Source organism: Trifolium pratense, linkage group LG3, assembly GCF_020283565.1.
Source record: "Trifolium pratense cultivar HEN17-A07 linkage group LG3, ARS_RC_1.1, whole genome shotgun sequence".
NCBI classification, from domain to species: domain Eukaryota; kingdom Viridiplantae; phylum Streptophyta; class Magnoliopsida; order Fabales; family Fabaceae; genus Trifolium; species Trifolium pratense.
The window spans coordinates 50787148-50854102 of NC_060061.1; the positions used below are offsets into that span (position 1 = coordinate 50787148).

The following is a 66955-nucleotide window of genomic DNA, read 5'->3' on the forward strand; positions in this document are numbered from 1 at the left end:
GAGATCTTCTCATTTTCATATTGGAAGCTTCAATCATTCCAAAAAACTTGTTATGTAATGCAGCAAACATATCCCAAATTCAGGAAGGAACCTGCCCTTGCGTATACCAGTCATTTGTAGGCCTGTAAGTATCCATTTTAAGCTAATTTCTGACACCTTATTCATAGAAGATACCAACCAGCTCAAAATACTCCCTCCGTCTCAAAATATAAGCAAAAGTTGGTCAACAAAAGTGAATGTATTTGGTCCAAATCTTTAACCAAATACATCAAGTTTCTTTGACTCATTTTTGCTTATATTTTGGGACGGAGTAGTATATGATTTTTTCAATAAATTATTTGTCTCGTTTAATTACTCCTTCCGTCTCATTTTAAATGACATAGTTATAAAATATTGCAGTAATATTTTATGAGGTCAAATGTTTTAGGACAAATTTTGATTTCAATTGTACGTATATATTGTTCTTGAAAACCCCAAGAAGGTAAAATGTCTCTTCTATGCGGCTTCAAGTGACCTCTGAGCTTAATGACGACAAGAGACTGCCAATAATTGTTGGACGAAAATATAAAATCAGATGAAGAAAAGATATGAGACTCTGGAAATGGATCATTGTTATGAAGAAAGATAAAATGTTAGCTAGAGATAATGTATTTCTAAATATAATGAAAACCAAACTTTTGATGCTTCCATTGTTACCAAAAAGTATATACAATCTAACTAAATTACTCATCTAACAACCACTACCCTCATCAATCCTTACATCTTTCACCCTAAAACCATAACTCCCACAAAAGCCGTAGTGACTTTTCTAGGTTCTTCTATTTGATCATCATCAAAAGCAGCAACATTTTGATCAAGACACAGTTTTGTGATCAAACAGAGATGTGTCAGACTATATGAACCGGGATCTTTATGGATAAGTGAAGCCAAATTATCACTCAAAATTGTGCCCAAATCTATGTCTTCACCTAGCAAGATAGCTTGAAGTGCTAGCCCTACATCCATAGGAATCTCAGAATTGTTCCCACTTGGCTCCACGTTATTTAGCCAAAATTCAGCCCAAATCCGTGGAATATCCAACAAATGAGCGGTTTTAAACCGTTGGGGTGGGAGCTGTAATCTTCTTGTAGACAAGTAAAATTAACATGAATTTTAAAAAATACCTAAAAACATATTTGTGTATCACACGTGCGCATGGAGTCTAATTCACTGCATTATACAATTACTACAATTGCATTATTTATACACTTCTCTAAGAAAATTATTGCATCATGCATGTGATATCGGTATTTTAAATACGAAAGTACCCTATGATCCTGATGATATAATTTTCATATTTATTTATGTGGGTTTTGGATTGGATGTATATTGGGACCACACACATGATGCTTTGTAAGTATCTAACTTCAGGAGTCTGGATGTGGATATAAAACCAAATTAGTTGCCATATGATGCACATGAATTGTTGTGTATGCCACTGCCACCATCACCATGTTTTCTTTTACATAGTTTGTTCAAGTTTAACCAACCAATATAAAAAAAACTATTATGAAATATCTTTTTAAAGACTATTTTTATTTTGGGTTTAATTGCACTTTTAAATCAAAGTATTTTTTTGGTACAACTTTTAAATCAAAGTATTGCTATAGTGTAACTTTGGCCCTTCGTGTTTTTTAGGTGCTTTTGAGTTTTGACACATTAAATTATCATTTATTGATGTGATAAATAAATCTCACAACAAACAAGCAGATCAATTAAGGCTTTACTCAAACATATGGGATAAGATTATGAGAAAGGTCTTGTTCAAAAGATTATGAGAAAGGTTCAACCAAAAAAAGAAATTATGAGAAAGTCTTTTCCTCGGTAGCCAAGATAAACAGGTGAGAGCGAATGAAATTTTTAATTTTGATTTTAAATTTTCAGCATTTTAAATTTTAAATAAAAGTCATACCGACTATAAGCGACTTGGATCCTCAGCTGCAGCATGTCTGTTTTATTTAATCATTCACAATGATCCCATATTAATACATATCAGAGAATCATGCACACTTATTACAAGAGAATCAAGCACATCAATTCCATTTCATAATATCATTCCATATTAATCATTCCACACTACTTTTTGACTAATTCTAGGAGAATCACGCTGCTTTCTTTGTTTGTTCTTTTCCTGCAAAATCTTTCCTGCAATAATAAAGCTTTTCTGCCTCAAATTGAAACTAATCTTTCATGCAATAATAAAGCAACCGCAATGACCATAATCGCGACAACCATAACCTTTACCGTATCCGTGACCGTAACCGCAATTTAAAACTTACTGGACAAAGTGACCATGACAGAAGGATAATTAAAGAAAAATATTGAATAGTATAGACCGACTTGGATTAGATAAATCAAGAGTAATTTTTTTTGCAGATAAGCCAAGAGTATAGAAGTGAATTATTAATTCGTATAGAAGTGAATTGATTCCATGTTAATTCGTATAGAATTGAAGCATGTTTTATAGAAGCGAAAACTGCATATATGGAATGAAACGATAGGTATTAATATGAAATTAGTGTGCATGATGCTCTGATATGTATTAATATGGGATCAGTGTAAAAGATTAAATAGAGGGCTAGGATTATAAGAGTTGGATGTAATGTTAATAAAGGATGAAATCGCATTGATGATTTGAATGAAAATTGGAAGGAAGATTCCCAAATCACAAATGAGAAAAACATAACCCACCAAAATTGCTAAAAATAAAATTAAGGCTAAAATTGCACAATGACAATATTTAAAGGATTAAAATTTAAAAGTAGAATCAAAGTTTTTCTTTTAAGAATATTTTTCTAATAAATTTCCCTATATAAAATGGGTCATCTCGCTGTTTATTTGAAGAAAATTACTTTTGTCATCCTACCGATTACTTGCATGTCCAAGGGCGGCCCAGACCCATGTCCGACATGGGCCGTAGCACAAGGTCTCTTAAAAATGAGGGCCTCAAAAAAAAATTATAGGGTAGTGGTATTAGTAAGTTAGAGGGTGTAAAAATTAATTATTTATGTTGTAAGGCCCAACCCGTTTTTTTAAGAAAAAAAAAAACAGTAGTAGAGAAGAGAAGCGTATCCGTGATGTACGATCAAAATTCAAAACATCAAAACAAGAAAATAACTCCTCCATCTATTTTCAAAAACTCCATTAATTCACCACCACCAGCATCGACCTGCCACCATCACCGACGGCGTTAACTTACTCCTCCTTGGCTCCTTTTATTCTCAAAAACTCCATTAAAGTTGAAACAAAGGTAAAAATTAAATTTTACAAGTTAGAGGGTTTCTAAAATTTGAAATTAAAAATCACAATTTTACTATTTTAATTGTGTTTCCCAATTCAACTCACAGAGTTTCCCAATTCCCATCATTCTTTTTCTCCCAAAGTTAATTAGTGATAGGGGTGTTCTTTTGTTTCTATGAAGTGGAGATTCCTGGTTTCAACATGATAATGTTTTAATGTTTATTTTAATGTTTATTGTCCTGTTTGGTTTGATAATGTGTTGTCCTATTTGGATTGTGTTAGGCACTATTTGGTAAGTCCAATAAGCTAGCTTATAGCTTATTGAACTAGCTTATAAGATTGTTTGAAAAAAATGTGAAGTGTTTGGTAACGAGCTTCTCTAACTAGCTTATAGCGTTTTTTGAGATGCTATTTCAAGTAGCGTATGAGCTTATAGCTTTTTCATTTTATTCCATATTTACCCTCATTAATTTTATTTATTTATTTTTTAAAAATTATAATAACTATCCACTAACACTTACAAAAAAAAAAACTATCCACTAACCATGTATTTTTATGTCATTTTGTACTTACAACAGCTAAATTTGCCAAACACTTTAATTTTATTCTACTAGCTTTTCAGTTATAAGCTACCAACCATCAGCTATAAGCTAGCTTTTCAGTTATAAGCTAGCTTATCAGCTATCAGCTAGCTTATAGCTTATTTTTACCAAACAGAGCCTTAATTGCTAATTACGTTTTTTCTTTTTTACCGGTTCAACTTCAATGTTGTCTATTTGGTTCTACTTCAATATTGCGGTCCTGCGAAATCGATCAAGAACACTGAGAATTTTTGTTGTTATTGTTAGACTATGAATCTTTTTTATGTTAATTACAATAATGATTATATTTTTATGTTATTTACAATTTAAATCGATGATGGTTTTTTATAAATAAAAAAATAACGTTTTTTTTTATTAAAGTGCCACTTATATTTCGAACAGAGCCTCCAAAAACTCGGAGACGCCACTGCGCGCACCCTACACGTTTCCCATTTTACCTGGACGTTATAAAAATGAGTAATTTTACTCGAGTTTCATTTGTTACATGACACTTTGATCCGGACCCCAAAAAATCCCAAAATACCCTCAAGTGTTTTCATTGAGTTTGTCACTTCCGGCGACCTCCCATGGTTGCTCCTCTGCTATGGTGTTAAAGAATAAAGTCATGCAAGTTTAAGAGAAAATGAAAGCTTGTTTCATTTATGCTTCTTGAAAGCTACCGATTATAGTTTGCTTCCTGAAATTCATTATGGCTCTCACCCTCACCCTACTACAATTGGTTATTGTTGTTGTTATAAAAATATATAAATAAATAAATTTCGTAACTTAAGATTCGAAATTATGGGGGGTCAAAATCTACATTCCAAAATAACTTAGAGGGCCTGGAAGCAATATAGGGGGACCACAAGAGCAATTTTCAAAGATGTTTTCTTTTTAGGCCCCCAACGTTTCTTTTTCTCTTTCTGGATTTTACTTTTTTGCCATTCAATAAAAATTTCGGTTTCTACGAACCGAATTTTTTTTGCCTAAAAAAAACAAATCGGTTTCTGTTAACCGAATTTTTCCTGAATTTGAACTAGAAAAAACTACGGTTTCTGCGAACCGAAGTTTTAATTAAGGGCAAAATTGAATTTTTTGGGGGTATGAAATATATATTAGAGGCCTAAAGAGAAAACGTCATTTTCAAAATGAAACACGACCCAACCCAATAACTTGTTTCTGTCCAAATAAAAACTTAACTAATATGGGCTTAAAATCCATAAACCTTAATAGAGCCCAATCTTAGTCTTAAATTCACTTAAAAAGGGTTTAAGGTTAAAGAAAAAATTTATTTTATAGTGATGCTAATATGTGTCCTAAGCACATATTAAAGACCTAAACTAGAAATTTTGTATTCCCCGTCCCTTTGAGCATAAGTGCATAACTCAGCTGAAGCCTGAAATATTGGATGTAATATGTAGGGATTGAGGTACAAATTTTAGTACTACACTTATTCATCTTAAAAATGTGAACTTCTACCCACAAGGATATTTGCCAAAAAAATTGTATTCCCACTATTTTAAAATATTTGTTTGACAATTTAAGAAACAGAATAATGTTGTCAAAAAATAATCTTATTAACTATTCTAAGGAAAAAAATCGATAGTCAAACAACATATTTTAAAATAGTGGGAATACAATTTTTTTGGCAAATATCCTTGTGGGTAGAAGTTCACATTTTTAAGATGATGCTAATATGTGTCCTAAGCACATATTAAAGACCTACATATTAGCATTACTATAAAATCCCTACATATTAGCATCTCTAATAACATGACAAATCGATAGTTTTTATTTAACGATCGTGAAAAACTATTTTATACAATCGGTACATATCTATTAATATTTTTTTTACAATTCTATTAAACTTTATTTTATATGCTTTGTCGGTATAAATTATTTGTACACTAACGTCCAATGAAAGTCTATTATTCCTCCGCATCATATCTTTAAAGTGGGGCGTAGTGAGGTGATTTGGCAAAATACATAATCACTATTAGATGATGACAATGTAAAATTATTTTATATGGTGCATATCCAATTTTTTATTTTTTTTAACATATTAAACTCTTTTTGAAAACACATAATAGGACAATCATACTCGTGAGAACATAAATATGCGTGTAAAATAATTTTCTAATTTTCTATATTAACGGTTGATAGTAATTAAACTCATAATTTAGTAACTAACTTTTGCCTTATTTTTATTTAATTTAATTTAATTTTCAAAAGAAAGAAAACAACAACTCACAAAGCAAAGCATCATAGTCAACATCACATGTTGTAACACCTCACACACACAACACAAACTCAGTCTTAAAATGCGCACCAAAATAACTCACCCAAGTGGTGGTGCCACCACAAATCCACCACCACCGTATCAAAAACTAACTTACCCCAAAAACGACGTCGTTTTCTCACCAATCCTCCAACCCTATAACCCCTTACACAATCACAACCACTACCGAATCACCGCCGCAAACTCTACTCCACCTTTCACATTAACCTCCGTCGTCTCCTCCGCGATCTCATGGTTTCGACACCGTCGGATCCGTTATCTCTTCCTCCTCCTCTGTTCACCACTCCTCCTCGTCTTCCTTTTCATCTCCTTCCCTTTCCTCTGCATCACTGAATTCTGTCTCCGACGCCGTCTCTGGAGAAAATTCATCAATAAATTCTCCGGCGATGATTCCGGCGATCGACTCCGACGATGTGAAGAAGGATGTTGCTATGATGAACATGAAGAAGAGAAAGGATTGTTGCATAGATATTTGGAGGATCAGCTTTTTCTCGTTGGATCGATGTATGATTGTGGCAATGAAGATGAAGATGAAGAAGAAGAAGATTCTAGAAGAGTTGAATTTGAAGGTAGTAGTAAAACTCCTCTATTGTTAAGATGATTAGTGTTTAATTTAATTTAATTATAAGTTTTAGTTTTTATGTATAGAGATTAATTTTTTTTTGGGAATTTTGATTATTAATTGTATTGAGGTTTTCTGGGTAGTGTGGTTGCAGTTGTAAATGTTCATAACCATTTTTTGTTTTTCTTTTGGGTAATATTTTAATTATTTTATTGATATAGGAAAAAAACAATTAGAAGTTCGTTAGAGAAATTTAACAAAAAGGACCTGAGGAAATTCTGTGAAAATAACTGTTTTGGTTGGATGTGTTTTGTTAAATTAATTTTTGTTGGTAAATCAGAGGCTTTCTCTATGATAAATTCATTTTTAAGCAAGTGAGATTGATTTAAGGGGGTATATATGAAAAAGTGAAATTATGAGTTATTTAACCAAAAAGGAAAATGTTTACTGCACATGAATGAATAAAAATAAAAATAATATTTTGAAATTTGTGTATTTAACTTTTTAAATACTAACTTTTTTTCAAATATTAAATGCTAATTTTCTACATTTAAAATGTTAACATGACTCGTAACAAAATTATATTAATGGTATGAGAAAAAAAAATTAAAGAAGTGAAAGAAAATAGATTAATAAATAGTTAAAGACATAAGAGGAAAATTAATTTTAAATATTTCATTGGTATTGGAAAGCTATGTAGTAGAATTTGGCACAATTTTTTTTCTTCTCAAAACAACTTATAATTTGAGACAATAGATAATGGGGAAAGACCAAATGTGTATTATTTATCTACTATTTTAAAAAATAATTTTAAAAAGCAAACCTACGTCGGAGTTATCAATCTCAGATCAAACCAACCCAGACCCGAATCAAAGAGAAACCAATGCGACAAATGCATGAAAGAAATAGACCAATCCGCAAAATGCGTGAAAGGTTTAAGGCCGTAACGAAGCGCAAATCAAGGGAGAAACCACGTAGATTGCGGTGGTGGAGACACCAACAACTACGTTAACAACCCTAAAAGGGGTTTTTAGTGGTAAAGACATGACGCTTGCACCACCAAACATGTGGCTACATCGTTAAATTAGGGGGTTTGGATGTCGAAGGAGAAGGGTGGTAGTTGATGAGGTTCATGCAACCATTTGTTGAATGAGTAATGCTAGCATCAAACTTTTTATCACATTCCTCTAACACACTCCAACCATAATTTGTCAATACATCCACTTTTTTAATTCTTGTACCGGTTATCGGTTTGCTTTTTTGAACCATTTATTTTTTTTAATTTATTATTTGATATTAACTTTTCGTCTTCTTTATCAACTGCCTTTGAACCAGTTGTCTCTTTCATTGTTCTATGCCCAAAAAAATTGTTGCTCTCAAAACTTATTGTCGCTCTCTAACCGGCAGTCACACAAGTTTGAAATGGTGCTAACCGAACTTTGCCGGAGTGGCGAAGAAAGTTGCGATTTATTCCGATGATGACAATCTTAAATTTTCCGGTCCATATTGTTGTTGTTAACATATGATAGTAGAATTGGAGTTTGATTTTGTTTATGATTAAATTTTCTCAATTAAATAGTAATAGATTTCGTTGCCTTGAAAAAAATTAAAAAAATATGATTGTCTTAATTGAATACCACAAAACTTATTTAAATTTTATAAATTTTTTAATTGAATACCACAATATTCTTTTATCATAAAAATATATTTTAAAATCATTTGAAACTCAATCCAACACACCCCCTAAATTTATTTCAATAATAACTTTTGTCGAAATCTTTTCCTAAGTAGTTAAAAAAATAAATATGTTTTATTACTATTTAAATATTTCCGATAAACTTTATAATAGGGAGTTTGGTTTTTTTTAAGGAATAATAGGGAGGTTAGTTAAAAATTATAATTAATTTATTTTCATATTTGGCGAACATTTTTTCCACCCGTTTTTTTGGGAAATTTTTCTTGGAGTCTTTTATGTTTAGTAATAATTTTTGTTATAATGGTAATAAAATTTAATAAACTTTTAGCAAACACATGAATACATTTTTCTATCATTTTATTTCTAGAAATATAAAAATATAACTTGAAACAAACATGTCCCCTATTTGTTAAAAAAAAAATATTACATTTGTGTAACAAAATTATAGTGAAAAACTTCAAGACCAAGGTAAGATATAATTTTTGAAGTAAAATAAAATAAAATAAAATAAAATAAAATAAAAAAGATTTCGTTTTGGTATACTAAGCGAAGAAAGTGGCATATGTATGTGTATTGGGCTTGAGGCAAGTGCTACAATTTAAATGTGTGTGTGTGAGGTATATAAAAAGGGAATAAATCCCTTGCAAGGTGCAACAAAACAAACTACCGTGTGCGTGTTAGAAGTCCACATTGGGCCACCCGTTGTTGTTGATCCCATATTCCAGCTTGTTTTGTTCTGGATGTGAGGGGGTGTGTTAGAAGTCCCACATTAGCAGCTGCAACAGTGAAGGGAAAAGAGAAACAGGAGCACGCAAAGAGAAAAATTTGGAACTCCGGTGACAAAAGTGTATTCGACTGGTTTTCTTTTCGGCTGAAATTTGAGTATGTTGTTTATGTTATCTTGTTAATTACTTATCTAATTTTTTGAGTAATTTTTCTTCCCTTTATGTCTGTTTGGAATACTCACTAATTTGTGAGGTTGTTATCTCTTTTGTTGTTAGTTTCATCATATATAAGTGGTGATTTGTTTATGCTTTATCAGTTCTTATAGAAATTAGGAATTTGATAGCAGTGAAGTTATTTCTTTGGTTTATAGGACTAGTGGTTTTTTTTTTTCTGCATTAAAGTTGAGGTGTCTTATTTGTTGTTTTTACTCTGTATATTTATATGCATTCTGAGTTTTTGTTTTTGTGTTGCTTTCATTATCGCTTTAATATTAGAGAATTAATGGCTACTCCAAGTGATGCTTTCGTTCTTTTGACGAATAAGTGATGCATGCTTTGCACCGTAAATTCAAATATTAACCCGCCTCCTTTCTTTATATTTTCTACAACATTGGTCATTACTGTTCTCTCTTTCTTTATCATTCAGAGTTGTATTCAATATCACATTGTGTTGTGATATCAAGAAATGACCACACCGAAGGAAGAGTCTCATTCAAAACCGGTCATAATTCGTCAAGTCTGGGCACATAACGTAGAAGATGAATTTAATCTCATGCGTAAGTTGTTGACAGATATTGTTTCGTTTCAATGGACACTGAATTTCCCGGTGTCATTATTCACCCAAAATTGATCGTCGTCACCTCCAACCTTCAGAACTATACGGTTACTTCAAGGCCAACGTTGATGCTCTCAAACTCATTCAGTTGGGTCTGACTTTATCTGATGCAAGTGGCAACCTACATGATTTTGGAACCGATAATTGCTTCATTTGGGAGTTCAATTTTTGCGATTTTGATATCAACCACGATCTTCACAATAAAGATTCCATTGATTTGCTTCGACGTCAAGGCATTGATTTCAACGGCAACGTCATTCACGGTGTAAATTCATTCCACTTTTCTGAATTGATGGTGAGGTCCGGGCTCGTCTTCAATAAAGGAGTGACTTGGGTGACATTTCACGGCACATACGATTTTGGATATCTGGTGAAGATACTAACGCGGAATAATCTACATCTACCCAATAGCTTGAAAGAATTTTCGGATGCATTGAGATTTATATTTGGAAGGAGTGTCTATGATATGAAATATATGATCCAGCATTGCAATGGACTATACGGTGGTCTTGAACGTGTTGCTAGTATTCTTAATGTGAGTCGGGCTGCTGGAAAGTCCCGTCAAGCTGCATCAAAAAGTTTGTTAACGTGGCAGACATTTCAAAGGATGTTATCCGTATATTTCAACAACAACGAAGCTAAAAAGCATGCGGGAATTATCTTCAGATTAGAAGTGGTCGGGAATGGATCATTGCAACTTTAGTGCATTATGCTCGAAGATTCACATGTTGTTTTTGAAGCTTTGGTTTGTATTTGACAAATCAATATTCTGCATTGTAAAGCCAATAGGTTGTTATGTGATTATAGTTAGGAAGTAAATTATGTGGTAAATAAACCAGGTCAAAAATGATCATTAATTATGATATATGTAAGTTGGTATTTGAGATTGGATCTTTGCATAATTAGTACTGCAGGAGGCTCCAATTTCCAATCACTGATACCCAGAAAAGTTCATGAAATAAGGAGGAGCATCAAATTAACAGTACTGTTATCTTTTGAGGAATTTAATTGTGATATTTTGTTGTACAGAATAAAATATCTGTACCGCTAAATGTCGCCCAAGAAAAAACGGAATCTATGTGCGCACCATTTTGTTCTAGTTCCGTCCCTGTATGCGCGCACCATTTTGTTCTTGTTTTGTATTAGTTGGCGTGCTTCGCACAAACGGTTTATGAGGCTTTCGTGCCAACACTAGTCTAAGATTTGTTCCAATGCAATGCACATTTCAATTCTTTATTTTCAACTCATAACACAAATATGTTATTAAGCTTCTAACAAACATTCAATATTTCTTTGAATAGGCACTGTGCTTTAATTTTCCTAGTGCCACAAAACCAAACCAACCTGCACAAATCAACATTTCCTGCAGCTGAACATAAAAGCTAAATCACCTCGATTCCCCAATAAAATCCTCATCACTGCTAACAGTTTCACACATCACCTGGATTCCCTAATAAGAAATATTGGAAATTAAGAAACCAAATTATCAAAATAACTTCGAGAACACATCACTGCTAACAGTTTCACACATCACCACTCATCAAGAACAATTTCATCGATCGTTTGGATCGCTCGTACACATCATGATGTAAAGAAATAAATTGTTCTCTATTTCTTAACTTTGGTTGTTTTTATGTCTTTTCTTCATTTTCATTATCTTAGTTAATTATAAGAAGAAAGGTTCTTTGATTAATGATATTTGTAAACGCTTTTAAATGGCCATAACATTTCAAATCCTCAATTTCATGTATTTTTTCCAGACCGTTCATTTGATATCAGAGCTCGACTCTTTTGTTCGAATAACCATGTGAGAGTAAAAGTTCTAAGTTCTATTCTAACCACCAGAAAATTTTGAATTATAGTAGTTGATTTGTTTTGCATTTTGTTTAACTCATTCCTTTTTTCCAAAAAATTATTTGTTCTTTTTCAAAACTAAGGAATGACAAATTAGTTTTAAAAAGATTTTGAAAAGTTACTATAACATTTGTTTTCTTTATCTTCATTATTTTAATTAAAATTAAGAAAAAATAATTGATAAAGAAAGTTTGGAAAAAACTTTAAATAACAAACACAATTCAAATCGCTATTCTATTCGGTACTTCTCACGCCTCTCGTTACACTTATACGCCCCCTGACATTCTTAATTTATCCTTGTTTAGGATGCGAGAGTGAAAATAACAAAAATTAGAAAAAAAATAGTTTACATTTTAGAACGCCCCCTGCCACATCAGCGTTCTGTTTGGTGACTAAGCAGAATATACAGACGGAAGGGAACAAAACGGCCATAACAGCAATCGAGACTGAACCTTTTTCTCTCAATCTGTAGACTTTGCTACTACACCGTGCATTGAACTTCATTCATCATGCCGCGAAGAGAGAAAAGCCCTGGTGTGAAGATCCTATGGATTTGGACCTTCGGAACCGCCGCTAGTACCTTTCTTTTTCTTTTCCTTCCATTCCATCTTCTATCAAATCAAAACCTCTTTCTTCTCCTAACTAACTATTTCCATGCTTTTTTGTTTCAGTACTTATTGCGAATGTGATGAGAACCAGAATAACTGATTTTCAATCTGTCATGGACGCTCAAGAACAACAACAACAGCAACAACAGCAGCAGCAGCAAAATGATAATGGTATTTCAGAGGAGAGGATAATTTGATACTCATTACTTAGTAATGATATTTGTATTCAGCAATGAAATTGATATTTTGTGATTGTGTTTAAACTTGTTGAGGATAAATGGGGACGCAAGGTGTTTGATAAATGTCCTAGCTGAAAACTTAACTTGGATTGGTGAAATTCGTGTTTTGTTGCTGTTAATTTCTTGTGTTGTTATGGGTTTTTGTGATTTTAATGTAATCAATGGCTCAAAAGTGGGTCTTAATGACTGGTAGTAAGAGAGGTGATCATGTACTAAATATGTAAAAGAGTTAGAAATGTGCAAACTCATAGTCTCAACTCTCAACTCGACTTGATGATGAGAAATGGTTCAACTTTAAACTTTGCTCAAACCGATAAGGTTATATACACTTCTCTAAAAATGATTATGGATAATATAATCGAACCAGCTAATGAATCAAATTATTTGAATCGTATGTATATCTCAATTTAAACTTATTTAGTCAATGAACTTAATTTTTAACTTAAGTTTTTTTTTTATCGGTAAACAAAATGATTAACGGTCAAACACCACTTAAACTCACACGACGGTGATGTCCGCACAACCAAAGTAAGACTGGCTTCACTCACCAAATTCGTCAAGGCATCTGCACAAGTGCACAACCATTAGCTTCTCTGTAGGAATGACTAATCCGAACCTCCCAATCAAGACTCAACAACCGAAATATGCTATCCAAGAGACTCAATCCTGCTGCAATACCCTCCTTATTTGAAATGGAATCCACAACGACCATTGAGTCTATATGAAGCTCCAATTTACGAACACCACGCAATCTAGCAAGCTTTTAAGCCTTCCAGGACACCTCATATAACTCTCCCACATAAGCACTACAAGTGCCTAGACCTCTAGAAAAACCACATATCCATGACTGCCTCTAATAACTCCTCCACAGCCTGCATGAAGTCCACCTTTTGAAGCACCATCTGTATTAAGTCGAATGCATCCATCCTCTGGAGGCCACCACTTGATATATTCCAACACTTCATTCTCTCGCTTATCACAGATTGTAACTCTGAGTGAGTATAAAAAAGCTGCACTCTTCTCTTAATTTCATTCCAAGGAAAAATAGGCATAATAAATTCATCAAAATGTAATAACTTATTTCTCCATTTCCATAGTGCATGTACTGCCATCTCCCAGTACTCCTTTCCACACAGGCCTGCTTAAATTTTAATCAATCCAAGCACTGAAATCTAAAGCAAAAAAATTGTCTCTATGTTATTGCTCCACCGAATTCATCCATACTGCCAATGTCAATGGACAGTCTCTAAGTACATGGAAAGTTGAAGTAGCACTTAAATAGACTTTTCAACTCTTATATCACAGGTGGAGTGAATCATAACTCTTATCTCACAGATGGAGTGAATCATAAAATGAAGTCATACAAGTTTTTAACATAAATTACAACTTAAAACTAAAGGGTGTTAGGCTATCGTTGGCCAATGTAAAGTTTAATTGAATCTTTATGACATTAAATAGACCAAGTATGAAATACTACGTAGATCAGTCAATGGCACGCACACACACCAACCTAAATAATACTTTAAGAAAATTGCTCATCTTCCGCCTTTATATGTTTAGGAAATTCTCAAAATACCCCGTACCGGAAGCGATACCCACCGGAAGCATGCTTCCGGACAACATATTACCGGAAACATGTTTTCGGTAGTTAACAATATAATTGTCATACATATATAACTATGTGCACACATGTTGCAAGTTTAATCATGATTTAACTATGATAGATTAAACTTAATGACTGGTCCAATAGAATAAAAATTGAACATGATTATACTTTTCAATAATTTGGCCAGCATTAATGGTTTAAAAAGGAAGCAAGTTTTACAATATCCACTGATGCAGGAAGCACACTGCTTCATTGAACAATAAACAAAGTGAAGTTTTGGTAAACTAAACAATCAAGCAACTCAAAACAGCAAGACATGGTGGAAAGGCCAAAGCCAAGTATGATTCTATCTCTTATAATCACAGTAACTCATGACAACAACAAATTTATTTGTTCCACCAATTTAGTTGCTGTCTGTAACAGGCTTCCGCGCCAAAAAGAAGTACATTGGTGTGAAAATCTCTCTCCTGAAATGATAACATAAGCAGGTCGTGTTAGAGAACACTCAGCTTGGAGAAAAAATTTCATTGAGTGTTAAATCGATTTTAGTATTTAGAGTGTGTTTAGAGAATGGTATTAGGTAGTTATAAGAGTTTAAAGAGGATGCATTGTTGGTGTAAACCACAACTTCACTCATGCATCCAATGATAATATATTATTCTAACATGTTTGTCAGCTAACTCTTATAATAGAATCTTAAAATTAATAATAGCATGTGACAAAATAATAGTTTATCGTTTGAGTTCTGGTGTAAAACTGATTTACACTGACAGGAGATGCCCCTTAATCGCAATTTATAATTTATTTGATTAGCTTATATATATATATATATATATTACGTTTGTTTGACCAACATATTGTAAATAAATATATTTCCCTAGCTTTCTTCTATGATCTAATAATTTTCAGTTAAAATTTAACTTTTCAATATGAATACAGTTTTTGCCAAACATAGCCTAATTTCTTAGCAATTCACTCAAGGCTCGGATGCACTAAGAGTAAAGACCTTGCAGTTAAGAAATTGCCTTATTCATGAGAACTGTAAATTTAGCCAAGAGTATAAACATTTGAGTTGAAAAACCATATCAATGGGATAAATGGGAAACTTACTTTCCACCTTCAACTAGACCCTCTGCAGCCTTCTCTAGGAAATCTTGAACCCTTAGACTCCCCTTTGGAGCCAGTCCAACAAACTCAAGAGCTTTAACCTACAAATGTCAATTCATAGGCCAAACCTTCATTGAACTTGATGCACAACAAGAAATGAATCCAAAAATTCACAACAATGAGCAGCCACAATACAAAAAGGGAAATAAATTCTATTATCGGTTGAATTTCACGTAGATCTCACTACTTTGGGAATCAGAACCACATGATTTGGCTTGATCCACATTCATTTCACCCAATAACGTGTTATAGAAGGGCGATTGCAAAAAAAGGTGTCTATAGCATTTCTTAAAAGAGAAATAACTCTAAAGATGCGTACCAAAAATATGTAAAGTGAAATATATTATAGCAATGATGTTCAGAAGCAATACCATATTTTTGGTGAAAAGTCGGCCAACAGTTGTGAGACGGAAGCTACTAAGTGAGAAGTGACTCGTATCTAAAGGCAAGTACCAAGGAAGAGGAGAGTCCAATGCTAGATCTTTCTCCCATATGACCTTCACATAAAAAAAAAAAAAAAAAAAAAGAATCTCCCATTTAGCCAACTAGGCATATCTCTTAATATTCAAAGATAAATACATATCATACTCCGTATATGTAAAAAACTTTTGTTCCTATTAACCTCAATAAGAAATGGATGTTCACCTCAAAACCGGCTTGCTTTAGAGCTTCAAGACACTTTGTGGTCAATCTAATGTCAGGAAGTCCATCACCGATCTCAATTTCTGCCTGTACCAAGGAATTTTGTCTTTTAAGTATAAACAGAATCAACAGATAACCTAATTTTTTTTCTGTACTATCTTCATACCTTGATTTTTTGGTGTTCTGGGTTATTGGGATCAAAAGAATCAGTCATGCACCATTCATAAGCAGCAAAACACTGGCCAGGCTTTAACACTCTATAAATCTCTTTGTAGCACCCATACTACGCATGATAAAATGGCAGGAAAAATTCAGTGCCAGACAATACAAATTACAGACACCATATTTGTATATTCCCTGTTAAATGTGCTATTCATCATGCAAAGGATTTAAATCATGGATGTGGTTGCAATACAATATTTAATATTAGGGTAGAGTGACTAGATAATTGCAGCCACGGTGACAAAAAAAGTTGACTGGCCACAATCATGGCCATGGGCCATTTTTTAAAACCTTGCTACTTGCTATTTATCATTGGACACGTAAAAATTAGTCCAAAATAATTGACCATTGTTTTTTGGTTACCATAGGTTTCCTCCAATGGAGGCAATCCTATTTGAGGCAATGTTAGGCACTAAATTTAAACATCGCTTCCAACCAGGATTTGAATCTTGGTTCTCTATGTTGTGGGAGACTAGCCCCTTCTGCTAGGCTCAACCCCCTCGTTGGTAAATAATTGACAATTTATAGGTGCATGTGTAGATAGAAATCTATGATAGTGAAAAAGAAACAAAGATAGGAAAGTAAATAGGGAGAGAATTGCTGCCACATACAGCATCTGGTGCATGGCAGGTGGCTTCAATAGCATACACTGCATCAAAACTGTTGTCTTCGAATGGCATCTTCATGAAATCAGCCTGTGTTATCAAATAAGATAACCATGTCAATTATGATTCTAAACCACTGTCATTTTGTTATGAGGCTATAAGAACATGTTCGTTTATGTTTAAATTGATATAGCATTTTAGCCAAAAACTTTCTCTTGAGCATTTCAATTATAAGCTTTTCTCAAGAAAAAAATAACTCATTGAATCGCACTAAATAAAATATCCAGCGTAACATTTATAACTGGTGTAGAATTCTTTTAAAAAAAATGTCGGACCAATATGTGCTGAAATAGAAAATCTTCCACTCCCAAAAAACAGAAATCATTGATTTACAAAAGATTGACCTTGATGAAGTTGCAAGTCTTGTCCACTCCACTTATGCGATTGAGTTCCTGTTAATCAGCAACAACAGGCCAGTGAGACCAGAGTATTGTAGAAATTTCATAGTTAAGAACTGTAATCTTTTAATAAAACATGGAAAATAATGAATGATTTCTTCATCAATAAGGCTTTTAAGAACTTTCAACTAATTACTAATTGGAAATTTTGCATGAGGGACTTTGTGTCATTACACATACCTTTCCTCTTGTGATCTGGTACTCATTGTTATTCAACCCTGTAACAGATGTCGAGCTGCAAAAATACCCGGTGATGGCTTTTGTTAGCAAGTAAAGGTAAAACAAATAAAGTACAAGGAAGTATAGAGGATGGATCTAAATTCCTGGTAGTCAAAGAATCCCATTTCATGCAGTTACTTGATTTTCTGACTTGGTAAATCAAGACCAAAATACAAAGTAGAACGTGAGTCATCCGATCTTGATAGGACAGTCAATATTGGCAACTGCATCAGTACTTGAATACAGTACTATTGTGAATCACCGGTTGCAGAAAATAGCGGCTTGTTCAATTTCCACTACACTACTACAGTGTTATATAGTGCCGCTAGCTGCTATTTGACAACACTTATTGTACTAAATAAATAGCGTATCGCGGAATAGTAATGATTTGTATAATCTCTGCTATGCTATAACATTGTAGTGCTGTAATTTGACAACAGTGGAACACAGAGAATACGAATCTATAAACGATGGATTCCAATTTACCTGAATCGAGAAATTTCTCTTAATGGTCCCCCAATACCACACCCAACATCCAAAACCTAAAAACAAATAAAGGAAAAAGCTAATGAAATATTAAGAAAGAAAAAAATAGGAAACAAGATATATCAATCAGTTTGCTATTTTGCTTTATTGAACATGAAAAATGAAAACCTTCTGTCCCGCCTTAAGGCCGAGTTGTAATGCAAGGAAGTGCTCATGTCGCTTGATGCTCTCTTTAAGAGATTCCCCTATCCATCTGCATGGGAGGAAAATTATCAGCATGATCAAATTAACAGAAAACTCTTCAAATTTGTATGTGCAACATTGAAGCAAGTGGGCACCTTGGTGCAAAATGGAACGATTCTCCCCAGCCAAACTCATAAAAGCTTGTCACAAGATCATAGTATTTATTAACCTGAAAATAATGCAGATCTTATTATATAATTAAGACTTTTTATGGCATAGCATATAACTAAGATCTACAACATGGTATTGCCATCGACACAAACCATGTTTATAATTAAGACTTTTTATGACATAGCTTCCCATAGTTGTGAGAAACCACACAGCTGCCGCAATTAATAGAGCTCAGCGGTTAGATGAAGATCAGATTATTCATATCACGAAAGTATACTTTAAATTTGATTTGGTGAAATCAAAATATAAATCGTGCAATCTTTATCTAACAGCTGAGATCTGTTTACTGCTGCAAATACATGGTTTTTCGACCGCACCAGATCCAAATCTGACAAGGTTAGTGCTGCACAGTGCACACATTATCTTTTATTTATTTATATAATAATAGTGACATTATCAATAATATAAAAAGAAGAATTTAATTTATATGCACCGTCGGTGTAAAGTTATTTTGCACATGCGTCCAATAATAAACCGACAGATCATGTATGGTCATTAAAAACACATGATGTGTCACATTCATTAAATGATGTGGCAACACGTCATTGGATGTATGTGTAAAAATAATTTACACCGACGGTGCACAACAATTAAACTCTAAAAAGAAAAGCAATGAATAAAACTAAGATTTTGGTTGCTAAGTATTGGTATCTCTTACCATATCACTATAGTTAGCTTTCCTATCTTCTTCTTGACCTCCATAGCATACATGATACTTCTCATACCTGAACCAAATAATCAGTATATGTTATCAGGCTCTTAAAACAATAAAGTAAAATTATCATTGGACTAACTATTTTTTATGATATTTACTCTCATGCAACAGCTTAAAAAAGTTGAAATTTCAAAAAACCATTCGGGTTAACTTTAGGTAAAACTACCAATTTGGATTTCCTAATGTAAAAGCAGGACAGAGTAACAAATCCTGACCAACCAATCTCAAATCAATGGCCGAGATTGTTTACTTATAGCTGTTTTTTGAGTGTGTAATTGGAAACGTCCAATCTCAAATCAACAGTCGAAATATTCTACTGCGTCAAATATCTACTGCAACCAATCCAGGTCTATAAATCTCCAAGTTAATTGAAATTTTGACATCACCCATTTATGCAGTCATACTATCTCATTAGTTCGATTTTAATTGAACAACTCACATTACAACTATACAAAATAAGCCCAAAATATGAAATCAAAATGGCGGAGCCAGTCAGATCAAGATCGAACAGTCCATATACACAACAACATGAATGCATAACATCATCATAAATATTTCATCACCAACAAAGACTAGGTTGTCAATTACAACTGTCAGTCAGCAGCAATATGCTGTCAGGTAAAGTATCAGAAGCAAAATCCAAAATTGGGCTAGTGCCTAGTTGGATAGTATTCAATAATGCATTAAATGACCAATATGACACATTCTTCTCAAACTAGAATCTTTCCACGCCGGATGATAAAGACTGCAGCATAGTTTCTACCAAAAAAAAAGACTGCAACATAGTAATAACCAACTTTGTTTGATTTACAAGTAACCTAGATCCAACACATGAGGATCATTTTTTTTGTTATTTGTATTTAAATAAAATCATCATTTTTATATAGTAAAATTATACTAGCTTGTGTAACCAAAAAAAACAAAAAAAAAACTATACTAGCTTGATCTTCACAGTTATATTTTTAAATTAAATTAATCACCAAAGTTCATCCCTTAGATCAGATCAAAAACCAGATGATTCTATACATTTTTCAATCAAAATTTACAGAAAGTTTATCAGCATTTTTTTTATATACTTACAAATTCAGTGAAAATTAAAACCAATTGTTTAACTTTTTTTTTAAAATATAAATACAATTCCCAAATCCCAATAAATTTACACCAGATCCCAGTACCATAGCGATTCTTCAATATTTTTCTGGAATTTTATTTAGCATTTTCATGACAAAAAACAAGTAAAAACAGAAAATCATTGAAAAAAAATCCAAAAAATAATGAAAATTGAAAATTAAAGTCTAACAACTAATAATTTAAGCTGAAACAGTAGCAGAAAAACTAATTAGAACTGAGAAAATTTAAAAAATAAAAAATGCGAAAGAGTGAAGTAGTGAAGGGTGTATAAGTAATTTTACGTAACTAAAACATAAACAGACTCAAAAATCAAAATCAAAATGCGGCGATAATTAGAAAATAAAATAAAGAGAGAAACTGACTTATCGACGGCGGAGAGAACTTCAGCCTTTTGAATCTTTCCACCGAGATTCGATGCCAAATCCATTCTTCTTTTGATCAGAACTGAAAAAACGACGTCGTTTGGATCTGAATAACGATACAGAGAATATTACGTTAAAAAGATGAAAAAGAAGAAAGTGAAAAGGTTAGTGCGATGAAGATGAACTCACGTGGATGGTGAGAGAGAAGAGAAGGAAAAAGTGAAGAAGATTTTGAGTTTTAAAAAAGGAAGAGGCAAAGAGGACAAAGATCGATTGTCATGTGTGGGTATATGTATGTATCATGAATGGAAAGTAGTAGTACACTATACTGTACTCTACACCTCAAAACATCCACGTTGGATTGGCATTGGAAATTAAGTTTTTTTTGGACTTATAGGAATTAAGGTCAGTTTGGATTAGCTTATGCAAAGAAGTTCGTGCGATATAAATTAGGTTTTTATTGAAACCACTTGATGTCAGAACTAACTCCTCATTTTATGTGTGTGAGTATTTGATGTAGCTAGAATCCATTTACCATTTTTGTAAACTTAATTTAATTTTTGGTTCCCCTAATTTATCAAACTTACGAAAATAGGTTCTCTATTTTAAAATTGAATATTTTGGTCTCTATTTTTATATGTTGCAATTTTAGTCCCAACACATGATCTTCCTCTGAAAATTGTGTTTTTTGGCATCAAAAGTCATCACTTTTTAAACTGGTGGTAAAAGTCGTCATTTTTAGGGACAAAAAACATGAGTTAGGACCAAAATTGCAACAAAATGTAAAAATAGAGGACAAAAAAATTCAATTTTAAAATTAGGGGACCTATTTTAAAATTGTGTTTTAAAAATAGGTTCTCTATTTTAAAATTGAATATTTTGGTCTCTATTTTTATATGTTGCAATTTTAGTCCCAACACATGATCTTCCTCTGGAAATTGTGTTTTTTAGCATCAAAAGTCATCACTTTTTAAACTGGTGGTAAAAGTCGTCATTTTTAGGGACAAAAAACATGAGTTAGGACCAAAGTTGCATCAAGAGTCATCACTTTTTAAACTGGTGGTAAAAGTCGTCATTTTTAGGACAAAAAACATGAGTTAGGACCAAAGTTGCAACAAAATGTAAAAATAGAGGACAAAAAAATTCAATTTTAAAATAAAAGGAATATTTTTGCGAGTTTGATAAAATAAGAAAACAAAAGTGCAGTTAAACATTTATTTAATATCCTTCACTATAAGTGAAAAAATTAAATATATGAGATGACGTAAATTTCTTCTAACTTAACCAAAATCTTGGATTTAATCATTGATTTGAGTATATGACAGTGCTAAAACAGACTTAATCTTCAATTTTTTAACAGCCAAATTTAAACTTCACAAAACTTAATCTAACCTATTCCTAATCCTAACTCCAATGGTCCAACCTATCATGGACATGATGAGCTCCTAAAAGCATGGACAAATCTTCCTTCCCAGCATGATTCGTGTTCTGGCTAATGAAAACCTCATATTTGGTAATTAAGATTAATTATTTCCTGCCCATATTGAAGTAGCAATAAATGTCACAAGAAAGGGGGGGTTTGAATTGTGACCCTTTTTAAAAATCTTTTATGTGAGTTTAAAATAACTCAAGACAATATTTCTTTTAATTGGTTAGATAACAATGAACAAAGAAATATAGTTAGCAACAATAAACTAAACAATATATAAATGAACAAAATAAATACTGAGTTAGTTGCTGAATAAGTAAATGTTTAAGGCCCAGAGCACTCTGGTATTACTCAGTTAGTTAGTTTAGTATGTTTTAAGGATTTTAGAGTCCAAGAGAAAAACACACAAAAGTTATCCTGGTTCACCCAACTTGGGCTAGTCCAGTCCTCACAGTCCTTGTGAGATTGTCCACTATAAATGCTCAGATCAGAACCTTCTGCTTCGCATCAAAAACTTGATCACAACTGGATCAATACAAACTGCTTTTCTTCACTCGAAAAGACTTTTACACAAATGCTTTTCTTCACTCGAAAAGACTTTCACACAAATGCTTTTCTTCACTCGAAAAGACTTTCACTCAAAATGCTTTTCTTCACTCGAAAAGACTTTCTCACAAACACTCAATCTAACATGAAAGAAAGACTTGAGAGGGTTACAATATTTGTGGGGAATATGGGTTAAATCAACTCAAGTGAGAGATTGATAATAGCAAGCTTTGTCTATTTGTTTTTCACAAATTTATGATATATCTTTGATGCTTTGCTTTGCTTTTGAAGAGTTTATTACTTGTTGATTTTTGCTTCAACTAAGTATATGATTTGATTCTTTTTGCAAACTCTTAATCTTCTCTTCATGTAGCTCCATTGTATTTATAGGCAAATATAACCTTGGAGGAGCGTATGAGAGAGGGATTTGAATTTCAAATCCAACTTGACATGTCACAATGTTGTGCTGTCAATTTGCTGTGAATAGTGCGTTATCGTTGCTTCAGTAACATTACCGTTATGGCAATCTGCACTACACTTTTAATCCAATGACAACCACTGCATTTACGTGGCCCATATATGTCCATAAGAAGGAATCTTTCCTAATTTAGGGTTGGACAACTTGTATGCAAGTGGGAAAAAATATCATGTAATAATTGTACTTTGTTTTGGTGACTCATTGTCCTTTGTTGTTTCCTTGTCCCCTCTATGTTCCCTTGAAGAGAATGAGGCAAGCTACAACTTGGCTTATGGTGTGACTTCACCTTGTTGGCCAATTTTCGTCCAAGCCATCATTGTATGATGTGGCTTTCATTTGAAATTCAAATCTTCTTCAATCATTGATGGAAACTTCTTTTGTTTGTTCATGGGGCTTTTATTACTTTAGTCCAAAAAGGCTTTATGGCCCATGATTCAATTTATGCCATGTTTGGCATATTCCTTACATATGTGTTTCCTTAAAATACTACCACTTTTGATGAGGCAAAGGAATAATATCTTTGTGAAGCACTTCATCATTTATGCCAAGACTTTAAGATGCTTCTGTTGTTTCTACTCATTGCTTATATGTTTTGCTTTGTCCATTGGTTGTTCATCCATAACGTTACCGTTGACAGATGATATCATTATCGTTGAAACATTTCTCACAAAACACATTAGTAGATAACAAGATAATCATAATTAAAATTAATTAATATGTTTGTTATCTTTAAAACATCAAATAAGGATTTTGTCCTCAACAATCTCCCCCTTTTTGATGATGACAAACATTTAACTTAATTTTGATTTTGAGTTTTTGATAAAAAGATTTTGATAATCTTTTGCATTTGATTTGTCAATAACTCCCCCTCAATTTAAGCATTCTATTTTCAATAGCAAATTGAGTTTAAACTTTGATTAATAATATGACAAATTTTAACAAGTCATTCTTTTACCAAAGTGAATGTTTATGGTTATGATGGTTTTGCTCAAAATTTGAATGAGTTTCATATCAGAGTTTTTTAAGGATATTTTCAAAAACATTTGTATGTTTTGATTAGAGCATTACTTATCCTTTTGGTTGAATATCTTTTACCTGCCTTCAATGCAGAAACTTATCATGGATCAAAAACTTAGCATGTTTCAGAGAATCAAACAATATGAAATTTATCACATATTTCAACATGAATCCTGAAACTGTCTTTTGACAGAAAAAAAAGAGATCATGATAAAATTTTGAGATATCTCTCAACTGCATAATTTCTCAAAGCATAGCTTTGTTTTCTTGTGATCAAATTAATGACTCACACACCTGCTTATAACATAACATATAAACCATTCATTTCATAGCAGTAGCAAGAGTTTTTTCATATATGGATTCAAAATAAACTTGCAGATGCATGCTATCATAGCATAACATATTGGCGCACTAGTTCAAAATACAAATGCATCATAAAACATAGTTTTTAACATCACAATGCAAAATAAGTAAAACAGAACAATAATCAAAAGAAATCAAAAGAGGTGCGCTCCTTTTGTTGTGCTAGCATCTGCAGCTTTCTTCTTTGTTCTTTTCTCCCCCTTTGTCATATCAAAAAGTGGGCTAAGGCGCAGGCCTGGATGGTGATGAGCCATCTGATGATGATGATGTGGAAGGTTGAGGCATAACATGAACAGGAATGGGATATGGATTGGCTGGAGGTGTTGGAAGATTGAACCTTGGACAGAAAACATTAGAAATCCAATCCCTCATGATGGAGTTTTCAAGGGTGATATAGGTTAGATGAGAATCAAGAAGTTGATTAGCTTGGAACAATTTTTTCACATCACTCCTAGTTTTGGAGGTGATTCTTTCAACTTTGGATCTTGGTAATTGTGGTGAAGGTCTAGGTGCAGCATTTGATGGTCCAGCATTGAAGTTTGAGATGTTTGGGAGATTCAAAGTGGGTGAAAGGATGGAAATGTTTTGAGTGAAGAAGGGTTGAGAAAAAGGGTTCTGAGGTGGTGAAAAGTTAAAAAAGGAACTGTTAAAGCTTTCATTGAACATAGGTGAAAGATTGAAGCTTGGTGGAGAAGTAAACAATGGAGCACTACTAGTGGATGAGGAGGTGAGATGGTTTAACACAGAATCAGGATCAGGTTGGTTCACAAATTGATTAACTGCTAAATTTGGAGCAATTTGTGGCTGTGGCTCGGGTTGAGGTGCAGCTGCAATTGGTGATTCATTTTGTGGATAGGCTAGAGGGATGTTCAAGTTAATCTCAGCTCTAGGACCTAGCATTTGAGATGAGGATGGAGAAATAAAAGCCTCATTTTGAGGGATTTCTGTTTCAACAGAATGTGGCACAAAAGGTGGATTTGGAATAAATTCATCTTCAACAGAAGGTTCAGGAATTTGTTGAGATTGTGCAGTGTCATCATACTGCTCATTCCTTTTTCTCTTGGCTCTAGTGTAAACCTTTACAGGAGCTTGGGAGATAGGTTCACTCTTGAAGTGTTTGAGATTTTTCAGTGAAAAATTTTTGCAAAAGGTTGCAAAGGTTTCTCCTTCAAAAGGAATTTTGAAATGTTCAAAAATTTTGGTTAAGGCCATGCCATAAGAAACACAAAATTTCTTGTTGTTTTTGCTAGCTATATCTATCATGAAATTGATTATGATGAAAGGTAGATTTAGCTTTTTCATTTCAAAAAGATGATGAATGACCATAATTTCATTATCATCCAGATTTTCATACTTGCCTTGTCTAGGCATAACATTCCCTTGACTCATGATGTGAAAGACTTTTGGCAAAAAGTTTAGGTCAGAGGTTTTTCGAGAGTCTTTTGGAGATTCTAAAGTGAAAATAGGGATCCTTACTTCCTCAAAAGTGGTTTTAGCTAAGCTATACCAGTTCTTACCATAAGCTCTAAAACCATTGTTTGGAATTTTGAAAATGTCAGCAATAATGTCAGGGTTTAGTTCAAACTCTACTCCCTTAACATTGGCTCTAATTGTGCAATTTTCACGATCACACTTGGCCTTAAAATAAAAGGCTTGAATTAACCTAGGGTAATAGGTTTCTCTAAGAGATAGAAAAGAGGACCAACCTTGAAAGTCAGTGTAGGCTTTTATCTCAAGAGGATGTGATTGAAGAGCTTTAAAATTGAAAAACCGTCCTGGTGCTATTGGCTTGGTTCTCCATTTTTCTTGAAAAATCTTTTCTTCAGCTTCTGATGAGTACATTGGTGTTTCATCTTGAAACATAGCATTCACAGATTTTTTCTTTTCCAATCTCTGTTTCGGCTTAGAGGAAGTTTCACAAACTTTCTCTTTTCCCTTTTTAGTTTGAGGTTGAGTGGGAATGGTGGACTCTGACTTAGTTTCCTCGCTTGAGGATTTTGATGAAGGGTTTGAGTTGGATTTGGACGATGGAGGAACGAAAGTTTCTTCCTCATCACTTTCTTCTTCATCAGTTGAATCAACATTTATGTAGATTTTTTCAACATTGCTCTGAGTTTGTTGATTTGCAAAGTTTTCCCTAATTCTCTGAGAACGACGCGGAGGAGCAGAGAAGGATGGTTTCTTTTTCTTTGTTCTTGGTTTGAGATGTGATGGTGTTTGGTTTAGATTTTGAGACGGTTCAACTGGATTTGGTGGTGGTTGACCATAGTAAGGAGGAAACAAGGTTCTTAAGGGTTTTAAGTTTAAGGGTAACGATGAAGATGGTGGTGGTGAAGGGTTGCGGAATCGTGGTGGTGAACGGTTGAATGGTGGTGCTCGTCTGGCTGTTTGTTTGGTTCTCATGATTGTGAAGGAGAGGAAGATGAAGGAAGAAGAAAGGTTTGGAGAAAATGATGAACTCGGTTGAAGTGAGAAGAGGAAGAGTTGATGAATGAGGAGTAATGGTGGGAGTTGGTTTAAGTAACCGAGGGAGGGAGTGATTAGATGTGATATCTTGAAAAGATATCCCTTTTCAGATAATGATGATACTTAGTAAAGTAGGTTAGATGAAAAGTTTTAAATAAGAAAGGAAATCATTTATGGGTTGTCATTTTATTAAATGATAATTTTTTTAATTCACCTTAGATATTTCTGGATTACTAGCTTTTAATGGGATTTTGAATTATTTTTAATTTAACTTTTAACTCATTAAAACGATCTTCTACTAAGGGTTTAGTGAAGATATCAGCTAGTTGATTATCTGTGTCAACAAAAATTAGTTCAATTTCCTTTTTATTAACGTGATCCCTAATAAAATGATGTTTTATCTCAATATGCTTGGATCTTGAATGTTGAATGGGATTTTTTGACAAATTAATTGCACTAGTATTATCACAATAAATAGGTACATTTTCGTACCTTATTGAGAAATCCTCAAGCTGATTTTTAATCCAGAGAACTTGAGAGCAACAGCTTGCAGCTGACACATATTCAGCTTCAGTGGTAGATAATGCTATCGTGTTTTGTTTTCTGCATGACCAGCTTATGAGTGCTTTTCCAAGAAATTGGCATGCACCACTTGTACTTTTTCTTTCAATTTTGTCTCCAGCGTAGTCAGCGTCACAATAAGCTATTAAATCAAAAATAGAATCTTTGCTATACCAAAGACCAAGATTAGTAGTACCGACAAGATATCTGAAAATTCTTTTAACAGCAGTTAGGTGCGATTCTCTAGGAGAAGTTTGAAAACGTGCACATAAACCTACTGCAAAAACTATGTCTGGTCTACTTGCAGTTAAGTACAATAGAGATCCAATCATACCTCTATATTCCTTTTCAGGAACAATTTTTCCTTCCTCATCTTTATCCAAATTTGTAGATGGATGCATGGGAGTTGCCATAATTTTGGCTTCATTCATTTTATATTTTTTGAGAAGATCTTTAATATATTTTTCTTGACAAATAAAAATTCCATTCATTTCTTGTTTAATTTGTAAACCAAGAAAATATCTCAGTTCTCCCATCATGCTCATCTCAAATTCATTTTGCATGAGATGGGAAAAATCTTCACATAATTTTTCATTTGTTGATCCAAAAATAATATCATCAACATAGACTTGAACAATTAATAAATCCAATTTATCAATTTTTGTAAAAAGAGTTGTGTCAATTTTTCCTCTAGAAAAATTGTTCTTGATTAAGAATGCACTTAATCTGTCATACCAAGCTCTTGGAGCTTGTTTTAGACCATACAAAGCTTTTGAAAGTTTGAACACATGATCTTTTTTCTTTTCATTTTCAAAACCAGGAGGTTGATGAACATACACCTCTTCATTTAGAAAACCATTTAAAAAAGCACTTTTAACATCCATTTGAAATAATTTAATATTTTTATGTGATGCATATGCTAAAAGAATTCTTATTGCTTCTAACCTGGCAACTGGAGCAAAAGTTTCATCGTAATCAATACCTTCTTGCTGGTTATACCCTTGAGCAACAAGTCTTGCCTTGTTTCTAATAACCTTACCTTCTTCATCTAGCTTGTTTCGAAAAACCCATCTTGTTCCTATGATTGAATGATCTGTAGGAGATGGAACAAGTGACCATACTTGATTTTTCTCAAACTGAAGAAGTTCTTCTCTCATTGCTTCTACCCATGATTTATCAATAATGGCTTCACCAATGGATTTTGGCTCTATCTGGGAGATCATTGCCATGTTGTTATCATTGTCTTTGAATGATAGTCTTGTTCTTATTCCATCAGTGGAACTTCCAATGATTTGATCTTGAGGATGATTCCCAACAATTCTCAATGTTTTTGGAGGAAGAAGAGGATCATCTTCTTTCTTTTGATTTGGAACATCCTGAGAAGTTAGTCTTTCTTGCTCATCATCAATTGATGGCATTATAAGATCATCAAATTCATCAAAGATAATATTCATGCTTATTTCCATGGTTTGTGTTTTCAAGTTATAAATTCTATATCCTTTAGAATTAGTAGCATAACCTAAGAAAATAGCTTTATCTGATTTTGAATCAAATTTACCAAGATTATCTTTTGTGTTTAAGATATAACAAAAACATCCAAAAATATGAAAATATGATATGTTTGGTTTTTTATTTTTCCAAAGTTCATATGGAGTTTTGTCTAGAATTTTTCTTATTGAAACTCTATTTAAAATATAGCAAGAAGTACTAATGGCTTCAGCCCAAAAATATTTTTCAACATTTGATTCATTTAACATTGTTCTTGCCATTTCTTGTAGAGTTCTATTTTTCCTTTCAACAACTCCATTTTGCTGAGGAGTTCTTGCACAAGAAAAATTATGAGAAATACCATTTTCATCAAAGAATGATTTGAAAGATGAATTTTCAAATTCTCCTCCATGATCACTTCTGACAGAGATGATATTTGAGCTTTGTTCATTTTGAACAAGTTTACAAAAGTTTTTGAAAGCATCACAAGATTCATCTTTATTTTTCAAAAACAAAACCCATGTGTATCTGGAGAAATCATCAACTATAACAAAACCATATTGTTTTCCACCAAGACTAGTGGTGTTGACAGGACCAAATAAATCAATGTGAAGTAGTTCTAGAGGTTTTTTAGTTGAAATAAAATCTTTTGGATAAAAACTACTTTTGACTTGTTTTCCTCTTACACAAGCTTCACAGATTTTATCTTTGTCAAACTTGATTTTTGGAAGACCTCTTACTAGATCAAGTTGAGATAATTTTGAAATTGTTTTCATGCTTATATGACCAGCTCTTTTGTGCCAAATCCATTTATCTTTTTCGATAGACATAAAACATGATTCAGCTGGAATGTCATCTAAGTATAAAACATACAAATTTTTCTTTCTTGATCCGGAAAAGAAAACTTTTCCTGATGAAGTTTGTTTGACTTCACAAATATTTGGTTTAAAAATAACTTCAAAACCACTATCACATAATTGACTGATACTAAGTAAATTATGTTTTAGACCTTCTACATATTGAACATCTTCAATTTTTGCAGAATCATTATTACCTATAATACCTTTTCCTTTTATTTGTGCAGTATTATTATTACCAAACGTAACTGACCCTCCTTCTTTTTTGATGAAGGAGAGAAAACACCTTTTATCTCCTGTCATGTGTTTTGAACAGCCACTGTCCAAAAACCATGGCTTTTTCTTTGCACTTTGATAGTATCCCTGCATTTTGAAATTTTCGTTTAGGTGCCCATAATGACTTGGGTCCTTGAGGGTTAGTTTTCACAATTTGTTTATTTTTAAAATAGCATTCTTTTTCAAGATGCCCAAGGTTTTTGCAAAATGAACAATGTTTATTTTTTCTTTCCAAGTGACGATAACGTTTTGGTTCATAGTAAAAACTTTCATAACTTTCTTTTTGATAGCAAATTGATTCATGATGACCATTTTTGTTACAAAATGAACATCTCAACTTAAACTCTTTATTTGCTGGTAAAAGAACATTTTCAAAAATTTTGTTTTTAACTTCATTAAAACCTAAGCCATTTTTGTTAAGAGCTTGAGATTGTGATCCCATAATGTTTTGAAAAGTTTCAGTTGATTTTATAAACCCAGTGAGATCATTTCTTAGTTCTTTTATTTCATTTTTCAACACAACATTTTCATCTATTTTCTTAGATAAAACACTAGAGCAAACATGTTTTTCTTTTGACTCAATTAAGTCTTTGTTAATTTTCTCAAAATTAAGAATGTCAATTTGAAGTTTTTTCTTTTCTTCTTTTAGTTCAGAAACTTCTTTTTGTAACAAAAAACATTGTTTGGATAAGAATTCAGAATCATGTAATAAACTATCAAAATTAGTTTCTAATTCTTCATAAGGATGAGTTTTATCAAAGAGAAATACCTCATCATTTTCTGAATCTGCCATTAGACAGATGTTGGCTTCTTCTTCTTCTTTATTTGTTTCAAATTCATCATCATCATCCCAGGTAGCTAACATAGATTTTTTCTTGAAGGGAAAATTTCTGGGTGATTTGTTTAAGGGACATTCTGATTTGTAATGTCCAAGTTTGTTGCAACCAAAGCAGGTTACTTGACTTTTGTCAAAGTCATTTTTCTGCATGTCTTTTCCTGAAGAAAAGTTTCTTCTAATTTGATCTATTCTTCTTAACATACGTTGGATTTTGCCAGAAATGAGAGCTAATTCTCCTTCTGCCTCTTCTTGGGTAGGTTCTAATTCCTTAGAGTTATCTTCTAAAAAACTTATATCTTTTTGAGAGGCTTTTAAAGCAATGGTTTTTTCCTTTTTTAGAGGTTTATCTCCTTGAAGAATAACTTCATGAGCTTTTAAAGTACCAATAAGATCTTCTATGGGAAGTGTTTTCAAATCTTTAGTTTGAGTAATGGCAGTAACCATTGGTCTCCAAGTGACTGGAAGACATCTCAAAAGTTTTCTAATTCTATCATTAGTTGAAAAAGTTTTTCCAAGAGATCTTAATTCATTTATAATAGTAGTAAATCTTGAAAACATTTCATCAATAGTTTCGTTTTCAATCATTTCAAAAGTTTCAAATTTATTAGTTCCTATGTCTATTCTTGTTTCTTTTACATGACTAGTTCCTTCATGGTGAACTTGTAAAGTGTCCCAAACCTTTTTAGCAGTATCACATTCATCTACTCTTTCACTTTCTTCCATGCTTAGAGCACAAGATAGAAATAAATGAGCTTTAGAGTTTAGGAGTACCTTTTGTTGTTCTGCAGTTGTCCATGCATCTTCAGGTTTGTCTGAAATGACTCCCTCAGCAGAAGTTACAGTAGGAACATAATCTCCTTCTGTGACTATGCGCCACATTCCTACTTCTTGAGATTTTAAAAACAATTGCATTTTGTTTTTCCAAAAATAGTAATTCTTTCCAGTGAACAAAGGTGGTCTTGAAGCAGATCCTCCTTCTGGAATGTATCTTTCTTTTGACATTTTTTCTTCCTGAATCTTTTTCCTCTAACACTTGTTAAGTGTATAAACCTGTAGAGACAGGCTCTGATGCCAATTGAAGTAGCAATAAATGTCACAAGAAAGGGGGGGTTTGAATTGTGACCCTTTTTAAAAATCTTTTATGTGAGTTTAAAATAACTCAAGACAATATTTCTTTTAATTGGTTAGATAACAATGAACAAAGAAATATAGTTAGCAACAATAAACTAAACAATATATAAATGAACAAAATAAATACTGAGTTAGTTGCTGAATAAGTAAATGTTTAAGGCCCAGAGCACTCTGGTATTACTCAGTTAGTTAGTTTAGTATGTTTTAAGGATTTTAGAGTCCAAGAGAAAAACACACAAAAGTTATCCTGGTTCACCCAACTTGGGCTAGTCCAGTCCTCACAGTCCTTGTGAGATTGTCCACTATAAATGCTCAGATCAGAACCTTCTGCTTCGCATCAAAAACTTGATCACAACTGGATCAATACAAACTGCTTTTCTTCACTCGAAAAGACTTTTACACAAATGCTTTTCTTCACTCGAAAAGACTTTCACACAAATGCTTTTCTTCACTCGAAAAGACTTTCACTCAAAATGCTTTTCTTCACTCGAAAAGACTTTCTCACAAACACTCAATCTAACATGAAAGAAAGACTTGAGAGGGTTACAATATTTGTGGGGAATATGGGTTAAATCAACTCAAGTGAGAGATTGATAATAGCAAGCTTTGTCTATTTGTTTTTCACAAATTTATGATATATCTTTGATGCTTTGCTTTGCTTTTGAAGAGTTTATTACTTGTTGATTTTTGCTTCAACTAAGTATATGATTTGATTCTTTTTGCAAACTCTTAATCTTCTCTTCATGTAGCTCCATTGTATTTATAGGCAAATATAACCTTGGAGGAGCGTATGAGAGAGGGATTTGAATTTCAAATCCAACTTGACATGTCACAATGTTGTGCTGTCAATTTGCTGTGAATAGTGCGTTATCGTTGCTTCAGTAACATTACCGTTATGGCAATCTGCACTACACTTTTAATCCAATGACAACCACTGCATTTACGTGGCCCATATATGTCCATAAGAAGGAATCTTTCCTAATTTAGGGTTGGACAACTTGTATGCAAGTGGGAAAAAATATCATGTAATAATTGTACTTTGTTTTGGTGACTCATTGTCCTTTGTTGTTTCCTTGTCCCCTCTATGTTCCCTTGAAGAGAATGAGGCAAGCTACAACTTGGCTTATGGTGTGACTTCACCTTGTTGGCCAATTTTCGTCCAAGCCATCATTGTATGATGTGGCTTTCATTTGAAATTCAAATCTTCTTCAATCATTGATGGAAACTTCTTTTGTTTGTTCATGGGGCTTTTATTACTTTAGTCCAAAAAGGCTTTATGGCCCATGATTCAATTTATGCCATGTTTGGCATATTCCTTACATATGTGTTTCCTTAAAATACTACCACTTTTGATGAGGCAAAGGAATAATATCTTTGTGAAGCACTTCATCATTTATGCCAAGACTTTAAGATGCTTCTGTTGTTTCTACTCATTGCTTATATGTTTTGCTTTGTCCATTGGTTGTTCATCCATAACGTTACCGTTGACAGATGATATCATTATCGTTGAAACATTTCTCACAAAACACATTAGTAGATAACAAGATAATCATAATTAAAATTAATTAATATGTTTGTTATCTTTAAAACATCAAATAAGGATTTTGTCCTCAACACATATATATTTGAAAAAATAAAAATATGAATGTGAAAAACTAAACATAAATAATCTAAAAATTTGAAGATAATTTTTTTAGCCACACCAATATATCAGGTTTGGATCCGTCCCTGAACACTATGAATGTGAGTGTGTCCAAATCATCGCTTAATGTGATTTTTTTTCATATCCAATTTTTATACTTTTTACAAGATATCCTTCATCCTTACTACAACACTAGTATGTTACTTTGTTACTATATCACTAAAACATATTAACAAATTCAATAAACTTTTTAACATTGTTTATAATCATTAAGCTCTAATTTCTTTTATGAAAAATATTAAACTCAGTTACTACTTACTACTATTATTATAAATAAATCTACTACACTTTAAGAAAACCACATCTAACTTCTAAGGATCACGTGGGTAGAGTCGTGTGAGTATTGTCTGCATTCTGCACGTACATCACAAGTTCACAACATTTGTTTGGTTTTGTTTAAAAAAAGATTATTCGATCTAATCAATTAGTTTTTTTTTTATCGATTATCCGATAAATTTTGCATTAAAAAATTAAAAACAATTACACCAATTTTTTTTATCTATTACTATTAGTTTCGTCAAAAAAATCAAGGTGTGCTGTTTCTTCTGTAAAAAGGGTGTATGGGTAAAATGATGAACGACAAAGGTGTTATTTCTAGGGGTGAGCAAAATATCTGGTCACGTGGATAAAACCACATCCAAATCCAAAATCATATCCAATTAACCGGTTATTTACAAACAAATATAAATCAGTCTATCACAAAATGGTTGGTCATCCACTTTTATAAATCCATTTTTTATTTTGGATGTCCAGATTTATAACCATATCCGTTGGATCACAAAAAATGTAGAGATCTAGATAAATACTCCATCTTTCATCACCACCATTTTCTATTAATAAATCTATATAAAAGAAAAAAAAAACAAATAAAAAAAAAAGGAAACAAAGTAAGAAACAGAACGAGGGAGAAAGAGAGAAAAGCTCTCTCCGCCGCCGCAAATCCGGCCAACCACCACCATCTCCAGCCAATCCGACCAACCACCACACCATCCTCTCTCTCCCCCCCCGCTCTCTCCCTCTCTCTCTCTCCCGCTCTCTCTGGTTGTTTATTTTTAATTTCATTTTGCATTCCATCCAACGACGGATCTCATTGCTGCTACTCACTTCCAAGCCTTCCGAACAACCATTCTCAACGAAGGGATCTATAATTTCTACACTACTCATCGAAACCATATCCAATTAAGATTTTAGTGTGAAACATGTTTTCAATGGAATTTTGTTTTGGGTTATTGTAATGTTTATGCAGGTTTGGATTATTAAATCCTAAAACTTGAAGATACGATTCTAGTGGTGGGACAATTTTGTTGGAAGGTTTGAAGTACAGAGAAGAAGATGAAACGTATTAACAAGTAATAAAAAATAAAATAAAATAAGTGGTTACAAACAGGTAACAGGTTACATAGAGAAAACTAGTGGATGATGTGGCAAATTTTAATTGGAGTGTGTTAGAGGAGTGTGACCCTAGCAAATTTAATTGTCTTTTAAATTTCAGGTATGAGATTTTTTATTTTTATTTTTTTTGTAAATTTTGGTTTTAAAAATTGAAAGAGAAATATCTGGTTTTAATTTGTATTTAGAAAAAAACTGGTTTTAAACCAAATTTAAGAAAATAACCAAATTTAAACCAGTTTTATAAAAATAACCGGTTTGGTAACCATAACCAAATTTATAACCAGTTATGTAACCAGTTTGTAGAAAAATGTGGTTATGGTTATCAATCTGAATCCATTTAAGTGATTTTGGTTTGGATACGGTTTGGTTTGTAAAAATATCCGACCATGCACACCCCTAGTTATTTCTTTGAAATGTAAAAAGGGTGTATGAGTAATTTTAAAAAATATATATTTTATTAAATGATACTTCACCATGCGTGTGGCAATTTGGATCCTCAGCTGCCCCTTTCTCTGCTGCTCTTTCTGCTGCATCATTTCAGCCCATCAGATTAATCAAACGGCAGGGATATAACACAACAAAATTGCCCCAAATTTTTTCTGTGCATCGTCTCCTTCTTCTAACCTCTTCCATTCTAGACTTTTCTGCATTTAGCTCATTCACACGAATCTTCACCTTAATATTCAGGCCAATACTCTTTTCCAAATCTTACAATATTTTCTGCACAACAATTCGTTTTGTCCAATTTTATTCAACATATTGATAATTGATATTCAGGCTTTTAACTTTCAATACCAATTAATTGGGAAACTTCAATAAGATAAAGAACAGAATACTCAATCAAACAAGGGCAACAGAACAACTACAAATGAATAGCTCATTTTGCAAGGACACCATAACAACTACAAATGAATTTCAATAGTTTACAACATAATCAAAAAATTAGATAAATTAACTTCTTTGTTTCTGTACAAGTGAAACAATTTGGGGTTTTCATTACAATGGTTTCTTTGTCTATAGTGAGTCGCAGCTTCATCCTCTGTATATTACAACGACTTGGTCATGCTCGCCGTCGGCCGTCGTGCGCCGATTGACTCCTTCATTTGTTTGGGGTTTCATAATTTCATTTTATCTTCTAATTTATTTTTCACGAAACAATATCATGTGTTTTAAATCTATTTTTTAATCTTTAATCAGAGGCGTTGGTTTGATCATACGGTTGATGTAATTGCAGTAGGCACTGCAGCAGACAAGTTTGCAGCCGAGAATCCGGATCGTGCATGTGGGCACATTTTGCATGGACCATATTAAAGCCACCCCAAGTACAAGTACTAGCTAGTATGCAGGCATTATAAGCTGTTCTTTAATTAAGAACCTGCTCCACAAATATATGGTACCATCTTGAATGTTTTCATGTTTTGTGGTAGGATATTGTAGATGGAGAAATTACAGGTACAACCTCAAATCAAAAGTATAGCGCACGCGCAAATAGAAAATAAGTTAAATTGTTTTTTTTTAATTTCATTTCGATCCACACAAAAGATCTTATTAATTTGTATTTTTATAATTATTGATTATTAATAAAAATAACCATTAGAGTATAGACCTTGTAGCTCTGTTAGATTTAGAATCCGTTTGAATTAGCTTATTTTTGAACTTATGCAAGCTTATGCATTTTATAAGTTCACACTAATGAAAATTGTATTTTTATAAGTTATTTTATCATAAAATACTTTGACAAACTTATAATAATACATAAAAATTGCATAAGTTATTTGAATATGCTAAAAAATAAGTTAATCCAAACATACCCTTAATAATACACCATGTTCCCTCTTTTTCTTAGCAACAAAAATATTTGTAATTTGAATATATTTGGATGAATTTATTTAGTTCTAAAATATTTATTTTATATTTGTGAAGTTTTTCTCAAATATAACCATATTGAATCTTCTAAGATATATGAATAGCAGCGGAAAAAACATATTAGTAAAAACAAAAATTTGAGTTTGGAGAAGATGATGAAGGCGGCCATGAAAGTGGCAAGTTCTTCATCATAAAATTTATATTTTCTCATTCAAATTTAAATTCAAAATTAAAAAATAAAAAATAAAATAAAAATTGAGAACAATTTAAGAAATTGAAAGAAAATTCTAGATTTCACATTCCATCTCAAACGTAAAAAGTGAACATAAACAAATGAATGTTAAGTATCATGTAGTTTAGTTTGGTGTTTAGTTTTGATGTTAGTAACATCAAAACAAAACTATGTTAGGCTCACTTTGTGCCTATTGTTGGCCTGCCTGTTCGCTAAGCAAGCCGTTTGTGGCTAAGCTGTTAGAATATTTTCTGATATTTTGTGGGCTGCAATCAATTGTGACTTTTGATTTTAATAAAAACGGGTTGATGTTGTTGTGATCCATTTGATGATGCTTAAGCCCGATAATTGTGATCAGTAATAATGAGCTTGAACACTAATTCTGATTTGTGTAGAAACAAAGTGTAGGCCCAACTCTAGAGTCCATGATGGGTGGTACTAGGGTTGTGATCCTATATAAGATTGGCTAGGTCCCCTTTGCCATCACGTTGTCAAGCTAGCATAAGTTGAACGCTCATTTGTTGTCTTCCCCATCAAAGACCTCAAAGACTGGAGCATGTGATAGGCAAAGGAAGACCTTGTCTAGTATATCGGTGATTCCGATATCGGCTATTTCGGTAAACATGATTGTCGATTCAAGTAAGTGTGTTCTAATTTCATATAATATATGTCAATCTAAATTATTAATTATTACATGTGATATCAGAGCCTCTATTATATGATTTAGAACCCTAATTTATTTTCAATCGTGAATCATAGTGATAGAAGATTAGGGAGTAATTATTTAACTAACTACTACTTATAATTATTTAACTAATTACTCCCTAATCTTCTATCACATAGCCCTGCTCGAACTGTCTTCTTCTTAAATATTGCGAACTGTCTTTGTTTTTGAACAGCCGTTCTTGGATTGAAATTCAATTGAATTTTATTTGGTTGATTTTTAAAGCCAAGTTTTCCTATGTGAATTGAAATTCAATAATTCACTCATAATAGATACACTCCTTATTGATGGTCTTCGGTTTTTCATACATGAAAACTTGATATGATTTATTTTTCCTTTTTATGCTACGATTTTCCATTGTCTGGTATGCACATGTGGCAGTGCCATTATATGCACTTTATCAATAATCAAGTTTTTTTTGCTAGACCAAATTGATTCAAGTTGTTGAAAACATATCCATATTGACGTGAATTATGATTGTAATGTGTTCATTGATATACTGCTTTGAAATCTTACTATATGTTTTGCTCATGTCATGATATACTGTCGATGCTTTTATGCAATTATCTGTCATGTTAACAATTTTCCAGCAATGGTAGTGTTATTTTTGGTTTGTGCGATTAAAGTATATATGGGATTTTCTGGCTCAAAATCAAATTGATTTTGGCTATTGCTACAATTTTATTCTTGTTGAGGATTTTGTTCTTCAATATTAGTACTATCTCATAAATTTTATTTGAGATTATTCTCTGTAAATAATAGTATCGCATCCCACACCTCTTGAACCGAATTATACGATATGTTTTGGTTATTTATACTATCTATTGATTGATAATTGGCATACTATCAATTTGGGCTGTTGTATTGCGTTGAAATATATTGGTTTATGCAGTCAATACTTTATCCTAAATATAATCAATTTTGTTTTGTGTGACTGCCATGGTTTGCAATGAATTTGGAGCTTTTGAATTAATTTCCCATTCATATGAGCACTATATATTCTTTGATGAAATTCTATGTTCTTTTTTAAAATTTGGAATTAATGCACCAGATATTTGAACCATGTGGTTTTGTTGAAACAATGAATTTTAATTTGTGGTTACACTCTCAAGGTTTACTTATTTAATTTTACGATCACTGTTGGCTTGGAGATTGAGAAAAAAAAAAAAAAAGATTTTATGTCTTATTTGGTTTTCTCATCTTAATTTGTTTTTCGGCTATTGCTTTTGGATTGGGTTTTGATATCAATTTTGTGATCGTAAGTTTTATTTTCATGAGGTAATTTTTCCTTGGTATTGTGCAGTTTACTGATATGTACATACTTTGTTTTAGTATTTTTTTTGAAGAAGCTAAAATGAGATATATATATTAACCAAAAATAGTCACCTCAGCACAAGGTGTGCCTAGATGAGCTACCAGAGTTTACAAAGAGACAAAAAGAAAAATATAAAGATCAAAATTTGTTTTAGTATTTGTTTTAGTATTTTATATACAATTGTTATACAATACCATAAATTCTTATACCATGTAGGTTCTAGTTGAATCAAATTTGGATCAGATTAAATATGCCATGAACATAGCTTGTAGCTTTATGTAAAAATAAGTTAGTCTTTTGAGCAATTATCAAAGCAATTGTAAATTAACATCCTTGCACCATACCTTATTATTTATATAAATTGAATTGATTGTTATTAGAGTCTTTTATTATGATATAACGGGTTGCCGTTGATTTGTGGCTATTTGAGATGACACCGTCAAATATTTTATGATAATCGTGAAGTCATCAATGGTCATCAACTCTATTTGCAAGGATGAAAGTCACACTCTTGGAGGTTAGTAGTGCGATTATTTATCCTCTTGTAACTTATTATATATAATTGCATATAAGGAGAAATTTATTTTCAATATTATCTACTCCTTTTGAAATAATAAGTGTGCAATTATGTACGAAAGTTTTATTGTTTTTCCAGAATATTTTAAATTAGAAACTCTCTCTATAATGATTAATTGATTTCATGTTATATGCTCCAATTTTTAAATTTTACTCTATTGAGTGGGAGTATTTCAAGTTTAATATTTCGAGAGTTTTATTCTGGAAAAATATAAATTTAGTGTGACATTGTTTGACATGTCCATTGTGTGATAGAGAAAATAGTTGAATATTTGTTTAAATATTTTAACACTTTTGGATTGGTAAATTCAACTATAATTCTCTATTAAGTGGGAGAGTTTTACATGTCAACTATTTATAAATGTTTATAGAGACTTATATTGAGGAGTCCTATGTTATTTATAAAAGTTCGGGACTATTTGATTTATATCCTCAATAATATTCAAATAAAGTCTCATATTATTCCGCTGCATAAATTATTTATTTATTATATTGAGTTGACTGTTTCACAGTAATGATCTCTCATGAGTTGACTGTTTCATAGTAATGATCTTTCCCCTCAAATACTATTTTTCCGCATTGAATAATTCAAGACATGTTGAGAATGCAAATTAAAATATAATGAGTGATCAGTTTAGATGCATTTAAATGATGCATATTTTTACTGAGTTGTATTTTGACCAGAGATAAAAGATAATGATTCCTATGCAAGAGATTTCATGCATTAATATAGGCCGTTACCACCAAAGTGGAACCGCTTATATTATTGATTTGATGAAACTTTTCTTTGTAGTTTGAGGAATGTGTTTTTTAATTATTGATTCCTATGCAAGAGAATTTTGTGCGTTGGTATAAACTGTTACCACCAAAGTGGGACCGCTTATATCGATTGATGAGATTTTCTTTGTAGTTTGAGGAATGTTTTTAATTGTGACATGTGATTTTCTGCCTAAAGGTGATAATTATATGTTGTAGTTAAAAATTAATTTTAGATGAAGTTATTGGAGGATGTATTGATCGGAGGAATTTGCCTGCCTAAAGGTGACAAATTTCAAAGTTCAATGTATACTTATTGATTAACTCATATGAGGTTTTTGACTAGAGTTTTTATCCCTAGTGAGTGCATTCTGCCCAAAGGTGATTGTACTATTATATTGACCTCGTTATGATAATACTAATTCAATTTGATTTTGATTGATTCAATGAATTATCTATTGGCATGCTAATACTGCTTTTCAGATTTTAAATTCGAGCAGGGTTGATCATTCTCTTGCCAGATTGCATGGCTGGAGTTATCCTGTAGAAGGATATGTTAAAATATGTTGTGATGATTCACTATTGATTTTGATTTTGATTCAATGAATTATCTATTGGCATGCTAATACTGCTTTTCAGATTTTAAATTCGAGCAGGGTTGATCATTCTCTTGCCAGATTGCATGGCTGGAGTTATCCTGTAGAAGGATATGTTAAAATATGTTGTGATGATTCACTATTGATTTTGGGAGCAAGCCATATTGTGGTGTGTGATGATGGTCAATTTCGTGTTTGGTTCTCTATGGATCTTGACACTTGACTATTATTCCATCACTGTGCTAGTTATTTTAAATTGCATTTTCATTATAAGCAATGATCATTTTTTCAAGTGATTCTTCACAATTTAAGGAACTTTTACTGAATCATATCAACTATTTCTCCACACATAATTGTTATGTTTCCGTTGAAATGTTGAACATCTTAAAAATTATAAGAAATGAAAGCAAGTATTGGAGTTTTCTTTAAAAATTGTGAAGGAACGTTTGAATAAGTGGGAGTTTTAATATACCACTTGATTAGTGGGAGATAACTCATATTCTTTTGATATGCTTGATTAGTGGGAGTTTGAATTTTATTAACTCCTTTTATAAATTTGAAATTATTTGAAATATAAAAATATTTGAGCTCAATGTTGTTGGGATCACTATGCCGGTGATCAACACTATTTTGGAGCTGAGACATTATATAAATAAATATTATAGCTCAGTGTTGTTGGGATCACTATGCCGGTGATCAACATTATTTTGGAGCTGAGGCATTATATAAATAAATATTATATCTCAGTGTTGTCGGATCACTTAGCCGGTGATCAACACTATTTTGGAGCTGAGGCATTATGGTATCTTAAGGACCATGTAATTTCTCTGGCTTTGATGCATTTGAGAGAAATTATGTCTAAAATATTGGAGCTCGATGTTGATTAGATCATTATACTGCAGTAGTCAACATCATTTGGGAGCTTGGACTTGTGGTATCTTATGGACCATTGAATTTCTCTGGCTTTAATGCATTTGAGAGAAATTGAGGACTGACGAAGAAAATGATAGTATGGTTGAGATCACAGACATATCATTTTCTCGATACACTCTACATAAATGACTAGTCGACGGAGTTTGGTGGTATTTGTAACCATGGAAGGTGTTGTATCGATAATGATATAATTACCGCTATGATTCGATATCATTTAACTTTTGTTGGACGGAGTCTTAATTAGATGTTGCATCTTGGGATCAATGTGGCCACGTTAAAATATGTTATCAACCCGAGAGTCATTTTCAAAGTGTTTTCTTTAAATTAAATATACACAATTGATTTTGCCCAAGTGGGAGAATGTTAGAATATTTTCTGATATTTTGTGGGCTGCAATCAATTGTGGCTTTTGATTTTAATAAAAACGGGTTGATGTTGTTGTGATCCATTTGATGATGCTTAAGCCCGATAATTGTGATCAGTAATAATGAGCTTGAACACTAATTCTGATTTGTGTAGAAACAAAGTGTAGGCCCAACTCTAGAGTCCATGATGGGTGGTACTAGGGTTGTGATCTTATATAAGATTGGCTAGGTCCCCTTTGCCATCACGTTGTCAAGCTAGCATAAGCTGAACGCTCATTTGTTGTCTTCCCCATCAAAGACCTCAAAGACTGGAGCATGTGATAGGCAAAGGAAGACCTTGTCTAGTATATCGATGATTCCGATATCGGCTATTTCGGTAAACATGATTGTCGATTCAAGTAAGTGTGTTCTAATTTCATATAATATATCGATCTCTAAATTGTTAATTATTACATAAGCGAGTAAAAAAAACGTACCCTTAGCTTTCTTTAGTCAATTGAAGTTATGTCTTACCTTTTCCTTGCATTTACATGTTTCAGATCTAAGTTAATATGTGCTTAATGTTTATATATATGCTAGTATTTGTTTTGATTTTTCGGTATAATATGTACTTCATGTTTATATATTATGTGCATATGTAACAATGTTGGTGGTGTGGTGTTAGAGAGATTTTCACATATCCTGATTTCGAAACAGTGTTCAAGCTTCATGTTGAGAAGATGAATGAGGTGAAAAGCATGAAGAATTGACTAGTTAGTTTTTTTTTTTTTTTCACAAAACTAATAGAAATGATTATCGAAAGTATGGTTGAAGGACTAAGTATGGTACAAGTTCTCACAAAAATTATATCATTAAATAAGTTAAAATAAATCAAACCAAACATACCTAAGTGCAATATTGATCTCTACATTTTATTCGTAGTTTCTATTTTTAGTTTTTTTTTTTTGGTTCAATAATTTAGTGGTTACATTCACAACTATAAGTGTGGAGAATTTAGAGTTCAAATCTCGTCCCCTCTTATAAAAATATAGTCTTGGATGATGACCTATTTTAATTAGTTACTAGAGCGGCTACGACATAACATTGACCAATTACACACATCACATAATTTTATAAATTGAAAACTTCTTTTCATTTTTCAATCACTCACTCATACGGTGATAGATGTTCACATTTTAACTTGTGATAGATGTTTCATTCAAAATATTTTCATAGGAAGTGAGGGAGACAAAATGATTAGATATTTATAAGATTCGCTAGTAAAAGTGAAAATTAAATCTCACATTAAGTAGGGAACTGTATTTTTTCAATGCACACTACTTAAGATGAGAGGGTTTAAAATTGAAACAAAGGGAGTGCACGACGAGAAGAGTGGGAGGCACACAGAGAAACTCCCCTAAATCTAACATTGGATTATTTCAGGCTCTTGTTTTGGGCCCGTTGTAGCTTTTCTTGAATGGGAATGGGCTTGCACATTGTCTCTTGAATACACAACTTCTTGATGTTTTCTCATCCCTCTCACTCACTTTCTCACCTACTCTCCTAGCGCACAAAAAAAATCGGAAAATACGTTCCGAACTATTTTTCTAGTGTAAAATTTACTCTGGATTTGCACTAGTAAAAATTCGGTTTCTGCGAACCGGATTTTTCTGCAAGGGCAAAATTGGAATATTGGGGGATATAAAAGATTCACGGGAGGTGGGGAGAGAAAGCATCCAACTTCTTTGATAAAAAATGGAGTTAGCAAAATTACTTCATTGGTTTATTAGTCTATACTTCTATATTCTATCCGACATCACAAACATCTAAATAGTAGAGGAATGTAGGAGGAATGGGTCGTGTAAGAGTTTAGAAATGTAATCACAGACATCATACAAATTAAGAAATGTAATTAATATTGTATAGAAAAGAGAAATGTAATGTTGTATAAAAAAGAGAAATTATAAGTTAGTTTACAAAATCGTCATTCATTAAAGATATGAGAAAAAAAATTGAAGAATTAAAAGAAGAGATGATATAATATATAGTTAATGGTATAATATGAAAATAACATTAAATGTTTCATTGGTAATGTAAAGTTTATAATTTGGTACAATTTTTTTTCCCCGTCAAAGTGAGTTATAAATTTTTTTCCTCCCAAGAAGCGTTGAGAACAAAAACAAATCAATATTAAAAAATCTCAAGACATTAGATATATGACTCACCTCTTTTATATACCTAACATTTATTTTATTCAACACAACTTTTGTATCTCTAAATAACACATCTTTTACAAATATTCACGCACTTGATGCTCGGCTATCATTGTTAAGAGTCTCGCACCAATTGCGATATGACTTGAATATATGTTTATAAGTGAAGATAAACCTAACTCTCGATTATAAGATGATAGGAGAGTCTCATCCACAATCCGCTGGACCACCTGCTATCATGTTTCTGATCGAGCCACCAATCAATTATATCTGTGCAGCAAACCCAAAACTGTTGGACGCATAGACTATGTTAAGAGTTCCACATTAATTATGAAATGACCTAAATATATGTTTACAAGTGAGGATAAACTTCATTTTGAATTTTACTCCTCCCAAATAATTTATCTTTTTGAATGACAGCCACGTCAATTCTCAATTCTAAGAATCATAAGCAAAACTAATTGTAAGAGTGTGACTTAAACTCAACAATCACTATATATCTGTATGCATTTTTTCTTTTTAACCAAAACTAATTCCAGAAACATAAAATCGATTTCAACATATTTAAATTTAGGACAAAACTTACATGCATTTCCATACATGCATTTCTTACTTTTCCTCTCACAAAGAGGTAGTTTTTTTTATTAAAAAATAATTTTCTTTTATTTTTTCAAAATGAAAAAACACAAATAACCACCTCTTTGTGAGTGGAAAAGTAAGAAATGCATGTATGGAAATGCATGTAAGTTTTGTCCTTAAATTTATTGAATAATTTTTTTACCTGAGGAATAATTCTAATTTTAAGTTGCAATATAACCTTTCTTTTTCTTTACCTACAAACTTTGCTTTTGGCCTCGTGTTATTCTTCAATTGACTTTTAGGTATATACAGCATATTTAAATATAAACCAAATTATATTTAATTAAACTGTAAATATTAACCAAAAACAATTTTGGTCACACTAGCAATTAATAAACACAACAAGTTGTAAAAAAATGAAGAAAAAAGAAAAACAACAAGTTGAAGTTGCTCTACACTCTACCGTTTACATTATTCAAAAGCCAATAAAGAAAATATAAATAAACACTATGTCAAGAAGCTAAGTATCCACCACCACACCTTTTGTCAACAAAATAAAAAAGTATCCACGACACCTTTAATATTGTTATTTTTTTATATATAGACAAAATGATAAAACTATCATAAAACTACACTCACAAATGAGAGAATCGAGATTCGTATTTCGGTCATAGTGTCCAACATAACAATTTTGACATATTTTTTCCAGTTAAATTAAGACTTGTGGACATCGTTAACCTTGCTTTCTAATGTAATTATTTTTTGTCTTAAATTCTCGTGTTAAAAAGGTTAAAATAATTTGTCAAAAAAAAAAAAAGGTTAAAATAATTTAGAGTTTGATAAAAAAGTAAATAAAATAAATATAATCAAAATTATTTCGGCTAAAATTTGAACTTAAATTCTCTTCAACATTTTTAGTCTTAATTATAATTCATTAGCCACTTAAATCAAATCAGTTAGTTTATTGCTTTCAAATTAAAATAGTGTTTGTGGTACGTACTCAAGTAGACGATTTGTTTAATGCTCCATCTTAGAAGCTACCTATGATCTCTTCATACGATAATGGTCGAGTCTTCAAAGTTTACCAAACAAAACTCACCGTTACTGTCATTTTCATTGATGTCCCTAACGAGAGGCTCAAATACTTTGACTTCTTGCAAATCAAACCAGCAAGTGGAGCAAATATTTAATGCTGAAAATTAGAGAATGGTTGGATTTATAAAGTTAGATATATTTAGTTAAATGAATTCTCCCGCGTAATTTTCACGTGAGAGAAATGTTATATTACTACTTCTTCCGTTCTAGAACTATGGTCCTTTTAGAATTTTAGTTTTGTCCCACAATATTAGTTATTTTAAAAAATCAAGAAACAGTTACACTTTTTTTTTCTTCTTTCATTTATACCCTTTCAATTACAAACAAGTCTGTAAATTTTTTTAAGTTAAAACGTGAAAGATTGGAAAAGCAAATGAAGAGTTGCATGCACAGCTGCCGTGTATTGGAAAAAGCAACTTGAGCAAGTGATCTACTGACACTTTTAGCATAATTAATGCAAATCAGTGATCTACTCACTATTTCCATTTTCAAGTTCATAAATGTGAATAAAAAAAAATATAAAAAATGAGGGGCAAATCAGTCCATAAAATTTAAAATTAACTATTTCTTAATTTTTGTGCCCAAGTTTAAAATGACTAAAGTTCCCGGACAGAGTGAGTATATATCTTTTGATGGTAAAAGATGACATTATATTCTCTCATATGTAAAAATAATACTTAGACAATCTAATTTCATTTCCTAGATATCGAATTTTGATATCGACAATGTATTGTTTCACATGATTATTTTTATGGAAAATGCTAATAAGTGTCTCTGGAATACTCTAAACATCTTAAATAATAGGTTTTTATAATTTTTTATGAAAATATGTAAAGTCAACGCATTAGAAATTAAAATGTTTCATTTTTTGAATAGTGAATTTCTTTAAATGGAATGCTTAAAGAGTGTCACCAGAACACTCGTTAGTAAGATCATTTTTTTATTTAGAGCAGTGTTGTTTGAATAGTTAAAAATTGTCGCCATATTCAAACACCGTCTAAAAATATATTTCCTCCGTCCCAAATTATAATGGAAAATAAAAAAATTACACTTATTAAGAAAAAGTAAAATATGATAATTTGAAATATGTTTTTATGGGTTTCATTGGAATAAGTTGCATAGGAAGATGTAAAAACAATTTTTATTGGTTATTGTTTATTGAGAAAATGAGAGAGAAGAAATTAAATGCAATTTGCATTTAATTTTATGAGAATGAGGAAAAATCATTCTTGAAAATAATTTTTTATCTTAGAATTTGGGACAAAAAAATGAGTTTTTTTCCCTTAGAATTTGGGACGGGGTGAGTACCATTTATACTTATCGATATGGATAGAGTTGTGTTATTTGAACAACAATTTAAGTGACAACTTTTGGGACAACAATAAATTTACAAAGGAAAGTAAGTATTGACACAAAAATCAAAGCAATAGATAGAGAAAGTAAAAAGATAATGTGAGTATGAGAGAGAAAATTATCACAAAAATTGTCGAAAAATAGTTGTACAAATATCATTTCTTATACACCGTATAATTGAAAACAAAATTGTATATAAACCGTATAACTGTATATACACCGTATAAATATATAGTGTTAGTCTGTTAGACAACTATAAAGTTGTAGATATATCATTAGTCTTTCGTTTATTCCTTTGTGTTTAAATATCTTTTTTTCTTTATTCATATTATCACTTGTGTTATATTTTCTTTTTATTATTTCGTGTTATATTTTTTATAATTTCAATTAAAATTTTTGAAAAACAAATTTCAACTAAATATTAATTATATTTTCTATTATATCTTAATCTATATATATTGTTACAAAAGGAGCCTAAGTCAAGAAAACAAGAAAACTATATAGCAATAATTTTAGGGGTAGTAATGCTCATTACATCAACTAATAACAAGTTCAATCTAGTGGGACAACGATCATACAACCGAAATCCCGGACCATACTAACAACTCATATTAGCAAGTGCGTTTGCACAAACATTTACTTCACGGTAAGAATGACAAACTTTTGTGTTCTTTCATGTCTTTCTTCTCTTAAATCATTCATAACAAATAGCATATTTCTTTTGAATTAACACCCCACATATATTTTTTACTCAACATGTTTGCCATTTTTGTTGCATTCTTAATTAATACTCACGGATAAAAAATATTAATACTGTGCCACACGCTATTAATATTATAATGTTTAGCTCTCACGTAAAAAATATAGGATAGAGGAAGTAATGATTGAAAAACGTTTAAATTAAGGTTGATGTTGTGACTTTTAAAGTAAGATTAATTTTATGTGTATGCTAAACAATTCTTTTTTTGATAAAGATGAAGGCAACAGCCAAATAAAAAATTCAAAGGGTGTTCATGAATCAAATCATGATACAGGTTGTCCGCTCACCTTGATGATCTAATTCAATCTAATTAAAACAAGTTGTAATAACATTAAATCTTTTTGTGGGTAAATCATATCTACGCACAATTGTAAAGATTAATCTTTGAACCTTACCAAATTATATCAAATTGATTGATGTAGCCTAGCGGTAAATGCACCAAATAATTCTTAAAGGTCAAGTGTTTGATTCTTGTTGAGGTATTTTTTAATAACATTTTATTTGAATCAAATTAGGGTTAAAATGAGAGGAAAAATAAACGGAAAAATGATTAAGTTTATGATTAACATATCAGAATAAAGTTAGAATATAAAAGATTTTATTTGGAAGGCTTTTCAAATCAAAGGTATTTTGAAAAGTTCAAATTGTGTGTATATGAAGCACGATTATTTATTCCCTGATTGATGGCTATGGGTTTTTTTTTTTTCTTAGATGAAATGGTAATCTACTGAAATTAAACTCACATAATTGTGAGATCTCAGGTTCGAATACGGGTCATGACGTCTTGCTTAATAATTTCGGCATTTTTTGTCAGTTGAGTAAGAATTTATAAGACTGGTTATGGGGTCTTTCCTTTGTGGACTTTTTCGACCCAATATTTTATATTATTTTACATTAAAAAAATGAAGCCACAAATTGTTGCACCACACAAATTGTTGTCTAATCTAATCCCCTAACACAAGCCTCCGCTGTCCGTTAGTAACAAGTCACAATGGCTCATGCCTAAAGCTTTGTCCATCATTGCAAGGCACCGTTCTGGCATCCTCCCCCTTCGTCCTCCTCTATTCCATCACTCTCCTACGAAGAAATTGGGATTGCCCGATTTTAAATTGATGATCGAAAATATCTTTACTTCCTTTATTCCATCGACTCTCCTACGAGAAATCGGGATTGTCCGATTTTAAATTGATGATCGAACATACCTGATCGTGTAGACCAGAAGGATGCGACTTCGCCGGCGTTTGCGGTGGTTGAGAGCGTTTGAGACCCCTGTTGAAGCGGAGGGGGGTTGTGTACCTGCAGGCATTCCGACGCTCAAGTCAGTTTGTGTGTAAGGTTTTCTTGGCTAAAAATAATGCGTACCTTGCAAATGAAGTGGAGTCACATATATATAGCCCCCAGGGCTGGGCCAAGACCCTTGATAGTATTAATGGCCATCAAGTGGCTGCCGGAAAACGGCTTGGAGGCCTTGATGTGCAGTAAATGCTCATCATTCCGGTTTACGGCCGTTACGATACGTAAGAGTATCAGACCGTTGGAGTCTTGCTCGGATAGTGTATGTTCGACACCTTCTGATGCTCGAGCTCGATGCTCGGCCCAGAACAATACCTTTTTACTTAACTTTATGGGTCATGCTAACCGGTATCCCGGGACGCTGGTTAAGAAAACCAAAAAAGGAAATTTTAAAATTAAAAATAAAACTTTTTAGGCTTCCGAGACGTTGACTACACAAACTTCAATATGATATTAATATATTTGGTTTCTTGGGCACTCTGTTTAGCATTTTCCTAACTTTATTATGTATAAATTCAATTTCAACTTACTACGCTAAATGAAGTTGATCGAAAAGTGCATATTTTAGGGAGAGGAAAGTGAAACTATATTCTTTCTTTCCTCCACCTTTCCTCTCTCACACACGTTTTTCATCCACGTTGTATAAAAAATCGCCAACTTTCTCTCCACATATTCTCTGCAGCCAACTAGAATACCCTTATCTCTCAACTACCACTAAATATTTTCTCAATTTTTTAAACCAAATACGTGAATGAGAGATTTCCTTAACTTGCACAGAATCTCATTCTCATTTCAACATCTTCCTCTTGTTCCTTTCCTTCAACAGGAGTTTCACTTTTTCAGATTCAACACTTTTCAGCCCAAATTTGACTAAGGACTCGTCCAATTTTTTTTTTCAGAGCTTATGCATAAGCTATTTGCATAAGCTCTTAAAAAAAAAGCTGGCCAAACTGCCCTAATTTACCCCTCAAAATTAAATTAATTTTAAAATCTGACTGAATCCATGTCCATCAATATAACCCATCATCACCAGAACAGAACACGCAAAGAATCACAAACTAAAATCATCAATAAATCAACAAAAACAAATAAATAAATTAAATCTTCAATATTAATTAATAAATATAATAATATAATAATATAATAATATTATTATAAAAAAAACCCTAAAATCCTCTTTTAACAATTCAACTCATCAAGACAGAACAAAAAAAAAAAACAAAAAAATTTCTCTTAATTAAACGGAATAAAGAATAACATCAAAGCTACTCCCACCAAAGCCACCACCAGAAGATTTAGCACCGCCGCCGTTAACGTTGACAGCACCTCCGCCATGACAATGGTTACCGTCTCCATCAGAGTGCGGTGGAGGATGATAAAATTTCCGACCGGTTTGAGGACAGTTAGAATAAGATCTTGCAACAATCCTCGCACCTTGATCTATAATTTCCACCCACTTTCCCATCTTGAAGAGATTGAAAACCCTATTTTCTTTTCTCTCAAAAATTTTCTTGAGAGAAAAGAAAATAAAAGAGAAAAGAGATCAAAAGGGTTTGTGTTACAAGAAGATGAAAGACATTAATATATGTGAGAGAAGAGAGAGAATGGTTGCAATATTTTTTTTGTGTGAAAAATAGAAGGCGTTTGTGGTGTTATATATAGTGGGTGGTGTAATAAATATAATATTTGGAATTTTTTTAACGCGACCTTTTCTTCGTATTTTCGTTTCTTGGAAGTTTTTTTGTTTTTAATTTTGGAAATTGTTGCAGTTGTTGACTTGGTGCAAGTTGTCATAAACGCGTATGGCAAGGTGTTAATGAGTTTTTATTTTTACCTTTTTTTCTTCTTTCTTTTTATGATTTACTTTTTGATTTGTGTCAAATTCTAGATTCTTCTATAAGATTTAGTCAAAAGAAAAATAAAAAGTGATATTATGGAGATTTATATTTATATAAAAATAAAAGTTTTTTTTTTATAATAATCAAAATTGAATTATAAGCCTCTTTCCTCACCCGCTTCATCTTCTTCAATTGCATAAGTTGTTGCTCTGCTGCCGTGTAAAAAATAGTTGTTCATCTACACAACATCCCTCTTTAATTTATTGCTAAGAATAATACTAGTAACACACTCTTTAACAAACACACTCCAATATACTCTTTTTTATTGGTTGAAATTTACATGGGTCCCATAAAAAAATGTGGACCCATATAACTTTTATGGGACCCATATAAATTTTAACCAATAGAAGAGAGTGTGTTAGAGTGTGTTTGTTAAAGAGTGTGTTGCTAGCACTCCTCTTATTGCTAATTATAAACCTATTGATTGATCTCAAAAAATTCAACCATCAAGTCATTTACTATTTAAATATGCTTGCGATTTAGTGGGACCTGGATTGGGTGCAGTCAGCACCCATGACTGCATGCAGTCAGTTAAATCATGATCGTTTGATCAAAACCAGAGAGTTAATATTTTAATATCAAAATTATTATATTTTAAAAAAATCAGGGATGTATTAAATTCTGAGCTGTTTGATTTTGATCAGACGGATCACAAATCATGATTGCAACTTGACTACACCAAAACCAAATTCACTTAATCCATTTCCAATTTAGTGCTTTCAGTCCTCTTCCCTTTTTGAGGAAAAAAAAAACTGTGCTTGAGAAGTAAGTATGACTAACCAGAAAAATAGTAAGTTTAAAAAAAAAAAGTAAAATCCGATTTACCTTGCTGCCCATAAGATTGAGTTGAGCCTAAAAAACAAATGACACTAGTAGAAATAAGACTTATTACTAAAGGGTTTTACATCAGTGGAAGAGATATCAGATGTGAAAAGTAACATGGAGTACGCTTGACATCTGGTTTCGATTTTGCCTGAAGTAGAAAATATATAGACACAACCATTTACATCTGACTTAATATCCCGGATGCAAAACTAAACGTGGTGGCAATCCTGTAATTATGGTGAAAATTGTCTAAAATAATCATACATCTAGCCATAAATATCCCCAGATGTAAAACGTCTTTCAAGGGATTGAATAGCTGTCTTCATTTTCTCCTCACTCAAAATCGCGAACCCTAGCCTCCATCACTCTTGAACTCAAACTTGCTCATCTTCCTCTCACGCTCATCACTCTCACTCGAACCCTCACGTTCCCTTTCAGTACTGAATCAAGGCTCACGAACCCTAACTCACCGAAATGCAAATTACACGAATTGAACCTCTCTTTCGTCACGAATTGAAGCTCTCTCGTTTCCTCTCCCTCTGACTGAAACGCAAACAGGTATAGAGACTTTAGTTCTTAGTTTCTCAATTTCTATTCTTAAAATTATATGTTATGTTTGTGTTCTTAGTTTAGAACTCTGCAGATCTGTTTCTGTTCTATTTTGATTAAACTAAAATTTCTGTTTAGTTTAAGTTTAAGTTAATTGGAAGAATTTTCATATATCAATTAACAAATATAACTATGAAGACTTTCTGGTTAGTTTAAGAATTTCTGTTTATGTTTGTTACGTTACGGTATAGTTTTGGTTTTTAAATTTTAGTTTAGTTTAAGTTTAAGTTAATCTATGAAAAATTTCTGTTCTATTTCACATTGGTTAATTGGAAGAATTTTCAACACAATTATGGTATGGATTCTTCATAGTTATATTTGTTTTCAAGGTGTTAAACTTGTCTGTAGTTGTTGGCTTATCGATAAAACAATTCTTCAATTATATTAGTGCATTAACGATTTTATTCTCTTTGTTTGTATCAATAGCGTGAAAGTTCCACTTTCTTTAACTATATAAAAGAGTCATGAGATGAAATATAATCTAAGGGTCAAACAAGTGGTTCGGATAAGCAAGGAATCCACGGTGTTCTTCGAATGCAGTCCTCACAACTTGACAAACAGAAACCCATTTATCAGTGCCTTCAAGTTTTTGTCGCTGAGACTGTGTCTGAGATAATTTGGATTCTGGTATGCACGTATTTATATTGATTTGCACTATATATATTTTCTTGGTTATGTAATAGTATCTAGCTACTTAAGAATAATCCTTATTAATTAAGACTAGTACAAGGATCAAGTCAATTATTTAACACTATGCATTACAGAGATAATTTTGTTTGGTTGAGGTTGAAAGAAAAAACTATTAGAGAGCATTTCAAATGATGCAACCAAGAACTGAAATGGCAGATATGAAACTTCTTTCTATTATTTTAAGACAATTTGAGTTATGATTTTTTCAAATCCATGATATTTAGATGAAGTAATTCAGGGAAATTGGGTGCCTGTCAAAATAAAAAAAAATTCAAATATTAATTATTATATAGTATATATTAAATAATTCAAATAGCGGCGATCCCGCTATGCCAGTTTTGGGGTTGGCCGCTCCGCGCTGCTATCCGGGATTGACTACCTAAGAAATAAGGAAGAGGCAAAAGTAAGAGGTTGTCTGGAGAAGCCTATATGGAATAAGTGAGAAGTGTAATAGAATGAAGAATTTGCAGTAACATTGGAGAAGATGATACTGGGTTATCATATCATTTGGGGTAATCAGCCGGTGGCTGAAGCCATAGGACAGATAAAGCATTCTTGCTTCTCTGTTATTTTCTTTCTTTTCCGTCATATTTTATTAATCAGTACTTTTCATTCGTACATTGTTTGGAGCTAGCTCCTAGTGGCTCTCTTGTAATTGTCTTACTAAAATATCAGTTCCTATTAGCATGAATTCTTGTTCCTCATTTTTCCTATCATCTCAGACACATCCAGATGCAAAGACTTACCGTGCTAGGGTCCTGGAGAACTATGAGCAGTTCTGCACCATCTTTTGCCATTTTAATGAGCCTTTGCATCGTAATGACTCCGAGCCTTGTAATGAGCCTTTGGAGTTTGAAAGTGTCTGTCCAGTTAACTATGATAGCAATCTTAAAGATATAATGAAGCATATGAGGTGGACAAGTGATATGGACAGCTGTTTAAGTGAAATTCTCGTTCAAAAAATTAAACTGGTAACAGAAGCATATTTGACCACAAACTAAAACCTGCTGCATTGGAAGCTGATGTGCTGGCTATTAATGAAAAGTTTAAGCTTTATATGTTGAAAACATGGAAGAAACAATATGATATTCTGTCTTTGGGAACTTTAAGGTTTAAGCATAAAAAAAGTGTGGAAAATATGGAGGGAAAAGGAAGGTAGAGGATCCTTGTCCTGTGGAATAACCAAGGCTGCTAATTTGTTTCTATTGTTTCTGTCCTTAAATTGTTATCATTAAGATCAAACATTTAACTTATATGAATGAATGTCTTTTATTTTGTATAATTGTGGTTTCTTCCATTATCCCTGACCTTTTAATAGTTAAAACTCAGTTTGATTACATTGTTTTGACCATTTCTTTACCATTATTTCTGTTCTTAACATTCTAGTATTTTTTATACTTATATCTCATTACAAGGTGACTGAGGCTCTTGCACATGCAGGCCTTGAGTCTTCCAATCTTATTCTTGGAATTGATTTCACCAAGAGCAATTAGTGGACAGGTTAGGCCATATTTATATATTTATAGTTTTCTAAGATAAGATTTAAATTTATGCATTATACTGTTGTGAAATATATACTCAGCTTGATGTTGCATTCAGGAAAGCATTCATTTAATAGAAAAAGCTTGCATCACATTGGGAATGGTCTGAATCCCAAGGAACAGGCAATATCCTTCCTGCTCATAAGATTGAGTTAAGCCTAAAAACAAATGACTTGACCTTTTGGTCAATTAAAAAGGTGTAAGTTGATATCTTGCACCTTCTAAAATCCATCTATTTTCTCCCATCATTACCCTTGTTTTATGTTTGCTGTTTTGTCCTTGAATTATTGCTTAATTACAACAGTAGTTCCCAAGAAGATTTAATAATGGGGAATATTTAGTAGGTTTATCTGATGTTGCTTTTGCATCAACCAATCCAAGGTTAGCGAGCTTGCTTCCCCGCCTTAATTAATTTAGACTAACTGCGTGCATGCTATGCATGTTTCTCTTAATCGGCAGTTTATGGTCCTGTTTTTTTGTTTAACAACCTGTAATGGTTAGGCAACATTAAAGTAAACTGAAAAAAGAATAGAACACACTATTTAAACTGAAAATTAGAGAGTGGCCAGTCTCTCCTTACAACAGAATCATCTCCCGTCCCCACTCCTAACAAGTTTTAGTGTTATGGGTAGACTGAAAATTCCGTTTTCCTTTTATACAAGTTTTTTTCTCAGATTCTTTTTCTATTTTACAATTGGGAAAAAAAAAAAAAGAACTGTACAGACACAAATGTTACTAGTTCGATGGAACGAATACAAGTAGTAATTAAATTAAAGGAGAATAGTAGATATTTTCCACCATTCTTTTCTTTGCTAACCTTTGTTTTACGTCATTCCTTGCTAACTTGGCAATACCAAGTAGTTACTAGTTGATAGGATTAAATTAGTTGCTCAGATACTTTGTCTTCATATATTTGTTTTTCAATCTCTGTTGTGAAGTGTTCAGTTTTAACGGTGTTCTTTGGTAGGCGCGGTAACGAAGGTAATACTCAAGGTTTTATCCGTTTGTCCAAAAGGATAATCACAATTGCTGCTCACCCTATGTACGACACTATTGTAGCTGGAGCTGAGGTTTGTGAATTAAAAATTTCAATTACATACCTTGGTCCCCCTAATTTGTTGTCGAGCTAATCATGTCTCTATACTCTTAAAATTAAACAAATCTTGTCTGTATTTTTTTTTTATATAATAAGTAATTAATACTGGATACGAAAAATAAAAAAAAATTATATATTTCCTTTTTCTATATAATAAGAACCACTCCTTCCCACAACCACCACCAGCAGCAGCGCCCTGAATCTCAACAGCACCGGTTGCAAATACGCTATCCATTATTTTCTGGAATCATGTATGATTAAATTTATTATTTGCGCTGTTTTTTTGCTCCATTATATTCTTTGATCTGATAATTGAAGCAAACAAATTGTGTCATTCTTTTCCATTCTTAATTTTCTTTCTAATCACTAATTAGTCTTTCATTATTTATATGATTAAGTTCATTACTAGCTTATGTGAAACAACTTATGCAAATAAGTAAGCTTTGATATGCTATTATAAGATTTTCAAGGTAGTTTAAGAAAAAACAGCTTATAAAGATACAAATTTTGATAGTGAAAACTTGTGAATTAACAAAAAAATATTATTTATTTGCATAAACTATTTTAATGACATAACAAATAAGTCATATCCAAACATGCCCCAAACCTATGGCTTAATTTAATGTATTTTTCAGTTTTTTTTTTTTGAAGGATTAATGTATTTTTTAGTTTTTGATATGTTTTAAATATAATTGATAATTCTTATTCAAAAATAGTAATTTTTAATATATTATATTTTACATCAAACTTATTGTTTCGTCTAAAAAGTCAAACTATTATTTTATAGTATTTTTATAATATTAATATTTAATAAAAAAAAATTGCAATTTATAATTTGAATATTCAAAAACCGATCCAAAGATTTTTTTTATTTGTCCTAAAACAAAACCGAACGGCAAGTAAATTTATTTTTGATTTTAAATTTTCTCTCTAATCACTAATTACTAATTTATAACCCTGATGATTAGTCTTTCAATGATTCTTAATTTTTTTCTAATCACTAATTAGTCTTTCATTATTTATATGATTAAGTTCATTACTAGCTGAAAGGATGATTGCAGATACACTGCAGTGTTTCATTGATTCTTAATTTTCTCTCTAATCACTAATTAGTAGTGGTGCTCAAATCCAAAAACCCATCAAAAGATTTTTTTATTTGTCATCTAAAACCAAATAGAACCACAAGTAAATTTATTTTTGAATCGAATAAGTTTCAAACCGAACTGCGAGCACCCTTGATAATTAATTTTTCATTGATTCTTAATTTTCTCTCTAATCACTAATTAGTCTTTTCCATTTTTTTAGATATGCAGTGTTTTTGATGTAAGATGCAAATTACTAAGCAAATTTTATTGAAAGAAAAGACTTCCATGGAAAAGAGACAGACAGTGGAATGGTTAGATCTTCCCACCGAGTTGTGGACAATGATAGCCAAACATCTCATTATAGACAACACTTCATTTGAAGAAGTTTTCCGGTTTCGCAGTATTTGTAAGACATGGCGCTCCGCTCACCCTCTCCCGCAACACACACCATTTGCTCCGCAAGTTCGCATTCCTCTTAGGAGGCGTCGAAAATATTTCCTCCTCCAAACCACCATGTACCGTCTCCAGCCATTATTAAATGATGACGATGCACCTTCAAAAGGGTGGCTTATAATGCTCGGAAAGTCAGAATCCGTGCCACTTCGTCTCTTAAATCCTTTCACCTGCACCCCTGTCTCAGACAACCCTCAAGCATCGGAGGACACTTTGCAAAGGGTGGTAAATTTCATGAACTTTAAGGTTGTGAAGTTGCTTGAAGCCTTCAATTGCAATACCAATAGTTTTCTTAAACAGGTATTGTTCCCTAGTACTTTGCCTGTGGAGGGTCGTATGGTGGGCGCTCTATCTAAGGATGATTATAATAATTTGTGGGTTCGCAAGATTGGAGATAAGAAATGGACCAACATAAAATGGAGTGATTATGAAGGTTTTCATGATATAATCATCCATAAGGGGCAACTTTATGTTATAGATTGTCTAGGAACAATTTTTTGGATGAATCATTTGTCCACGGAGTTGGTACAGTTTACACAACCATTGTGCTCGTCGTATAAAGGCAAAAAGAAGAAAATGGTGGAGTTTCGTGGAAGACTCTACGTGGTTGTGATGCTTATGAATACAAACCATAGCTCTTGGAAATTGGAAGCTGATATTAAAGTATACACGGTCAATGAAGAATGGGGTCATTGGGAAGTTGTGAAAAACTTGGGGAATGTTGCATTTGTTTTGGGTAGACACTCTAATTTCTCATTGTCAGCTCAAGATTACCATGGAATTGAAGGGAATTGCATCTACTTTTCCGACTTCCTTGATATATTCAAGGTTTACCGTTTCAGCTTAAAAGATTCCATGTTAACTATTTCTAAACCTTTCTGGCCTTGTTCCGATTTGTTCAAAAAGACCTAATATACGATTTAGAACCCTAATTTTTATATGTGAATCATAACTATGTTTGATCATTGAGAAAATTTTATTCGGTTATATTTGCTTTTATGCAATTGATCTGGGTTGTTAACAATTTTCCGGCGATTATGATGGGGCTTGTGCGATTAAAGTATATATGGGGTTTTATGCTATTGCTACAATTTTCTATTGTTTGATGTGTGGATATATATGGTGCAGTACCAATGAAGTCGGTTTAATACAATTATATTTTTTTTTTTAATTTTTGTTGTTTTACTCAATCCGGTATCAATTAAGTCATTAATTTCATTAACTTATACCATCAAACATCAAGGTATGTCGTCGTTGAAATTTTAAATATTTTTTAAAAAGTGGACCACATTGAGTGGTCCATAAGATCTACGATGAAATATGCAATCAAGATTCTATAAATACCATATGAATGAATCATATATGTGTCATAAACACAAGTTGCATGTTATGCATATATGTTGATTATCTTTAACATATTCATGCTTGTGCCAAATTTGTAGCATGATATATATAAAAGAAAATTGCTTAGATTTTGAATTTGTGTTTCAAAATGTAATGTCAGGATTCAAGAATGTGAGCTAGCCATATCACAGTTTTAAATTCAAGAATTGCAAAAGTGTAAGCAGTAATATGGTAAAGATAATCAACATATATGTCGAATCAAGCAGTAGAAGTCAGTCATCCAGTGCTCGTGTTTGCGGCTCCAAAGAAGAAGATGAAGCCTTTATAGGAAAGAATAATCAACATACCGAATCAAGCAGTAGAAGTCGGTCATCTAGTTCTCCTATTTGCGGCTCCAAACAAGAAGAAGAAACCTCTGTTGATTGTTTTTCATCATGTGTCTTTGGGGTAAAAGAGAGTTTTTGGAAGAGAAAACACAATACAAAAAAAGTCTTAAATTTAATTACTGTGGAATCTTTCTTCTTCCTGATGAATAAAGTAATTTCTTCGAATAATCTCATATTAACTATGAAATTTGGTTGTCATTTGAATTTATTTTCCCGAAGAGTACCGAGTTTTGGTTACCATGAACGGATACATTTATTTAATAGCAACAAGTTATTTCGTTCAATGAAAGTAGTTGTGCCCAAAACTTCGTGTTTTTACTTTGCTCAAATTCATAGTTCGCAACAAATTATGCTTTATATTATCTGCATAAGTCTTTTACACATTCTCATCCCAAACTGTTGTTGAACGCCACATAATGCAGTATCTACGTTACATTTTACCTCTCCTTTCAACGGTGGCTACCGTCTGTTTCGACTGTCATCAGTTCCCGGAGCCGCTTCTGTTTCGCTGCGGCACATTGCTTGCCACTGCAGTAACGTGTCCCTATAATTTTCTCAAAAGATGGACATACGACTTTCAACTGTGTTTGGCCTTATAATTATAACAACCCTTATTAATCCTTACCTAAGAAAAGTATACATTTATTTGAATTTTTCTTGTTATAAACAATGAGCTTAATTTCAATACATGATAAGTGTAAAAAAAATTACACCATTACGGTCATTCATATGTGAATTTAGAAGTTGATATGATTAATGTCAAATAGTAATTTTTATGATGTAACGGCTGTGATTGACTGACGTACGTTAATTAAACACCGCACTAATATTATATTAATATTATATTTAATATTCAATTGGCAATAGAGTAAATTTGCGAAAATCTATTCAGCAAAGACTTGGGTATAGTTGTGAATGAGACCACAGTTGTGAATGATGTATACTTGCTGCCTTTGAAGTCACTATTCAACACCATGTGAGCATCTCGTTAAGCATGTGAATTGTTCCTAGGTACGTACGTTGTGAATGTCTATAACTAGTTAGGAACCCGTGCAACGCACGGGCGGGGATGATTGTATTATCTGATTAAATACAGCATTTATACAATTGGTTGTTAACATAACACCATCATATAATAAAAACATGTAATAATATAATTGTTGTTATAGTTAAAACATAAACCAACAAACAAACAATAACTTAAGAGTATCATCAAGATAATTAATGTAGATAGAGTTCGAACTGAAAAACATAATAAAATACAATACATCAAACATAATTACTTATGATTTATTTATATATAATATCGATAGTATATACTATAACCTCCCGTGTTATAAAAATTGAACAATAAAAAATGATAAAAAATTTAAATACTAACTTTACAATAAAAGGGCACAGAAAAGAGAAATAAATTACTTAATTATAGGATTTATTTATATATAATATCAATAGTCTATATTATAATCTCTCGTGTTATAAGAATTGAACAATAATTATTGACAAAAATTGAACAATAGTCTATACTATTGTCACATGTGTTATAAGAATTGAACAATAAAGAGTGACAAAAATTTTAACTACTAACTATACAATGAAAAGACACGGAATAGAGGAACGAATTACTTGATTACATGATTTATTTATATATACTATCAATAGTATATGAGTTTAATTGTTGTGCACCGTCGGTGTAAATTATTTTTACACATACATCCAATGACGCGTTGCCACGTCATTTAATGAATGTGACACATCATGTGTTTTTAATGACCATACATGATGTGTCGGTTTTTTATTGGACGCATGTGCAAAATAACTTTACACCGACGGTGCAAAGGTTATAGTATATTCTATTGTTCATAGTATATACTATAGTCTCCCGTGTTATAAGAATTGAACAATAAAGAGTGACAAAATTGAACAATAGAATATACTATAACCTCATATGTTATAGAGTTGTGGCAGCGGTGTAGCAAAGCCTTTTTCCACAACCAAAAGTCTCTTCTCAAGTAAAATGAAAAACCTTGAATTAATTTCGGTTAGTAGAACCTGCAAAAGGAACCGTAATAAAGTTTATGAAAGACATGGTTCAGATCTTATTATAAGATACACTGGTGCAAATCATACCATATATACAAATCATTTTAACTGACAAAGTACTCTCAATAATAAACCATGTTATGATCACTCAAGGCATGAAATTAAACCACAACCTCCAAAACAGAGCTGATGCATATTAGTTCATTTTCAATAAGGTGCATAAATGAAATAGGAAACAAATTAACCATCCCTCACCAGTTCTTTCTCCATTGTTCATAAAGCCACTGTGAAACTCCCCCAATACATTCTTGTTGCCTTTTAGTTCAAACCTGCAAGCCAAATTTGTGGAATCGAAAATTAGAATACAAACTGAAATCGAAAAATGAATAAAATGAATAAATCTATTGATATCCAAGGCGGGAGAAATTGAAAGTGAAATTCGAAATTTGTTTTTACCTCTTGTTCTTATCTTATCCCTTTGGAGGGAAATCCAATCTGCATGTATATTGACCAAACCTGCAAAATCAACAAATAATGAATCATTAAAATGGAAATTTTTTAACATTGGGGTTTTCTTCATGTAAAGACAACACAAATTTTTCTGAAATTAGAGGAGGATTTGATTAGAGGGAAGGGTTATAAATGAAATTTCTCTAGCGATGACAGAGTGAGAAGAAGATGTTGCATCGATAAGTAATTGAAACTTTTTGGTTGTGAAAATGGTTTCAAAATTGTTAGCCAAAAGAAGAAGAGGAGTTCTTCATCGCAGAACAATGAAAACGACGGCTCATCCATTCCACTGTCCTATTTTGCTTTTATTCAATTTTTTATGGTTTTCAACAAACCGGACCGGCCTTGTTTGGGCCTTAATGGATTGGACTGTTGTTTTTGGCCCAGCAAGCAATGAGATGAAAGGGAGGGAAAGGAAATTCAAATTGCTGGCCAGAAGAAGCAAAGTTTTTGAATTTTTTCCAGCTAGGAATTTTTCTGCATGATTGTGTGATTGACATGTGGCAAAAATTACCCTAAATCTGTGTTGAATGTGTGTAGTTAGTATGATGTGCCTTGCTAGTGCGAAAGAGCGAAACCATTCAATACTTTTTGTGACACGGTCAGTCATTCCGATGAGTATCTTTCCACTCTGTAAACGGCCAAGCAACTATACCACCCCTTTTAATGATTCTTTTTCTACATAAATGAAACTAAAATTAGATCAAAAGAATTAAAGATAAAACAATTGTTGTCAATATAGATTTTGAATGGAGAAATAAAAGTACCCCATGTCAAAAAGAAAACTGAAACGTATGATAAAAAAAATAACAACAAACGAATGGTAGATGTACATGTGGTCAATGGCGGATCCAGGACCCTAGACCAGCGGGTGCAGGATTTACAATGAAATTTTTATTTTGTAAAATTGTCTAATGGCAAAAAAAGTTACCATGAATAAGTGAGAATATCAAATTCAAATTTTGGTCTCTGCATATCGCAATGTTTCTACCAATTGAATTATACTGGAGGACAAATATTTTTACTTCTTTAATATATTTTATAACATTGAATTAGGAAATTAGGATTAAATACAATTATTTGATTAGATAAAAAGAGATGAAATTAAAAATAAGTATATAATAATAAATTTAGTAGAAAAACAAAACTACACCAATATTTAATTTTTTCATATAAAACTAATATTTATTATACCATTGCATATATGAATGAATGACATGTAGTGGCAAAACGTTTTTATAATTCTAAATTTTAATTATTCTTTTGCTACAAACTATTTACAAATCAAACTATTTACAAATCAAAGCTTAGTGGCCCAAGCCTATCATATACATTAACCTACCAACATAACCCTAAATTTCTAATGTTATCATTTGAAGAAAACCAGCCGCCGCTAGTGTTGTCACACTTCATCTTTTCTTTCTTGTCCTTCCACTCTCTTCTTTTACCAGCAACTGTTATAAGTTATTCCCGTTTTCTTTCTGTAGTTCTTATTTCTTTGTGATAGAAGTAGTAGTTCATGGGTGCAAATAGAAAGTTTCAGGGTGTGCAAATATCACAAATTCAAGATTATATGTGTAAATTTCAAAAGTTCAGGATGTGCAGCTGCACTGCAGCTGCACACCCTCAACTGCATGTAGATCCGCCCCAGGATGTGGTTATTTGTCCCTTTGATTTTCCAGATGTAGAAAAATACTACAAATTAACGAAGTGGAGAAAAGAGAAAGTAGATGTTGTTATCTTTCTTTTCTATCTTGTGGCGCAGTTAATTAATGATCATTTGCTATGCTAACTTTCCCTTTATATATAGGTATATATAATAGATATAAGATTAAAAATAAAAAATATCAGTTATTTTAAGACTTGACTCGATAAATTTTATTCATATTAGTCTTTTTAAATGTAGGCTATGGATTAAATTAATAGTAAGTGGATAAAGTTAAGGACCAAATTAATACTATAATAAATTGATAGTAAAATACAAAGACTTAATATTAAGTGACTAAATAAAAAAGACTAGTTTATGTTACCATTGGAGATGATCTTATTCACACGGTCATCTAATGATTACATGATAATTCGTTTTTGTAAACTAGTTTTATGTAGTCATCTAATTGAATTTTGTCACATAATAAAATATATCATTATTTTAAATAAAATTTAAAGTAAAAGTTATTACTTTTTCCTACGTGACATACATGAGTGTAAAACTATTTTATAATGACGATGTATATCCATTAAAGTTATTATTTTATACTTCATCCATTCAAATATATAAGATCTTTTTAGTAAAATTTGTTATCTTATTTTATAAAACGTTTTTTAAAATTCAAAGTACATTAATTATATTTTCACAAAAATATTGCTAATTAATTGAAGAAAAAAATCACTATTTCTCTCATTTAATAATTGAAGGTAATTTTAAAAAAAGAAAAAATATTATTAACAAATTTAATACAAAAATTATTTTACTTAATTATTGTGCATGTGTGAAAGAGTGCTTAAATAGTAATAATGTTTTACCTGAACAATACTAGTAGTTTATTACTACATGTTACTAGAGAACAGTAAATATATACTCAACTTTTCTACCTCAAACTAATGTAATGATTATAGTACCAGTCAAAAAGCAGCTTTTCTGCGTTGCAACCTTAACTGCCGCGCCTAGTGTAGTGGCTAGTGGTGAGAGGCAATTGTAAAAAACGAATCACGCAAAACGTTGTAGTACTATTGTACTGGGCTGTACTACTATATAGTGAAAGTAATTTGCGTCAAAACAAATAAGTAGGGGTAAATATGTCTAAGACCCAAAAAAGAGTAATTCATTATGTCAAATGACGGAAAAACTAGCATGCATATAGTATATATAGTAGCCGTAATTTGTCTAAAAAACCCCCCAAAAGGCACATGCACATCTCGATGATTCAATTATTATAAGGAGAATGTTAACATGTGCACCAAAAGCACATGTTAAGGAAGCAAAAATAGAAAGTATTAAATGATTAAGCATTAAATTTTAACTTTTTAAGCATTAAATTTTTTTATCATTAAAAGTTAAATTTCTATATTAAGATACCTTAACATGTGCCCTATATGCACATGACATGTGCCCTATATGCACATGTTAACAACACCCTTATTATAATTTTATCTTAGAACCTATCAAGTCTCGATACATAACACGATATCGATACGACACTGATACACAAGTAATTTGCTTTACTATTAAAATCATTTTTTAATCAAAGTAAAATGGGTGGATGTGAGGACGGAAGAAAATGAAGTGTGGATAAAAAATATTGAAGGAAAAGGAAAATCGCAGCATTTTTTTACAGTAAAAATTAGGAGTATCTTTTTGGAGATAATAAGCTGCATTTGTTGTATATTGGAAACATGTGAGCTTATGTATTTATGGCGTTGAGTTTTTTTATTACTAAAATAAAAATATTTTTTCATTTAAATTCGTAGAGTACATTATATTCAAGTACAAATTCAATATCGCTAAAAACGAAAAGAAAGAATTTGCAAACAAACTCGTATCATTTAAGTTAATAACGAACGTAAAACGACATATTCATGTATACAAATAGTGTGATAAAATGAAATTAACCGAAATACTTATGCCTTCAAATTTGCATCGTTGACGAATTTAATTACGGTGCGAATAAGTAGTTTACCAAAATTGATCTGTCAATTCAATCAAACAAACACGAAAACAAAACGGGACGATGAAATCACATGAAAAAACAAACAAAGGAAAATTCATTTTTTGTTTTGTTTTTCACCACCAGTTGAATCTGGTTCGGGGGTCCGTTCTGGCATCAAGTGATTCAATTCCCTCCAGATCGTAGTTGCGGAGAATCGAATCGCGGTCTTCGCTACCAAGTTAATGTAAAAATCAGTTATTTATGGTGTTGATTAGAAGCACCAGTTATTTATGTGTTTCCACGTATCACGCGTTCTACGTCATACACTAGCGCATAAAGCTGCCTTAAGTTTGCATGCCTTGAGATTTTAACATTAAAATGTGCATGGGTCAAAGTTGGAGGAAATTGTTTGAATTTTCCCCACAACATGTTTAGCCAAATTTCACCTCTCGCTAAAAACAAACTTTACTATCCAATAATATTCTCTCATACCTCAATTTTTTTTATTTCATATTATATCCTATTCATTTGTACCTAACGCGCCTGTGCGTGTCTATAAAGAAAAATATGTTTTATAATATGATGATTTTGTTTATTGCTAAAAAATGTGCATTATGTTATGATAAGTTTTTCAATTGTTACTACTAAAAAAAATATTGTTGGTATTATGAAAATCGACATCAAAATTTTTGTATCCTATTTTTATCTACTAGAGGGTTAGACAGACACGTTTCGTGCATGCCTGTGTCTGACTTATGTAAAAAATAAAAGACATGTCTTATGTTATGACTTATGAGTGTATTTGTTAATAAAAAAAATTTCCTACTAAAAAAATGTGAGTATTGTTATGGTGAATTAGTTAATAAATTTTTTTTATTGCTAAAAAATAAAATAAGAGTATTGTTGGTATTATAAAAAGTCGACACTAAAAATATTTGTATCCT

At 32.1% G+C, this 66955-nt stretch overlaps 4 protein-coding genes, 2 long non-coding RNA genes and 1 pseudogene across 12 annotated transcripts; 4 read left to right on the forward strand and 3 right to left on the reverse strand.

Annotated features, from left to right (window-relative positions):
* Nucleotides 1–6109: 6109 nt before the first annotated feature.
* Nucleotides 6110–7025, forward strand: LOC123916333. The gene has a single exon (XM_045967770.1). The coding sequence runs from the start codon at nt 6182–6184 to the stop codon at nt 6758–6760; it is 579 nt and encodes a 192-aa protein (XP_045823726.1). The 5' UTR covers nt 6110–6181; the 3' UTR covers nt 6761–7025.
* Nucleotides 7026–9178: 2153 nt separating this feature from the next.
* Nucleotides 9179–10931, forward strand: LOC123916813 (annotated as a pseudogene).
* Nucleotides 10932–12086: 1155 nt separating this feature from the next.
* On the forward strand, nt 12087–12988 carry LOC123916548. Its single transcript, XR_006812204.1, has 2 exons — nt 12087–12407; nt 12503–12988. It is a non-coding gene; the product is annotated as an uncharacterized LOC123916548 (long non-coding RNA).
* Nucleotides 12989–14370: 1382 nt separating this feature from the next.
* Nucleotides 14371–21123, reverse strand: LOC123913735 (cycloartenol-C-24-methyltransferase). 2 transcript variants are annotated; one of them, XM_045964571.1, is made up of 14 exons: nt 20895–21123; nt 20706–20811; nt 19156–19222; nt 18422–18495; nt 18252–18336; nt 18084–18139; nt 17559–17613; nt 17325–17372; nt 16927–17010; nt 16260–16376; nt 16097–16180; nt 15823–15948; nt 15395–15492; nt 14371–14751 (listed from the first exon to the last, which is right to left on the reverse strand). In XM_045964571.1, exons 2-14 carry the CDS (start codon nt 20768–20770, stop codon nt 14688–14690), a joined length of 1023 nt encoding a protein of 340 aa, XP_045820527.1. In that variant the 5' UTR covers nt 20771–20811; nt 20895–21123; the 3' UTR covers nt 14371–14687. The 2 variants fall into 2 exon arrangements, with proteins under 2 accessions (XP_045820527.1, XP_045820528.1); XM_045964572.1 differs by having other exon boundaries at nt 20891–21123.
* Nucleotides 21124–29966: 8843 nt separating this feature from the next.
* LOC123916605 lies at nt 29967–32571 on the reverse strand. Its single transcript, XM_045968109.1, has one exon. It carries the CDS (start codon nt 32024–32026, stop codon nt 30200–30202), a length of 1827 nt encoding a protein of 608 aa, XP_045824065.1. The 5' UTR covers nt 32027–32571; the 3' UTR covers nt 29967–30199.
* A 20255-nt stretch (nt 32572–52826) lies between these two features.
* LOC123913539 (F-box protein At2g26160-like) lies at nt 52827–59246 on the forward strand. Of its 6 annotated transcripts, none has more exons than XM_045964318.1 (6): nt 52829–53165; nt 53643–53843; nt 55347–55406; nt 55506–55828; nt 56415–56517; nt 57849–59246. In XM_045964318.1, exon 6 carries the CDS (start codon nt 57872–57874, stop codon nt 58991–58993), a length of 1122 nt encoding a protein of 373 aa, XP_045820274.1. In that variant the 5' UTR covers nt 52829–53165; nt 53643–53843; nt 55347–55406; nt 55506–55828; nt 56415–56517; nt 57849–57871; the 3' UTR covers nt 58994–59246. The 6 variants fall into 6 exon arrangements, with proteins under 6 accessions (XP_045820276.1, XP_045820274.1, XP_045820275.1 ...); XM_045964316.1 differs by having other exon boundaries at nt 52830–53165; nt 54629–55406; XM_045964319.1 differs by lacking the exon at nt 55506–55828.
* A 2524-nt stretch (nt 59247–61770) lies between these two features.
* LOC123913540 lies at nt 61771–62652 on the reverse strand. Its single transcript, XR_006811643.1, has 3 exons — nt 62311–62652; nt 62110–62183; nt 61771–61863 (listed from the first exon to the last, which is right to left on the reverse strand). It is a non-coding gene; the product is annotated as an uncharacterized LOC123913540 (long non-coding RNA).
* Nucleotides 62653–66955: the final 4303 nt, after the last annotated feature.

What these genes read in the sequence shown, in the direction of transcription:
- LOC123916605 (XM_045968109.1), bottom strand. Translation starts at nt 32,026, where the DNA reads ATGTCAAAAGAAAGATACATTCCAGAAGGAGGATCTGCTTCAAGACCA.
- LOC123913539 (XM_045964320.1), top strand. Translation starts at nt 57,872, where the DNA reads ATGCAAATTACTAAGCAAATTTTATTGAAAGAAAAGACTTCCATGGAA.
- LOC123916333 (XM_045967770.1), top strand. Translation starts at nt 6,182, where the DNA reads ATGCGCACCAAAATAACTCACCCAAGTGGTGGTGCCACCACAAATCCA.
- LOC123913735 (XM_045964571.1), bottom strand. Translation starts at nt 20,770, where the DNA reads ATGGATTTGGCATCGAATCTCGGTGGAAAGATTCAAAAGGCTGAAGTT. An exon ending in AAGCTAACTATAGTGATATG is followed by an intron (nt 18,496 to 19,155) that starts GTAAGAGATACC and finishes CATTATTTTCAG; the next exon opens with GTTAATAAATACTATGATCT. An exon ending in AGAGAAATTTCTCGATTCAG is followed by an intron (nt 17,614 to 18,083) that starts GTAAATTGGAAT and finishes GTATTTTTGCAG; the next exon opens with CTCGACATCTGTTACAGGGT.